The sequence below is a fragment of the Ochotona princeps genome, chromosome 2, assembly GCF_030435755.1.
Source record: "Ochotona princeps isolate mOchPri1 chromosome 2, mOchPri1.hap1, whole genome shotgun sequence".
Lineage (NCBI taxonomy): Eukaryota > Metazoa > Chordata > Mammalia > Lagomorpha > Ochotonidae > Ochotona > Ochotona princeps.
In genome coordinates this window covers 110,432,024-110,500,469 of record NC_080833.1, presented here as the reverse complement: position 1 = coordinate 110,500,469, position 68,446 = coordinate 110,432,024, and the positions used below count along the sequence as shown (strand labels likewise).

Here is a 68,446-nt window from a genome sequence, read left to right as displayed (position 1 = left end):
CCCCCCTTGCCGGGGCACCCAGCCTCCAAGCTTGCGAGCAGCGCGGCGCGCCAGGGCTCGGCGCCTCCGTCTGCTTACCCGCCCCCTGCCGCCCGCCGAGCCCCCCTCCAGGGGTCTGGGGGAGGGAGAGAGGAGCGACCGAGAAAACGCCTTAATAAAGAGCTCATGTCAAGTGAGTGGCTGTGGCCTCTGCCCTCCCCAGCCGTGCGCCCCAGGCTCCTGCTTAACCCTTCCATGCCTGCGCAGCGCATTAATGGGAAACGAATCTCCTGGCGCCTGCTTCCCGCGGTCCCACCCGGGACCCAAGCCCAGACCGAGGGAGGGGGCCCGCGCCGACCCTCCCAGCCTCTTGGAGTCGTTCCAGCAGGGGGCGCCGTTGCCTTGCTTGGTGCCTGCCCCGGGGAGTCCCTGGACTCCCCAACCTCAGTTTGGAGACATCCCTCCTGATCACCCCCAAGCCCGGCCGCCCGAGCCTTTCCCCAGCAGCCGCGCCGGATCTGGAGTCCTCCCGCCCTTGGGGTCGCCGGGTGTCCGGCGCTAAGAGTCCAGTACACCCGGTCTGGTTGGGTGCGGCTGGGGAACAGGCGAGACTGCATCTTGTGGTCCTCCACAGAGAATACGAGTAAGATCAGGACATTTGCACACCCCGCTGGTGCCCCAATTCAAGTGCTTGCCCTCTATCGGTACCCCTCCCCATTCACACAGGGACTCGGGAAAAGCCTATCTTGGCGCCGTGCAAATTTTGGACTCCCCACCTCCCTCCCCTGCCATGGGGCAGAATCCAGAGACCTGGGGAGGGGGCAGTGGGTGGGGGGTTGGTGGCCGGGGCGCAGGGCCCCCCCAGATGGCAGGGGGAGAGGGGAGGAGTGGGAGGCGGGGCCACCTCATTCCTGGGCAGGGGCGGGCTGCACAGGGTATAAAAACCGCCCGCGCGGGAATCCAAGCCAGCTTTGGCGGTGCCCTCAGACTTGTCCCGGTCCCAGAGTTTCTTGGTGGCGCAGAAGGACTCCTTGAACGAAAGGACTCAGAGTCCAGAGTTCCCACCGAGGGATCTAATCTAGGGGACCGCCACCCGCGCAGCCACCATGTCCAACTTCTCTGGCAACTGGAAGATCATCCGCTCAGAAAACTTTGAGGAAATGCTCAAAGCGCTGGGTAAGGAGGTGGTTGCAGGGTCCAGCAAGGCTGGGGGGCGCGGTAGAGTCGGCAGAGATGGGCACAAGAAAGAAAGGGAGACCCGGACCAGGACCCGGGGGTGCGTGTGTGGGGGGTGGGGTGGTGGTGGGGATAGGGAGCCTACATCTCCAAGGAAAGGAGCAGGTCTCGTAAGTCCCTCCTGGGGGAGCATGGCCAGAGTGCCCACAGAGCAATACCAGCCCCAGCTGTGACTCAGAGCCTTCCAATCAAGAGGAAAGAAAGCAGAAACCCGAGATCTAGCCCCAGCCTTGGCCAGCTAGGCGAGGCACCTGGCTCTCTGCAATTCAGAAGCTGCTGGCTGGAAGAGCGGGAGGCAGGCCTCCAGCCTGGGACCCCTTGGAGGCCTTCCAGATTCCTTCCCTGTGCGCCCTGCGCAAGTCCTCACCTCTCTCCCCCACCTGCCAGGTGATTTGCATCTTCCCTTCCCCCTCCTGCGCTTTTCCCCCACCCCCACCTATGAGACAAATATTTTCCTACCCAGAGCGTTTCCAAGAGTCCTGAAATTGCCCAGGATAATTATCACTTTCTTGGGTTTCAACAAATGGCCTGGCGTGAAACCCCAATCCCACATTTCCGAAAATCCAGGTTTCTAACCCCTTCTCTGCCCAGAGACCTGCTGTTCCGGGCCAGGGGGCAGGCTAGTGTTAGAGGTGGGGGCTGCTGAATGGCAGCCAACCCACCCCTCCAACTCTCCTGGCCCACTTCTTGCAGGGTTCTCTCTGGGGGTTCATGCTGAAGGGGTGGGGCCAACCTTTAGTGGCTGAGGAGACCACTCCAGGCAACAGGGGCTTCAGCTATTGGGAGCCCAGCGGTAAGCCTGCCCTCCATTTCTGGATTAAACAGAGACTCTAGATGGCTCAGGGGCTGGGGGAGGGCACCCTGAGTGGGACAAGAGACCCAAGCCTGGACCTCAGAATGGTCTAAAACACTGATGGAAGAGCTGATATGGTCTTCGTGCCAGTCAAGGGTCAGTTCTTCCTGCAGTCTGACCACAAACACCTCTTGCAGTCTAGTCTTCCTTGCTGAAACAAATATGATGGAGATATTTCTAAAACATCACTGCTGCCGCCTCCCCCACCTGCTTGGGATCCTAGCCTCACGCCCCTGCCCCCCCCCCACACACCTCCAGTGGATGAGGTGGTGGCTGGGCACACCCCCCAGGCCCAGCTGGAGACTAGGTTCCAAAGCCCAACCCTGTTTGTCCTCACTGCAGGATCCCTCAGAGCCACGTGCCCTCCTCAGGCCCTGATAGGGGGCAGATTGAAAGCAGACCCATTAGACAAACACGGAGTCTGCCAAGGTCAGCAGAGCGTAACTCCGGGGCTGCTGGAAGACAACCCAGCCTCAGCTCTGCAGGACCCCTGTCCCTCCTCTTACCCCCACACTTGCTGTTTTCGAGGGTCCATCTCCTGGTGAAGGAGGCTCCGGGTGTTTGGAGGTGTCAGCTCCATCAGCTGTGATGGTCACACAGCAGATTTTGTTACAGCGAGAACAATGCGTGTCAGGTATATCTGGGTGGACTTCCCAGCTGGCAACAGAGCACTGCAGCCTCTCTCTCCCTCTGTCTTTTATGGTTTATTTATCTATTTGAAAGACAGGACAAGAGGGAGAGATGTGCAATCTGCTGGTCTATTCCCCAAATGGCCACAATAACCAGATCTGATCCAGGCCAAAATCAGGGCCTGGAAACTCCAACCTGGTCTCCCATGTGGGTAGCAGGAACCCAAGCACTTGGGCCATTTTCTGCAGCGTTCTCAGGTGCATTAGTAGGTTGCTGGATCAGAAGTGGAGATGCCAGGACTCAAACTGGCACTATAATAACAGGATGCTGGTACTGCAAGTAGCGGCTTAACACATTGTGCCAAAACACTGCAGTAGCTTCTTGGTCTAGGGAGATGGGGCAGGGTGTGTCTCCTCTACCAGGATAACTGGGCCTGGGGAGCTCAGTTATTTCTCCAGGACCCAAATTATCGGCAGCCAAAAAGTAGGGTTCCTGGGACTCCCAAGGGGTGAGGTATCTGCTTGGCAAGGGGCTATTTTCCCCAGGCCTGGAAGAGGGCCAGGAAGTTGAGGCCAGCTTGGCCCTGCTACCCCTCCTTGCATCCCTGAAGTGCTGCCCTCCACTTGCACCCCTCCTGCCTGGCCAGGCCAGGTCACAGAGGGTATGGAGCTCAGACCCTAGTCTGTCCAGCAGTGTCTTCTGGCCTGTTTGTGGTCCTATCCCAAAAGAATGCTCTCTTGCCTCCTATGCCCCCTTTCTTTCCTTTCCTTCTTTCTTTCTTTCTCTTCCTTCCTTCCTGCCTTTCTTTTTCTTTTCTTTTTTTAAAATATGGGATTGTGGTGCTTTCAGGGTGAGGGATAGCCAATTGGGCCATTGCGCCAACCCCATCCACCTCTCTCTTACTGTGGGAGCAGAGGGCAGGGGTCCCGTCTGAGAAAGGCTACTAGAACACAGAGGCTGAGTGAGACGGCCTGGCCATGAGATAGCAAAGGGCGATCCTGGAGTAAGGGACTCAGCATGGGAGGAGGGAGGCAGTGTCAGTTTCTGTACTTCCCACTCGGGAGAGGGGCCTGGGAATCTGAACTCCCACTCCGGCTTCATTGGTAGACGTTATGAGACTCAGCACCGTAGCCTAGTGGCTAAATCCTTTCCTTGCAACTGCTGGGATCCCATATGGGCGTTGATTCGTTTCTCTACTACTCTACTTCCCATTCAGTTCCCTGTGGGTGGCCTGGGAAAACAGTCAAGGATGGCTCAAAGCCTTGGGACCCTGCACCTGCGTGGGAGACCTAGAAGACTCCTGGCTCTTGGCTTTGGATCAGCTTAGCTCTGACCATTGCAGTCACTTGGGGAGTGAACTAGTAGACAGATCTTTGTCTATCCTCCGTATATTTGCCTTTCCAATAAAAAGAAAAAAAGAAAGAAAGAAATAATAAGACCTGTGCACATAGTTATGGCTTCCTGCAGACCTACAGCCAGGCCTGGCAGCACGGGGGCCATGTCCGAAGCCAGCATCCTCATTGACAGTGTCCGATGATCAAGGAATTCAAGATTCAGAGAAGTCACACCCTTTGCCCACTGTCAGGCAGGGTGCTGAGCCAGGAGGACACCTTGGGTCTGATGGGGGGATCTTACTTTGGAGTCTGGGGCACTCTGTGGTGGGGGGAAGCACCTCCCCATCTCCTCCCCACTGAAGAATGCTGGTCCCCATGCCTGTCTGAGGAGCACATGCTCAGGACTTCAGTGGGGAACATACCATAGCAGGTCTCCAAAGGAGAAAAAGAACAAAAGGCCACAGGCAAGCAGAGCAGGCCCAGATAAACCCACAGAGGTGGCAGCAGGTGGGAAAATTCTGGGAGCAAAGAACAGAGATTTGGAGAACTTAGTCCAGGCCTGTTGCCTTACAAGCTGAGGCTGGGGCTTGAACAGACCCTCCAAGGACTGGGGCACTGCCTCTCTGGCCTTACTGCCTGAGCCTTGCCATTTTTCAGGGCTGTGCCACCCCATGTCCCCTTCAGGGTACCCTCCCTGGATGCCCCAGACAGGGAACTGACCACCCTTCTTCCCCGCCATCCATCAAGGCAGAGGTCAGTCAGCTCCAACTGTGACTTGGGCAGAGAGGGATGAGGCAGATGCCTGGAGCCCACCTCTGTCTCCACAGGAGTGAACATGATGCTGAGGAAGATTGCAGTAGCCGCAGCATCCAAGCCTACTGTGGAGATCAAACAGGATGGAGATCATTTCTACATCAAGACCTCCACCACCGTGCGCACCACTGAGATTGACTTCAAGATCGGGGAAGAGTTTGAGGAACAGACCGTGGACGGAAAACCTTGCAAGGTGAGTGCCGGGAAAAGGGGTCCCTCGGAGCTGTGTCCTCTGTTGCCTGACCTCTCCATAGGCCACTTTCCAGGCTCTTCTAGATTCTTATCTGCGTTTTCCCAGAGGAGCAAGTTCCCAGGGAAGATGGGGATAGAGTGGGAGTAGCAAGGTTGGGGGGTTCTGGACTGCCCAGTCCTGGCTCACTCAGCCACTTGTTGCTGCAGAGCTTGGTGAGATGGGAGCGTGAGAACAAAATGGTGTGCGAGCAGAGGCTGCTGAAGGGAGAGGGCCCCAAAACTTCCTGGACCAGGGAGCTGACCAACGATGGGGAGCTGATCCTGGTGAGTCCTCCCTCCTCCCCTCATAGTGCTGCCTTTGGAGATGCCCCGGGGAGACCCAGGGGTGGCTGAGGTTCGAGGATGACTGTAGCCCTTCTCTTGTGCCTCGTGGTAGGGCTGACTGCCCAGGACTGAGCTGACAGCACGAGCTAGAAGTGGTGCCTCCGATGGTGTGGGGAACAGGACGTGCGCTGCTGGTGGGTCCCAGCAGCAACAGTAGCAGGGTTCCATTGGCAGGGACGGGAAGACCTGGTCCCCGGGGCTTTTACTTCTGGTTTCCCTGTAGTATTCAAGGCTCAGGTACCATGAGACAGGCTTCTGCCCCTTCCTTAGGCCAGGAAGTGCCCAAGTGTCTCCACTCAACCTTGTCCAGAGCGGTAAGACCTGGGGATGGGAGGGCCTGCTAAGCTGACTCTGACTTCTGTCCTTCCAGGTCATGACTGCGGATGACGTCGTGTGCACCAGGGTCTATGTCCGGGAGTGAGGGGCCATGAGAACGGCCCGATCCCACCTCTACCCATGCTCCCTGCCTTGCTCCACTTCCCGCTGCCTGCCACCCTGCCATTTGTGCCTTGCTAGGCTAGTCCTCCCCTTGCCCCGGTCACCTTCAGGGGCCCCTGGGTATCTCTGGTGGGGTCTGGCTTTCTTGGACCCCTTGTCCCTTTTCATATAGCAACAAAGAGGTGCAGACTGCCAGAACCCAGATGGCTCCTTCCGGAATCACTACCCGCCCTATCCCCCACCCTCCGGCTCTGCCACTTCCCTAAGTCAGCAGCCCCAGCCCCAAGTTGCAAGTGTCCGACTGAGACCAAGGATCTGAATTGGGAAAGGCTGGGTCTCTGGCACCTACTCTTCGTTCCTGTTGACTTGTCAGTTTAGAATATTTATTTCTTTATTTTATTAAAAGGTTTTTAAAAACACATCAAACTCTTGTCCCTGACTCATTGTACAAGGGGTGGGTGAGTTGCCTTGCCTCCAAGACCTTGTGAGAAGGTTAATATGCCCCCCCACACCCTCTCCGCATGCCACTGAACCTCCCCAGCACCCCTCCACGCCTCCGCTCCAGGCGTCATGATCCCCAGTTCTGGCTTACAAGGCCACTACCAAGGCCTGCTGGCTTTTCCTCCCCCATCGACCTCCCTCAAGGAGTCCAGGCTCCGGGGAGCTCACTCCCACCTTCTTCTTCCATGTTTTCCATGATGGTGCTATCACCTCATTGCTCCTCCTCCAACCTCAATCTGTGGGCGACCCCAGGCCTGGCCTTGGCCTCCTCTGATTCCCAATGAACTCATCCACAACCCACAAGCTGGCCTTGCTCTGGCCAAGGTCTCTTGGCCAGAGGTCTCTTCCTGTCCCTTGTCTCAGACAAGCCCTTCCCTGCCCCTGCCCCTCCTCCCTCCTTCCACATTTCCCACGCACCCGCTCTGCCTCTGACTTTCTCATCTCCGCCCTGGAGTTGCGCACTCAGATCTTCCCATATCCCACCGAGACTCTCTCCCACTCTCCCCTCCTCCCCAGGCCTCTGCCCTTGACTAACTCCTCTCCACTTTCTCAGTTTGAGAAAGTGGCAGTTCTAACGAGTTTCCCTGCCCCACTCCCCACTGTCATAGTGTGAAACAGCCAGATGTGTGCACAGGGGCTGGGATGATGGCAACTCCAACCTGGCTCTACAGTAAACCCGTAATATGACTGCATGCAAGTTTCTGAGTTTCCCTGAGCCTTGATTAGTTGTTTTAAAATTATAGTATAGTGGGCCCGGCACAATGGCTCAATTAGCTAAATCCTCACCTTGCAGGTTCCAGGATCCTATGTGGGTGCCAGTTCATGTCCTGGCTGCTCCACTTCCCATCCAGCTCCCTGCTTATGGACTGGGAAAGCAGTGGAGGACGGCCCAAAGCCTTAGGGTCCAGCGCCCTCATGGGAAACCTGGAAAAAGCTCCTGGCTTCAGATCAGCTCAATTCTAGAAACTACAATCATTTGGAGTGAACCAGATGATTTGGAGTGAGTCAGAGCATGGGGAATCTTTCTATTTCTCCTCTCCATAAATATGATCTGACTTTCCAATAAATATATTTTTTAAAGACTTATTTATTTTTATTGGAAAGCCAGATATACAGAGAGAAAGATCTTCCGTCCAATGATTCATTCCCCAGGTGACTGCAACAGCCGGCGCTGTACCAATCCAAAGCCAGGAGCCAGGAACCTCCTCCCACATGGGTGCAGGGTTCCAAGGCTTTGGCCCGTCTTCCACTGCTTTCCCAGGCCACAAGCAGGGAGCTGGATGGGAAGCGGAGCTGCCAGGATAAGAACAGGCACCCATATGTGATCCTGGTGCGTTCAAGGCGAGGACTTCTGCTGCTAGGCCACCGTGCCGGACCCCCAGTAAATATTTTTTTTTTTAAAGATTTATTTTATTTTTATTACAAAGTCAGATATACTGAGAGGAGGAGCGATAGAGAGGAAGTGGAGCTGCCGGGATTAGAACCAGTGGCCATATGGGATCAAGGCAAGGACCTTAGCCACTAAGCCACGCTGCCGAGCCCCCCCCAGTAAATATTTTTAAAGTAAATAAATAAAAGTACACAGCAGAAACTAAAAAAATAAATAAATAAAAAAATTTAGAGGGACCCTGCGCGGTGGCCTGGTGGCTAAAGTCCTTGCCTTAAATGTGCTGGGATTCCATATGTGTGCTGGTTCTGATCCCTGCAGCCACGCTTCCCATCCAGCTCCCTGCTGGTGGATTGGAAAAACAGTGGAGGTTGGCCCAAAGCCTTGGGACCTGTACCCACGTGGGAGACTCAGAGAAGCTCCTGCCTCCTGGCTTTGGATCAGTTTAGCTCTGGCCATTGCGGCTACTTGGGGAGTGACCCAGCAGACTGAAGATCTCCTCTTTGTCTCTCCTCCTCTCTGTATATCTGACTTTACAATAAACATAAATATTTTTTAAAAATCTGAATCTCATTTCTTCTTTTTTTAATGATTTATTTATGTTTATTGCAAAGTCATATATACAGAGAGGAGAAGAGACAGGAAGATCTTTCATCCGATGATTCACTCCGCAAGTGACCACAATGGCTGGACCTGAGCTGATCCAAAGCCAGGAGCTTCCTCTAGAATTTCCCATGCGGGTGCAGGGTACCAAGGTTTTGGGCGTCCTTGACTGCTTTCCCAGGTCATTAAGCAGGGAGCTGGATGGGAAGCAGGGTTGCCGGGATTAGAACCATCATGCGGGCCCGGCGGCGTGGCCTAGTGGCTAAAGTCCTCACCTTGAAAGCCCCGGGATCCCATATGGGCGCCGGTTCTAATCCCGGCTGCTCCACTTCCCATCCAGCTCCCTGCTTGTGGCCTGGGAAAGCAGTCGAGGACGGCCCAATGCATTGGGACACTGCACCCATGTGGGAGACCCGGAAGAGGTTCCAGGTTCCCGGCTTCGGATCAGCGCGCATCAGCCCGTTGCGGCTCACTTGGGGAGTGAATCATCGGACGGAAGATCTTCCTCTCTGTCTCTCCTCCTCTCTGTATATCTGACTTTGTAATAAAAATAAATAAATCTTAAAAAAAAAAAAAAAGAACCATCATGCATATGAGATCCCAGTGCATTCAAGGCAAGAACTTTAGCCACTAGGCCACCATGCCGGGCCCTCTTTTTTTTTTTTTTTTTTTTTTAAGATTTATTTAAAGTGAGAAGGAAAGGCAGAGAAAAAGATCTCCTGTTCACTGGTTAATTCTCAAGTGGCCATAATGGCCAGAGCTGAGCTGATCTGAAGCCAAGAACCAGGAGCTTCTTCCAGGTCTCCCACACAGGGTGCAGGGTCCTAAGGCTTTGGGCCATCCTCTACTGCTTTCCCAGTCCATAAGCATGGAGCTGGAAAGGAAGTGGAGCAGCTGGGGACAGGTATTGTTGCCTATATGGGATTGCGGTGCATGCAAGGCAAGGCGTTCTGGGCTCACTGCAGCAACTTTCAATACCAAAAGGAAACCTCTCCTGGGGTCTGTATCTTCAGCATCCCAAGATCCTCTTTGGTTCTGATTGGGTCACATAGCCACTCCGTGCTCCATTGCTGTAGTTGGTCCTGGACTTCATGCCCCTTCCTCAGTCCAGGAATGGCCAGGATACCGTGATAGTCCTGCAGGATTGCCCGGGGAGGCAGGAGTAGACTTTCAGTACTGGCTTATGAAGTCGCAATGGTAACAACAGAGCCAGGCCTCCTCTCTACTGCAGTCTCTCTTTATGTCCAGAAGAAAGTCACAACTGACAGCAAAGGCTCCTGATGCGTTGGCCCAAGCTTCTCCTTCCCACTTTGCTGCCCCTTCTGCCCACTGGCACCACTTTCCTACTCATTCCTCCCTGCTCAGTCCAAAGAGAACTGTACTTGCACACAGTTGGCAGGCAAGTTGAGCCCCCTCTCTCTGCAGGACCACCATGCTTGAGGCCAAGCCCTCCCACTGCTAGCTCGTGAGGGGCCACATGCCGCAGCCCAGGGCCAGGATGGGCAGACACCAGCCAGGACCTTGGGCAGAGAACTCTGTTCTTTGATTGTGGAGTGGAGGAGATGAGGGGCTCTTTCACTTGTTCATCCAACTGTTTGTTTTTGCCTGTTTGTTTCATTTTTAAAGATTTATTTTTATTTGCAAGGCAGACTTAGAGAGGAGAGACAGAGAGAAAAAGCTTTTATAGGCTGGTTCACTCCCCAAATGGCCACAACAGCCAGAGCTGTACTGATCTGAAGCCAGGAGCCAGGAGTCTTCTTCTGAGTCTCCCACATGGGTGCAGGGTCCCAAGGCTTTGGGCTGTCCTCCACTGCTTTTCCAATCCACCAGCAGGGAGCTCATGAAAAGTGGAGGGGTCCTGAACCAGTGCCCAGATGGGATGCTGGCACCCACCGCAGGTGGAGGCTTAACATCACACACTACAGTGCCAGTTGCTTTGGAGGATTTTTTTAAAAGGGGCCAACATTCTTTTGTGTTTGCAATTCCCTGTGGCTCTCAGGATTAGAGAAAAGGGAGCGTTAAGGCTGAGCAGCAAAAGTGAGATGCTAAAGCTGGGCAGAGGGCAGACTCCTCTAGAACTCACAGACGGGGGTGCAGGTGTGAGAGGAAAGGGCGTGTTGCGAACGTCCTGGGCTTCTGATGTTCTCAGAAACAGAGAAATGACTCAGGCAGGATTGGCTGCCGCAAGGGTCTGTGTGAACACTGCTGTTTGCTGAAATCCAAGGCGATTCAGCTCTTCAGCCTGCAAGGCCTGGCTTCCTCTCTTCCTGCCTGCATCACCTCCTTTCATCTCACCCATCCCTGGCTCCCAGCCATCTGATCCCCATCCGGGTCCCTGACTCCCACCCCGCCCCGATGGCTGGAGTTGGCAGTCCATCCAGTCTCTTTCCGGAAGGAAGCTGTTAAGCAAGGCAGAGAGAGAGAGAGAGAGAGACGCCTCCATTCTTTTTCCTAGGAGACCCTAAAGGGAGCAGAAGGTCCCTGTTCAAGGGTTGTGTTTTTCCCCAGAGACTGAGACTCCCTGGGTGTGGAGCCAATTTTCCTCCCTCCCCACCCCAACCCACCTCCTAGCTCCTGGTGTTCCAGAACTATCCTGCTCATCAGCCCAGGGTGATGGGCAGTCACAGTCCTGGACTGGGAAACAGGATTGGGCAGGGGCCGCTCACCCTGCTCCTCCAGTCTGGGCCAGCCGTGAGAAAGTCCTTCCAGGTGCCCCTCCCAGCCCCAAGGCCCTCCTGCACTCCTCTTCCCGTTACTCAGCAGTGCACCTAGGAAACAAGACACAGTACACAACCCCCACCTGCCACCCACCAGCAGACACACACACACACACACAGAGCACCAAATTCGGGGAGATCACTATGGGTAGAGCCTCAGCTTCTCTGAAGCCAAGGCTACTTCTCTAGGTCCAGCCATGCCACCTCCATCTCAGGAGAGACTGAACAGGACCTGTGAGGCTGCCCCAAGGGTGGCCCGAGTGGGAGGAAGGGAGGGTTGTGTATGAAAAACTTAACTGTCCTTGGCTTGGGGAGGCGGAGAGACATGGCTCTCACACAGGTCACAGGGTATGTCCTGGGGGATGCTGTACCAACAGCTAGAGGAAACTGAGGCAGAGATGCCTACCCCCTCCTCTTCTCACCTTCCTCCGGTGATGCACCGTCTACCCCTACAAGAGACAGAAGCACAGAGCTGAAAGGCCCAGCAATAGCAGCCAGAGATTCAGGGCACAGGTAGGATCAGAGGGGACAAAATCCAGAAAGAGGCCAGGCCCATGGGGCCTCTGAGGCCCCAGCATCACAGGTGTGGCAGGAGAGCCATGTTAGAGCAGCCACGGGGACGGGGCATGGGAGGGGAGGAGAGCCAGGGAGACAGAGAGAAGGAAAAACTGGCAATGATGCACATGCCAAGAGAGAAAGGGGCAAAAAGAGAGTCAGGGGCTACCACTGTGGCACAGCAGCCTAAGCTGCTGTCTCCGACACCAGCATCCCATATAAGCACCAGTTCAAGACCCAGGTACTCTACTCCTGATCCATCTCCCTGTAAATGAACCTGAGAAAGCAGCAGAGGATGGCCCAAGTGACTGGGCCCCTGCACCTACGTAGGAGACCCCTAAGAAGCTCCTGACTTGGGACTGGTCCCGCTCCAGCTATTGCAGCCATCTGGGGAGTGAACTAGTGAGTAAAAGATCAATCTCTCTCTCTCTCTCTTTAGCCTAGTGGCTAAAGTCCTCACCTTGAAAGCCCTGGGATCCCATATGGGGGCCGGTTCTAATCCCGGCAGCTCCACTTCCCATCTAGCTCCCTGCTTGTGGCCTGGGAAAGCAGTTGAGGACGGCCCAATGCATTGGGACACTGCACCTGCGTGGGAGACCTGGAAGAGGTTCCAGGTTCCCAGCTTCGGATCAGCGCGCACCGGCCTGTTGCGGCTCACTTGGGGAGTGAATCATTGGACGGAAGATCTTCCTCTCTGTATATCTGGCTGTAATAAAATGAATAAATCTTAAAAAAAAAAAAAACAGAATGAAAGGAAAAGTAAGACAAACAGAATATGAGAGGCAGAGACATGGAGAAAGTGAGACAGAAGATAAGAAAGAAAGGGAGAGTGGGGAGGAGCAGAGGGGAGGGAGGAGGTCAGGGAGGGGTACAAAGGGAAGGGGGTGGGGAGGCAGAGGAGGGAAGAAGAGTGAGGAAGGGTCTCAGAGGAGCGGGGTGGGGGTGCTCCCCTGACCCCGGGTCTAACAAAGAGCTGCCTAAGAGGCCGAGGCTGCAAGATGGATAAGATGGATGGGGGCCAGCAGGCAGGCCCTTTGTGGCTGGGGGGATGAAAGGGAACAGGCTCTGAGGACAGTCCCCGGGGGTTCCCTACCTCTTGTTGGTGCCCCTGCCTGAAGTGACCTCAGGCATCAATGCAGTGTGGGGAGGAGCAGGGGAGGGGAGCCGAGTCCAACCAGGGCTTTCTCCCGGCTCGGCCAGTCCTACCTGGGGCTGGGGGACCCACCCCCAGGTGTTTCCGGGGGGGGGGCTCCATCCCTGGGGGAGGATAGGGGGGCAAGCAGGGTGCACCCCACAAAAGACCCAGGGAGGCAGGTAGAGCTGGGGCCGGGATGGCTGTTCCAGCCCTGGCTGGGGCAGGGGGAGGTGCTCCCACCCGGTCTTCCCCTTGAGGCCAGGTGCTGCCCTCCTGACCCTTTGGCTTCCTGCTGCCCTGTGCCCCTCAGGCGCTGCCAGTCGAGAAACCAGTTCTGTTCCTGCCCTGGATAAGGATCTCAGGGCTGGGCTCTTCCCAGGCTGAGAAAGCTGGCAGACAGACAGTACCCGCCCTGGTACTGGTTGCCAAGGCCTCCCCACTGCCACGACCGACCACCACCCTGTCCTTAGAGCTCCCCGCTGTACTTCAGCTGGTGGGTGGGTCCTCAGGGATCCCCTTTCCCCCTGCTGTTCTAAGCCACTGTACCCTTACCCCGGACCCACACCCCAGAATTGCCTCCAGCAACCTGACATCCCACGATCTCCCTCCACATATGGACCTTCCACAGTTCTGCCCTTACTTCATTGCTGCCCAGGAAAGTTCTGCTGGCCAGAGGTAGGGACCTTCCTTCCCATGGCTTCTTCCCCAAAACCCTCAGGGTGGCCAAGTAGCTGGGGCCCTGCTGCCCTAACTCCCCACTTTCCAAGAGTGTGTGCCTGAGCCCCCTCTGCCCCTTCCCCAGGCTCCCTGCAGCTGCTCTCATCAATCTCTTCCCACAGCAAGGCCAAGCCCTGGTCCAGTCACTGGAGGGGGTCTGGTGAAGTAGGTTTGACCTCACTTAACCCCCAGCCCCTATCTCTTCTGGAACCATCCTTCATTCCCTGGGGCTTTTGTCCATCCCCTGCAGGGACAGCCCCCCCCCCCACTCCCAGCTGGAAGGGCTTTAAAGATTATTGTCACCCTCTCTTTTCTTCCCCTTCTTTATCAGAAGTCGGTCTGCCCATGCTGCCCCTCCCCCACCGCCTCATACTCAGCCTGGTTCCTGTCTCAGCTCCCCCCACCCACCCAGGGATCTGGCCCCCGGCAGAGGTGAACAGGGAAACCCATCAGCCAAGGGGAGGGCAGCCCTGGAAGCTGCTGGAGAGAAGAGAGGGTGTCTGGGCTGGTCCTTGGTTACCACTCCACCCCCACTCCCCGCCCCTGGAGGTGAACAGGTGTGTGGTGTCAGGGCCAGGCCTGGGGACCCAAGCTAGTGAGTCAAGCTGCAGCAGCTGCACAGTCCCCTACCGGCTGGGAGCCCTCCCTTCCGGCTGCCCCAAGGCAGAATTTTAGATGCTGGGAATTCTAGAGTCAGAATCCTCCAGAGGGAGGGCACCTCAGGGATCACTGACTCCGCTGTGTGCCTGAGTGTATGCATGCGTGCATACATGGGAGATGGGGGGCTATGAAGGGGTATTGGCAGCTCAGAGTGTCACTCAAGCCTCCAAGCACACAAGTAGCCTAGGTTCGTACCAATCAGGTGGACTCCTGGATGGTGTGGAGAGCAGCATCAGTCTCTCCCCGTGGCCGCCTCCCTAACTCCTGGCCTGCAGAGGCAAGTGTTGCCTCTGCCAAGCCTCCCTCTTGAGCTGCCAGGACAGGTGTGGAGATTACTGGCTAGGATTTCAGGAGGAGCAGCCCAAGGGCAGGGGGATCTCAGGCTTACCCTGGAGCTGCCTGGGACCCTCAGAGGCACAACCTGGTTCCCTAACCCCCCCTCAACCTGCTTGGGGGGCACAGAAGTGGATCCCAGAGGAGGAGCCAGGCCACTGCTTGGGGGGCCCTATCTGGCTGGGCGCAGGTGTCACTGCTGTTTTCACATTCCCTAGGGGGTGCCTTCAGAGGCAGGGCCCCTGGTCCATGCCTGGCCTTGGAAAGTACCCACCTGTGCAACCATGTACATTTATTTCCTTGACAAGCATGTATTAAGCATCAATTATGTGCCAAACCCTAGTGTGCAGGGTCAAGGAATAGTTCCTAAACTCCTATCACGTGCCAAGCCCATGGGTTCCTGCCCCTGCCCTGTCCCTCAGGTACCTGCTGGGTGCCCAGGGAGCCCTGTTTTCCAACCACCAGCTTCTTGCCATCCTGCGGCTGCCAGGGGCCCCAGCTCTAGCCCCTTCCTCACAGTACAGATGCAGGCTACATTTCTCAGCCAACACTTTCCTGCCATTGTCCTGTCATTGCCAACCCTTACTCAGAAATCAACTGAGGGCGTGTGGGAAAACAGAGGCACAAAGTGGAGGGCATCGTGCCCAGGGTCCAGCCCATGTCCAGCTGAGTCCCAGGACCTACATGGGGAGGGGAGAGGCTGCTCTGACACTGCCCTCTCTAATTCACTCCTTCCCCAGGCTTGTCCCTATTCATTCCTCCAGGAAAGTCCTTCTTGAAGGCTGACTTCAGTGCCTCTTGCTATAGCTTCAGCCCCCCTCCCTAGGATGCAACCCCCCCTCCCAGCAGAGCCTTCCTGTTGCCAGGGAAGGGGAGGAGTGTGGGCCTCCAGGTGAGAGAAATACTCCACCTCTCTTTTTGCCCTCCAGTCTCTCCCCTTCCCTTCTCCCTCCTTAGTCCTGCACTCAACTCACAGCTCCTCTCGCAAGCCCTGAGCCCTCTACCCCGCCCCATCCCGGCCAGGACCCTGGCACACACAGTAGCAGCCAACCCAGCAGGGAGGCAGGAGCACTTTCTTGCCCCACTATCTGTTTCCTCATCACTCTGCCCTTCTGGTCCCCACAAATGGTTGTTCCACTCTGATGTGGAGCTTGGGTCACCAGGTTTCCCAACCTCTACCTCCCCACTTCCCTTTTTTTCAAGCCACCAACTGAGGAGGTGAGGACAGTTCCCGGGCTCCAGATCCCTCGATGGATCTACACCCCTCCCAAATCCAGCCCATCCCCTGCCATACATACCTGGTATCCTAGCCACCCTAGCCACCCGCTCATCCGCTCCCCTAAATCTGTCCACCTGGTGCCGATTCCCTACTCACCTCATGAACGCCTTTGGGCTCTGGCTCCACCTAGTGGCATCTTGAGACATCACACCTAACCAAGGGGGCTCGAGATTGGCTGGGGATCAGGGACTTCAACCGAGGCAGAAGCCACCTGTAGGCTGGTGGGCCTCCTACTGGACGAGAACAGGGGCTGGTAGTGGACAACTACCGCATCTCTTACTCCACAATGCCCCACAAGAGCACCAAAGGCAAGGACATTCTGGAAATGAACTTCCAGACCTCTTGTATTGGCCAAAGAATCCTTTAGGGACAGCTCAGAGCAGGAACTGGAGCTCCCTCCCAAGAGACAAGTGGACGCTGGGCTCCAGATGGAATGTTCATTCCTAGATTGTTAGGATCCTGGGGATTGAAAAGATCACTGAGGTCCCACGGAACAAATACCAAAAAACTACCGGAGAGTGGCTATGGGATCTCCATATTTGAACACCTCCAACAACAAGACACTTCCTCCCCATAGCGGCACGGGAGAGCTGCTGTGGCCTCCTGCAGCCTGGGCCCATTCGGCCTGATTCTACACTTGGGCCCTCAGAGAAAACCCTGGGACTGGGTGACGAGAGCCTATCAGGTACTTCATATGACTCTGACCCATGGGTTAGTTGTAGATTCTGCATGTTGTGTCCCTGGAAAAGGTTGTCCCACAGCCCTGTGCCTCTCCAGCCACACAGGCCTAAGCAGCAAACACAGGCCACAGTGCTTCCTGCCTCCTGACCACAAACACTGTCCTCTTGCTCCCATTCTTTCTATTTTTCCCCCAGCACTTCTTCCTTAATTTTGAAAGACAGAGTTGAGCCCGGCGGTGTGGCCTAGTGGCTAAAGTCCTCGCCTTGAACATGCTGGGATCCCATATGGGCACTGGTTCGTATCCCGGCGGCCCCACTTCCCATCCAGCTCCCTGCTTGTGGTTTGGGAAAGCAGTCGAGGACGACCCAAAGCCTTGGGACCCTGCACCCGCATGGGAGACCTGGAGGAGGTTCCAGGTTCACGGGTTCGGATCGGCACAGCACCGGCCGTTGCAGTCACTTGGGGAGTGAATCATTGGATGGAAGGTCTTCCTCTCTGTCTCTCCTCATCTGTATGTCTGACTTTGTAATGAAAATAAATAAATCTAAAAAAGAAATAAAGAAAGAAAGAGTGACAGAGATGGGGAGAGGCAGGGAATGTCTACTCATTGGTTAATTCCTAAAGGGCCACAATGACCAGGAAGAAGCCAGGAGCCTAGAACTCCACATACTCATTGCACAAACATACATGATGAAGACTTGGCACTGGGAAGTTTTTCTTCAAGATTTGTATGAAATTCAGAGTCACAAGAAGTAGGAGAAACACCTAGAAAGATCTTCTGTCTGATGTTTCACCCTCCAAATAGTCATAGGAGCTGGGGCTGAGCCTGGCTCAAGCCAGGAACCTGGAGCTTTATCTGAGTCTCCAACTGCTGCTTTCTCAGGTGCACTTGCAGGGAGATGGATCAGAAATGGAGCAGCAGGATCCCAAACTGGTGCCTATTTAGCTTGCTGGTGTCACAGGCAGAAGCTTAACTTGCTATGCCATGACCTCATCCCCAGTGCTGCGAATATGAAAGAGAAAGGCCCAGCTCCCACCCACACTTACAGAGGTGAGCACTTCTTGCTCACATGAGAGCTCTGTTAATGTCACATTTCATACATCAGGAAGCTGAGGCTCAGAATGGTGAAGTGCTTCATCAGGACTCAGATACAGGCTGCCCCCAGAGCCTGCGCTCCTGACTGGTACCCACACCACTGACTGCTGGCTCCACCTCCACTTGAGGGACATGTGGAGCCTGAGCTGTGCCCTCTTCCAATGGGGTATTCTAAGCCACTCAACACTGGAGATTTCATGAGACCAACATGAGATTGGACACACGGTGAAAAAACATCCAGTGGGAACTCAGAGTCACAGGACATCCTGGGCAGCCTGATTGGAGCCAGGAGGATAGGAAACGCCAGACACAGATTCCTCACTCATCCAGTTTTAGGAAAATGTGGACAGAAACGAACAACAGATCCAATGAGAGAGAGGCTGGGATGGGGTTGTGCTATGACTGGGGTGGAATGGGGTGGGGAAGGAATAGGCTGAACTGTGGCTGGGCGGGACTGCCACTAGGATGAGGCTGAACTGGGGCAGACCAGTGCTGGGGATGGACTGGGGAGGGGCTGGGCTGCAGAGGAACTGGGAATGGGCAGAGGAAGGGCTGGACTGGGAAGGGTTTGGGTGGGGCCTGGGCTGGGCTGGGGAGGAGCTGGGCTGGGCTGGGGAGGGGCTGGACTGGGGTTGGGCTGGGGTTTGGGCTGGGGCTTGCCTGGCGCAGGGATGGGTGTGGGTTGGGACAAAGCTGGGAAAGGGCTGAGCTTGGATGGGAAAGGGAATGGGGCTGGGCTGGGGCTTGGGATGGGCTGGGGCAGGGCTGAAGTTGAGATGGACAGGGCAAGGCTGGGGCTTACACTGGCTGGGGCTTACAGTGGGCTGGGGCAGGGCAGGGCGGGGCCTGCGGGTGGGCAGGGCTAGGACTGACAGTGGCTTGGTTTAGGGCTGGGCTGAGACAGGTTGTCTGGGCTGGGTTTGGGCTGGGCCAGGGGCTTGCCAGGCCTAGCCACGGCTGACAAAGGCTGCAGCTGGGATGGGCTTCGCAAGAAGTCATTCGAACACGCCATCCTGACCCTGGCATCACTTCCTGCTTTCTCTTTCCAACAGCTCGCAAAATTCATTCCTTTCTGGTTATCCGCCAATGAGATGGAACCGCATGTCTTACCTGAGAATCCCAGCGGCTCCTCCCCCTAGTCCCCACTCAGCTGTGGCTCAGATCATCTCAGTCACCAATCCCTTGGAGAGCTCCAACCAATTCCCCATGCTCCCCTCCCCTCCCCCCCCTCCCACACACGCAACCTTGCAGGCTCACCTGTTTTGTATAAGTGAGCCTCCACGTGTGCCACCTCCCTTTCTTCCCCTTCTTCTCTTTTTACCTGGCTCTCCCCCATCCTCCGTCTTGCCCCTTTCCTGTCCTGGCAGACCCCATACAACCAGGGATTATGGCTGAGCTGGGTTTGGATAGATTTGTGTTGGGTCTCGCCTTTGCGAGCCTTTTTCTGGACTATGGTTTTGCTGGGCTGCTCTGGGTCTGATGGGCCTTGGGCTGGGCCAAAGCTTGGGCTAATCGGGCTGGACTGTGATAGTTGTGGGATTAGGCCTGGAGGTGTGGGTGTGGTTTGGGTGTGCTGATGCTGTCCGTGGCTCAAGTGTTCTGTGGCTCTTGTCAGGCTGAGCTGGGCCTAGGATGGCTCTGGGATTGCCTGGACTGGTCTGGGTGATTGGCCAGCGCTGGCCATGCCTTGGCTTTTGCTGTGGTTCAAATTAGGCTGGGGATGGACAGACCTGGCTTAGGAAAGGTTGGGCTGGGACTGTGCTGGGGCGGTACTGTGGCAGTGCTTGGGTGGTGCTGGGATGGTGCTTGGCTGGGGCTGGTGGGTGGCACTAGGATGGGGTTTTGTCTAGGGTATTTGCTGGGTTCTTCTTGGTGGGGAAGGGCTTGTGCAAGACTTGGCTACACTGGCTGAGGCTGGTGTAGGAGCAGGGCTGGAAAAGTCTGCCCAGGACTGAGTTAGGGTGTGGATGGGCTCAGCTCCAGCAGGGGCCAGGCTGGGAAAAGGGTTGAAAATGGTATTGAGGGTTGGACGGGGGCTGAACAGGGCTGAGGTAGGCTAGGGTAGGGCAGGACTGGTGGGGCGTGGGGCTGGTGCTGGGGCTTCTCTGGGTGGGGGCGGGTCTGGGCTGTGTTGGGGTGTGGGAGCTGGGCGTAGGTTGGGACTGGAACTGGGCAGTGCTAGAACTGATGGTTTAGGGCTGAGCTGGGGCAGGGATGGGTCTCAGCTGGGCTGTGTTGTGTTGAAACCAGAGCTGGGGCTTAGCTTGGCTTGCCTGGGCTGGGTTTGGACAGGGATGGGCTGGTCTGGGACTGAGCTGGTGAGGGGCTGGTTTGGGTTGGGGCTGTGCGAGGTTTGGCTGGGTCTGGGCTGCAGCAGGGGTAGGTGTAGGCTGGGGTTGGGCTGGGCTGGGGCAGGGCTGGTGTAGGGCTGGGGCTGAGTGGGGTTTCAGACACTTCTGATGACCCTGCCCCAAGTATTAGTGGTGAGATTCTTCACGTTGTGTCCCCATGAAGTGCTGTCCCTCAGCCTCTTTAGCCACACATGGCCCAAGCAGCACACACGGCCCACAGTGCTTCCTGCCTCCTGACCACAAACATTGTCCTCTTGCTCCCATTCTTACTCTTTCCTCCATCTCTTCTTTAATTTTGAAGGATAGCATGACAGAGATAGGGAGAGGCAGAGAACATTTACTTGCTGGTTTATTCCTTAAAAGGCCACAACGACCAGGCTGTAGCCAGCAGCCTAGAACTCCACATATTCATTGCACAAACATACATGATGAAGACTTGGCACTAGGAAGTTTGTTTGTTTCAAGATTTCTATGAGATTCAGAGTTACAGAGAAGGAGGAGAGACATCTACAAAGGTCTTCCATTTGATGTTTCATTCCCCAAGTAGTCATAATAGTGTTGGCTGGGCTGTGCTGGGCTTGGGCTGGACTGGCAGGGCTAGGGCTAGGGCAGGGCTCAGCAGAGCTGGACAGGGCTAGAGCTGAATTGGAGCTGGGGCTGATTTGGGCTGAGCTAGAGCTGGGCTGGGCTGGGTGAGCGAGTGCGGGGCTGATGCTGGGGCTGGACTGGGTGTGGCTGGAGTTGGGGCTAAGGCTGGGATAGGCTGGGGCTCAGCTATTGCTGAGCTGCAGCCTTGGTTGGGGTTGTGCTGGGGCAGGGCTAGATTGGGACAGAGCTGGGCTAACAGGGAAGAAGTTGAAGGCTAAGTTGGCCCTGCATGAGATGATAGGAGAAATCTATGGAATGGTAGAGTAGTCTCTCCCTGGTCTACCTCTTGGGCTGGAGCTTTTCTCTACCCACCTTAGCTCCCACCATGAGAACTGATTCGGTATCTCATAGCTCAGGGGATGATGCAGGCCAAGTAGGACTCTGACTTTAAGTTCTTGATGTGTACATTTTGGCTCCTGACTCCTGGCTTTGGGTCAACTCAGCTCTGGCCGTTGTGGCCATTTGGGGAGTGAAACAGTGGATGGGAGATCTTTCTCTCTGTCTCTCCTTCTGTCTGTAAATCTGTCTTTCCAATAAAAATAAATACATCTTTAAAAAAAAAAAAGAAAATTTAAAACAGAAAAAGATGGATTCATTTATTTACTTGAAGGGCAATTACAGAGAGAGAGACAGAGAAGAGGGATTGTCCATCTGCTGATTCTTTCCCCAAATGGCTATAATGGTTAAGCTGGGCCAGCTGGAAGCCAGGAGTTTCTTCTGAGTCTTCCACATGGGTGCAAGGTCCCAAGTAGTTGCACCATCCGCCATTGCTGTCCCAGGCCATAAGCAGGGAGCTGGATGAGAAGTAAAGCAGCTGGGATATGAACTGGTGCCTGTTCCTATGGAGTTTACTAAAACACACATATTCCCGCTGCAGTGCTGTCTCTAGTACCACTCTGCGTGTATTTTATCTTCCTTGTGTTCTGTCCGCTGACAAAGCCTTTCCTATCTCCTGTGCCTGGAGAGTGGACTCACATTCCTCCCTTAACACACCTGTGGCTTCCCATCCCCACAGACAGCACTCTGCCTGGCACAGCTGCCTGCCTACATGCCCCAAGAGTCCCAGGGGCAAGGACCCACACAGACCACCTCTGGTTCCTATGTGGCATGTATTGGCTGCCTGACATCCACCCTGTGTTCAACAGTTGCTTCCCCAGCATCGTTCAAATCAATCAGTGAGGAAACAAAGGCCAGAAGTGTAAACTGATTCATTCAGCATCTCATAGCCAGGCAAGGTTCCTTGTTCAACGCTTTTGTGCCACCCAAGTATGTCATTACTCCCCGATGGAGAGGAGGGAGGGGAAGCTTTACAGCTCCAGGACCAGTGCCAAGCTGCTCACCCACTTCAGGTAGCTGGGGGAAAGCAGTGGATAAAGGCAGTGCTTGCAGTGCTCAGAGCTCTCAGGGCAAGGCCACAATGTCCAGCAGGGGTCTCTCCCCTCTGTCTTGCCCACACCATCTAGGACACAGAGCTCCTGGGAGATGCTGCCTCATTCTTGCTTGATCTCCTTCCTGCTGCTCTGTGGATGCTTCTCTTGGCCCCACAGCATCTCTGTTTCCCAGCTATGCCTTTCCCCTTGCAGGGTACATTTCCTTTGGTTGGCGAGCAAGCCCCCTGCCACACCATTCCCAGGAATGGGTGCCTTGAGTCCCTCAGGCAGTCCCCCTCAACCTTCCCTCAGGCTACTACACCCACTTTGTGCCTGGCTACTTTTCTCAATGAGTAACCACAGCCTCCCATCTGGGACTGGCCATTGCTCACCCCAGCACAGCTGCTCCCACAGCCCCTGCCTAGGCCACCTGACTCTCTACTGCAGACCAGGACATATGGGTCCTTCCGGGTGGGAGTGGCGCTCAGAAGCCACCGTTTTGAGTTTTGGAGTTTGTCTCCATCCTGAGATACAAGCAGATGCAGAGTCCTTGTCAGACATGATTCTAAGTTCCCTTACCATTTGGCCCTCTCCCTGTGGATGAACTCCAATCCACCCAAGTCCTTCCTAAAACATGCAGTGTCCAGGTCAATGTGGCAGGTGTGAAAGGCTGTGGGAATGCTCCCACCTCTTACCTGGCCACCTTGCATCTGCTCATCACCTCCAGCTTCTTCTTTTTTTTTTTTCAATAATCTGGGCAGCCACTTTACAGCAAGGGTCTCCAGCAAGCTGTGAGCTACCATGACCCCCATTTTTCTTCATTGGATGTGCTCCACTCTTTGGCTGATCTCGACTCTCCCTTATGCTGTTGTTGCGTGAGGCAATGCCAGTCAGTGGCCCTGCCATCTGGACCATCTATGCTCCTCATGATCTCCCAGCTGCTGGGGAGCAACTTTCATGCAAAGTTGAGTACCAAGGCTTCCCTGTTCACCTGCGCTCTGATCAGACTCATGGACCAAGCAGCTCCTTACTCACTTCACCAACTGGGCAGACCAAAGCTCCCTTCCCTAAGTTGTGTGACTTGCCCAAGGTCAAAGGCAAGCCCACTGCTCTGCCTGAGACTCCCATGCCATGTCTCTCCTCTCCTTGCCAAGAGCCCAGGAGAGAAACTTTCCACTTCAGTGCCACCCCACCACTCAGTGGACACCCTCCAAGGATCCCAGGGGGTCTTGGATACTAAGCATCTCCCTCCCAAAGACCCCTCCCCTTCACCATCCCTGAGAAGTCCCCTTCCCACACTCTACTTAGCCTTCCTTTCACTTACCCCACCTAGATCCCGCTGGACCTTCGTGGGCTCCCTAAAGCCCCAACTGCAGGATCCTGGGGGTGGGGGAGCTGTTTGGAAGGTTAAGTCAGCTCCTGTAAGTAAGACATGAGAGCAACAGCTCACCCATCACAGCATCACACGGGCTCCACCAATGACACTTCTTGCTCTGATCGTGTGCCACCAGGGGGTGCTATCTGCTCAATAATCATAAGTAATAAGAATAATAATAATAATAAGTAACCCCCTCACACACACAAAACGGACACTGGGACAGGCTGGGGCAGCCTTCCCCGAGAACTGGGGACAACTTCCCAGAGTGGGTATGGGAAGGGGCCGTAGGAAGCACGAGGGTGATAAGTGCGGAGAACACCCCCAAGTCCACTCCATGCGTTCCCTGTATCTGGCTTCTCCGGTTCCTGATGGCGACCAGGCAGTAGCATACGTGTGTGTGTGTGTGTGTGTGTGTGTGTGTGTCCCCGTGTTAGAGTTGTGTTCTTCTAGTCTGCCTCCCGGGGAAGCATTTGCTGTTTATACAAGGCCACATCCTTCCAGCATCCCATGAGACTGTCCCCCCCTCCCGGTTTACGGATGAAGAAACTGAGACTTAAGAGTATTCAGCAAATGACCACTCTCCGGCGTGGGCAGTAGCTGAGACGCGAGCTCCGCCCCCAGCAGCCCCACCATAGGCTCCGCTTCTCTTGGCGGCAGCGATTCTTTTTGACAGTCCCTTCCCCGGAGAAAGCCACCACCAGCGCCTAGGGTCCCCCCCGCTGCAAGGTGTCCCTACGCAGTTCCACTCTGCACCGCCCCCAGGCACGAGAGAGAGCGCCCCTCGCTGAGGATGAGCTCTAAGGGGTTAAGGCCTGGGACCCGCCCCCTTTTCCGCCCGGCTGGCGGCGGGAGTATGAATAGCGCCCGCTCCCACTGCCGACTCCCAGTCGCTGGGCTGCTCCCCGCCCCGCCCCGTCATTGTCCCCTTCTTTCTTCTTTTCTTTTCCGGTCTGAGGGCCGCTCCCTTCTCCCGTACCACACGTCTGTCCACCCTTCGGTGGGTCCGATGAGCAGGATGGAGGGCTGCATGGGAGAGGAATCCTTTCAGTTGTGGGAGCTCAATCGACGCCTGGAGGCCTACCTGGCAAGGGTCAAGGCGCTCGAGGAGCAGAATGAGTTGCTCAGCGCGGAGCTCGGGGGTCTCCGGGCACAGGCCAGTGAGTCCTGGCGAGCCCGCGCCGACGACGAGCTGGCGGCCCTGCGTGCCCTAGTCGACCAGCGCTGGCGAGAGAAGTACGCGGCCGAAGTGGCGCGCGACAATCTGGCCGAAGAGCTGGAGGGCGTGGCGGGCCGGTGCCAGCAGCTGCGGCTGGCCCGGGAACGCACGGCCGAGGAGGTAGCTCGCAGCCGGCAAACCGTCGAGGCGGAGAAGTGCGCGCGGGGCTGGCTGAGCTCGCAGGTGGCCGAGCTGGAGCGCGAGCTGGAGGCTCTGCGAGCCGCGCACGAGGAGGAGCGCGCCAACTTGAACGCGCGGGCCACCTGCGTCCCCCGGGGCCCCGCGCCGCCCCGTGTGCCCCCAGCACCGGCGCCCGAGGTGGAGGAGCTGGCCCAGCGGCTGGGCGAGGCGTGGCGCGGAGCTGTGCGCGGCTACCAAGAGCGCGTGGCGCACATGGAGACGTCGCTGGGCCAGGCCCGCGAGAGGTTAGGCCGTGCAGTGCAGGGCGTCCGCGACAGCCGCCTGGAGCTGCAGCAGCTGCAGGCCGAGCGCGGTGGCCTCCAGGAGCGCAGGGCGGCATTGGAACAGAGGTTGGAGGGCCGCTGGCAGGAGCGCCTGCGCGCCACTGAAAACTTCCAGGTGAGCAGGCCACGGGGCCCTGCATGGAGGCCAGCCTCTAGGGCCTCCCAAGCAGGAGGCTTAGGCACCTTCTGGGAAAGGAGTAGCTGACTGCTGGAGTGGATTCTTAGCAAACCCACAGCCAGATTCGGCCCGTTTCAATGGGAAGGTGTGCCTGTCTGATTCCCTGTGCACACATTTTCAGATGGGCAGGCAGGCCCACGACCCTTTGCAGCATCCTTCCCATCCCGGGGTTGTGTGAGATCATTCGGAAGACACCGGGCACACCCCCTCAGCCCACCACCCTGGATTCGACTTCCCATCTCCAAGGTCCTGCATCCCCTCCCTCTCCACTGGAGCGCCCAGGGGCCTGGCTCTGTGCCCAGCGGCCCCTCTCCCTTGTCTGGGTTGCTGGGCTCTTGGGAGCAAATTCCAGAGGCCTGGGACAGCTGCTCCCCCTCACCCTGCATAGATGTAACCAACAGCTGAGAAAACAGCTTCTTGCGTGGGCCAGACAGAAGTCTCCCCGCTGCTGCCATGACGGCCCCCCTCCCTCTGCTCAGAAGAGAAAGATTCCAGAACATGTGGGAAGTGGTCGGGTGGGGGCCTGGTGATGGGGGCCAGGGCTGTTTGGCTTCCCGTCCTATTGCAGCCTCCAGGCTTCTTGATGAATCGTTTTTCCTTCTGTCTCCATGTTTTTTTTTTTTTTTTCCCTTTCCCCTCTGCTCTGTAAACCATCTCCTGCCCTCCCTTTCTTCCCTCTTCCTGTGGGAGAGTTGAGTTCTAAGCAACATGTGCAACCAGTTCATCAGCTTCCTCCAAGGGAGGGGGAGCCAGGCTAGGGAAAAGAGGGGCCCTGTGCTGAGCTCAGCCAGCCCAGCTGGGGCTCCCCCAGAGGTTGAAACGGGGGAGACAAGGAAGGGGCAGGTGAGAAGCTGAATGGTGGGGGTGGGACCCTTCATGGACTGCCTCTGGTTTGCCCTGCAGCTTGCCGTGGAGGCCTTGGAGCAGGAGAAGCAGGGCCTGCAAAGCCAGATCGCCCAGATCCTGGAAGGTCGGCAGCAGCTGGCCCATCTCAAGATGTCCCTCAGCCTGGAGGTGGCCACCTACAGGTAGGAGTGGCCCTGACCCACACAGGCACACATGTGCATATACATATCGAGGCAGAGACCCCTTTAGTGAATTGACCCAGAGGGGCTGGTGGGCAGCTGTGCCCTTGCTGGGTTCTGTGACTCGAGACCTGTCACGTCTATACCAATACATGCCCTGACCCATGTGCACTTGCGCCTTGATGGGTTCAGGAGCCAAGAAGTGTCTGGCACCCAGCCAGATGCCACAAGCAGAGGTGATGCGGCTGAGTGGGGTGGCCTCCAGTGAGGCGGCACCTGCATCTCCCCCTTCCACTAGGGGTGCCCTGCATGCCTTGGAAGGAGCTCTCTCCCAGGAGCAGCCATGACACTGACTGGCTTTCTCCCTGGCCTCACCCTTGCCTGGTGACTAGCACCCAAATTGGGTGACCTCTGAGACCTTCTCCCAGCCTGAACTTCTTGAAGCCTGGATCTTTTTAAGCCCTCCTGTCCTTGGCTCTGCCCAGCGCCTTCCCTGAGCACATTTCCTGTTGCTCCAGGAAAGACCAATACGTGTTGTCATTGGGCTCAGAGCCCAATCCAGAGGCCAGGCAGGGGCTGTGTGCCTTGCAAAGTATGGGGGCCTGGCAGTGTGCACTCCCTCACCTCCACCCCTAGAGTGGCAGGCAAGCACCAACCAGACCCAGCTGGTGGGAGGAATCGGGCAGGCCCTCCCTCCACTTAGCCCAGAGATTCATTGGTCCCCTCCCCCAGGACAAGAACAAAAAGGCATCCATGTCCCCAGGGGCTAGGGATCCCCCTAACCCAGCAAAATCACGGAGGGGAGGCCCCTTGGAATTTCGACCGCTGGCTTATGGGGCATGAAAAGGATTTGGAGAGCACGGAGCTGAATTCATTTCCTTTTGTCTGTGGCCAGCTCTAGGGGGAAAAGCCCCAGAGGAGGGGGGAAGGGGCCCATCCCATGGGAACGGCCAAGAATTCCCACTTCCCCCAGGAAGCCCCCTTCCTAGCCCCTCCAGATGGCTGTGTGAACACAAAGGCGTTTGTTAGCATGAGAATGAGCACCCCCCCACCCACCGTCCCTAAGGATGAGGTCATTGGTCCCTGGGTGGGAATGGGGAGGGGGAGGCATCAGAGCCTGTGGGCGTAGCACTGTGTCTGGCTGCATGGGAATCTGCTTGTGTGAGGTCCTCTGTGTGTCCCAAGTGTGTGTTATACTCTGCCCAAGTGTGTGATGCCCGTGCTATGTGACCCTGTGTGCAGTGTTTGTGTGACAGTAGCCAAAACACAGAGGAGGGGGGGTGAACCAGCTCAACTGTGAGCTGTAGCCCTCTGGCTCCCTGCCTGCAAGGTCTCCAAGGCAGAGGACCAACCAGGACTCTCCTCCCTTATCCCAGGACCCTCCTAGAGGCTGAGAACTCCCGGCTACAGACATCTGGCTGCAATTCCAAGGTTCCCCTCAGCTTCCATGGTAAGAGGGGGTGGCCAGGTTCACCTGCAACTCTACCCTTCTTTGTTCTTCTCACCCCAGATCAAAGGCACCTATTTGTGCCTTAACTCCTTGCTTCCCACCCCCTGCATTAGTGAACATATCCCCAGTCCAACTAAAGGGAGCCAGGGAGGGCTCATGGACACTATTGTCAGAAGTGGGGGCCCCCAATGCTGTAGCTCTTCCCACTGCTAGGACAGACTGACACTGCTTCTTCCCTCTCTACCTTTCCAGACCCCAAGCTGGAGCTGCATTTCCTTGGGACACCAGACAGCCGACGTGTGGGACCTGTGCTTCCTGTTCTGAGCCCAGCACCCCTCCCCTCCCCTCTGCCTGATTCCCTTGAAACCCCTGTACCTGCCTTTCTGAAGAGCCAGGAATTTCTTCAGCCCCGAGCACCCACCTTGGCTAGCACTCCCATCCCACCTGTTCTGCAGCCCCCTTGTGCTGCATCCAAGACAGAGCTTAGAGCCCCAGAGGGCCCTGTCTCTACGCTCCCACCACAGGATGGGAGGCAACAGGCTGCCCAGCCCCTGTGGGCTGAAGCCAAGACGTCCAGCCCTGGAAACATCCTGCCAGGGCCAGAGGAACCTGGAGGTGAACAGCCAGAACCCAGTTCCAGCCAGGTTCCTGAGAATCAAACCCTACCACTCAGCCCTGAGCAGCCAAGTTCAGATGCTAAAGACAGAGAGCCCAGTGGGTCTAGGGTGGACAGCATATTCCAGGAGGAAGAAGAGGGGCACCTTGCTGGACTGGTTGAGGAGGAAACTGCCATGGAGGTCAAGGTGGCAAGCAAATTACAGCAGGAAACAGAACAAGATGGTGCCCTGGCCATGGAGGAAATTGAGGACTCCCAGAGTCCCCTGGATAAAGCCAGCCCAAAAGCTCTGGGAGAGGAGATTCTGAAGCCATGGGTACCTCTAGCAAGCCAGAGCCAGCAGGTACTGGAGCAGGAGAATCAGGAACCTCTGAGATCTCTGGAAGAAGGCAGCTTAGACACCTTAGACAGTCCCAAAGCAGAGAGCTCAGAGCCCCTGGAACACAGAGGAGAAAAGGACCCAGAGGCAGAGGGTCTGATGGGAGAGGAGCGTCCTGCACTGCTTCAGGCTGCATGGAAGGAGGACCCGCAGACCCTGCCATCCCCGGCAATGGAGGACCAAGGATTGATAGTGTCTCTAGACAGTAACCTGGAGACCCTTAAATTTCCAGGAAAGGAAAATGGGGAATTGGTGCCATCTCCCAAAGAGGAGGAAGTGGAGGTGCCGAGAACCGCAAAAGATGGGACTTGGGAGCCACTAAGACCTGAAGAAGCACAAGACCAGCAGGCACGGATGGCTCCAAGGGAGGAGACTGGGGAATCCCTGGGGTCTTCTGAAGATGAAAACCCAGAGGTGCTTAGACCCCTGGGAAGAGAACCCCATGAACCCCTGAGGTTGGGGGAGGAAGAGGAGCAGGGGGCCCTGGGAGCTCTAGAGAAACAGAACTCAGATGCAGAAGAAGAGGGCCAAAAGATTGTAACAGCACTAGAAAGAGAGCTCCAGGAGCCCCTGAGGCTGGGAGAGGAAGAGGACCAGGCAGTCCTGGAGGCTCCAGGAGAGAATAAAGAGGTACTGAGGCTGGGAGACGAGGAGAAGCAGGTGGCCCTGGGAGGTCTAGAAAATGAAACTTTGCAGTCATGGAGGGCTCTAGCGGAGACCCTGACGCCTGTGGAAAAGGTGGGTCCAGAACCTCTGCCGTGCCCTAGTGCAGATCAGGAGGAGGTTAGACCTGAAGAAGAGATTACAGAGTTCTCAGAGTCACAGGAAGATGAGTTTGCCAAGGCCAGGGAGTCTTCAGAACCAGAGGACCTGGAGCCACCGAAGTTGGCTGAAGAGGGCCTGCAAGTACAGAAATCTCCAGAGGTGCCACTGTGGTCCCTGGAAGCCATACCGCTTGCACTAGAACCCTTGGGGCCAGTGGAAGGGCACCCAGAGGCGCTGCAAACCCTGAAAGACAGGGACCAAGAAACACTGAGATCTCCGGGGGAGGGCTGCCCGGAGGAGGAAGAGGAGGATGAGGAAAGTCAGAGAGATGTGGCAGGGGTGGAAGAAGAGGAGAAAGCTGAGAAGCAGGTGGAGACTCCGCTGAGGCAGCTGGCAGAGGAATGGCAAAAGCCATCACCGTCGGCAGATGAGCAGAAGTGGGGTAATGTCTTAGAGGAGGGCCAAGACCCTAGTCATGAGTGCCCTGGGGAACCTGCAGGGGTAAGTGGGGAGGAGGAGGCTGAGCTGGATCCCAGACAGCCTGAGGGCTCTGCTGGGCAGGAGGAGGCTGTGATGTCAGCAGAGCTGCAGCTACATGCTGCAGAGCTGGTTGCAGAGCAGCCTGGGAGCCCTGAGCCCAGGGAGCAAAGTGTCCTAGCTAGGACAGCTTGTGGGATGGGAGGCACTGAGGGTCTGCAGGATCCTGAGGGGCAAGTAGAGCATCTGGGAGCCCCAGGCCTTAGAGCACCCCAGGCAATTGCAGAAGCCACAGAATCCCTGTGGGAAGATGACCAGCTCTCCCCAGAGGTCACCTTGGAGTCAGAGATAGCCACTGGGGAATCTGCTGAGGGAACTGAGCAGGCGGACATAGGCCTGGACAGCCTGGACCATCTGGCCAGAGAGGAGGTAATGCAGCCATCCTCAGGGGAGGAAAGTTTGGAGGCCAGGAGGGTTCCAGGCTTGGAAGCCCCAGCTCAGCACCTGCAGGAAGCTGATGCTCTGCAAGCCAAGCCCTCTCCACTGGGGGCCAGCAGAGAACCTCCGAAATCCCCTGAGGAGGGCCTGAAGGCCTCAGAGCCCCCAATGCTCTGGACAGCAGAGGAGGTCCCTGCTAACACCTTGGACCAGAATGCTCCTGAATCCAGGCCCCTGGAGTCGGAGGCAGCTGAGGAGAACACCCCTAGCCCTGGGCCCATAGAGTCTTATGTGCCCTCCTCCATCCCTGAAGGTGCCTATGAGACCCCGCCCCAGGCTGAGGGGAACCAGATGGTCAGCTGGGGACTGGGGGACAAGGTGCAGGGTGAGCAGGAGGATCTAGATTCTGGGGGGATCTCTGAGAGCCTGCAGGAGGAAGGTGAAGAGAGTAGAGAAGGAAGTGAGGCTGATGAGCTTGGGGAGACCTTGCCTGACTCCACCCCACTAGGCCTCTACCTGGGGTCACCTAGCTCCCCCAGGTGGGGCCTAGCTGGAGAGCAGAGGCCTTCCCCTCAAGGTGAGGCACGGGAGGAAGGCTGGGATACTGCTGCTCCAGCTTCGGAGGGCCTTGAGGCCCAGCCCTCTGGGAAAGAGGAGGAAGAGGAGGAAGAGGATGGGGAGGAGGAGCATGACCGAGGCTCTGACTTGTCAGAGGAATTCGAAGATCTGGGGACCCAGGTGTCTCTTCTTCCTGGGCTTCCCAGGGAAGCAGCAGCACCTCCTGGCCAGGTGCCCCAGCTGCTGGAGGCTGCCATCTGGAACCCTGATGGGGAGTCTGATGGGTTTGCAGATGAGGAAGAGAGTGGGGAGGAGGGAGAGGAAGAAGAGAAGGAGGAGGGGAGGAAGCCAGGGGCTGGGCAGTGGGAGCCAGGGTCCCCTCCGGGCAGCCTTCAGGCCCTGCATAGCCCTCCAAGAGGGGACTTCCTGGAGTCTGAGTCTGAGACAGTGGGTGTGAGCATCCCCCAAGATGATGATGGTTTGAGGGGCGCCAAGGCCAAGGCTCCCAAGTCTCAGGACAGTGCTGAGCCTTCTGGCTCTGAGGAGGAGTCTGACTCTGCTCCGTGGGCTGGGGAGGACCAAGTCCCCATGGAGACATCCCGGAGGGATGGCGACACAAGTCCAGGCACTGGGGACACCCTTGCTATCAATGGCCAGGGTCCCAACATGATGTCAGAGCAGGTGAATGGAGGCGTGGTCAATGGGTTGCAGCGGCCTGCAGGAGTGGGTCAGGCCCCTGCTGGGGACCGGGGCAGCCCCGTAGCAGAGGAGGAGGAAGAGGGGGCCACCCTGAAGACACCCTGGGCAGGGGTCCCTTTCCAGGTGGGCCCAAGCCCTTTCCTGAAGTTTACACAGAGGGAAGGGGAGGAGGACTCCTGGTCCTCAGGGGAGGACTAGAGAAGGTGCCTTAGTTCCAGCCCTAAGATGTCTCGCACTCCGTCTCAGGGGCAGCCCCCTTAACTTATGATCTCCTGACCCATGGTTCTTGTCTCCAAGGCCTGGCTGGTGAAACTGATGGGCTTGGCAAAGGAGCCTGTTCTGAGAATGGAGGTTCCAGGATCCTGCCTGGGGCCACACTGCCCACTCTGCCCCTTAGGCTTGCAGAACCCCTTGTAGCACCAGAACCCTCTCTCCTCTCTGCACACCATCCTCCAGGCTGGAAAAGGCCTGGGTTCCTCTGGCGGTCCCCTTCTCACTCCTCCCTGCAGCAGCAACACCCTCCCTGGTTGTGTGGTTTGCTCCCAATGGAGAGGAAGGTCTCTCTTCTGTCCTTGGCCCCATCCCACCCTGCAGTTTATCCCAGCTTGAATAAAGAATGCGTCTCCCCGCAGTGTCTGGCCTTGTGTCCTTCCCCAGTCCAAGGGGTCATCAGGAAGGGACAGGGCAGAGGGAGCGTGGGGAGGAGGTAGAAGAGACTACCTGGGGTAGAGGGAGGAGGCCACAGTGGAGGACGGGTGGGTATTAGATGCAGACAGGCTCTAGTGGTGGTGGTGTTGTGAGGGCTGGGGACTGCTGTTTGTCCTGAAGTGGAGGTGGGGGGACACCAGTGCAGGTGACCTAAGTCAGGACTGGAGAAGCCAGACCACTCATCATCATCTCTGCCCCTCCCCCCCCACAGCACTGATTACAGGGATTGGGCTTTACAGCCACCCCTGCCCTTTCCATGGCCTCCCCCGGCCCCTCCATGCCGCCAGCATAATAAGCCCCCTTGTTCCCAAATCTAAACAGTTGTCCGCCTGTGATGTCTGCTGAGCCTGGCTGGGTCAGAGCCAGGGGAAGGGGAGGGAGGCCTGTTTTCCCCTGGTCTAGCTGTGTGGCTTCAGCTCAGCGTGGAATCTCTCTGAATCTCAGACTCAGCTGCACAGTGAAGTAGAGGGGAGTGGTGGCTGGACTTGGGGGTTCCCTGCAGGAGGGAGGCTGGGGAGCTGCAGGAGGCAGCTTCCAGCTTCAGCAGGACTTTGTCAGAAGTCCAAGAAGGACGCAGGAAAGAAGGGAAAGTGGTGGGGGAGGGGAAAGGAGTGGTAGAGAGGGAGGGGAGTGTTGGACAGAAGCTGTCAGGGGAGAGAGCCCAGGATGTGCTGTCAGCAGGCTGGACTGGGGACTGCCCCCAACCCTACCACCCTTCCTTCCCGGGAATGTCTGGTCCCTCTATGGGGCAGGGAGGAGACCTGCAGCCTTGAAGTCAGGAGACCCAAAAAGAAATCATTCCTGAGCTGAGCTCCACAGAGCAGGAAGACCTGGCGACATCTTGAAATATCCCGGGTCGAGGATACTGGGCTTGCCAAACAAATGTCCCCCATTTGGAGACGGTCCCATGTCCCACAGCAGGCTGTTCCTCCCACAGTGCCCGACTGAGGCCAAGGGCTGGGGATGGGTGACAGGAGGAAGTCCCAGTTTTTCGGGCCCTTCTAGCTCGCTGCTGACCTCCGGCCGACTCCCCATAGCCTTACTGTCTGCTTCTTCCCCTGCTTCTCTCCTTCTCATCTGAGTTTCAGGGACATCCCATCCCCACCCAGGGCCCAGGATCCTGCCTCGCCCACCCCACCCTCCTGGCAGTACAAGCTCTGTTGTTCCTTCCTATGCCCAAGGCAGTGTTGGATCCTGCTGGACTGCCCAGCCTGGGCCGGCACACTAGCATTCAGGGAAGTCCAGCCCAATCCCCACCCCTCTCCGGAGACAGGAGTGCCCTGTGCGTGATCCCCCCATGCCCTGGGGTATACTTCTTGGGCATGGGCTCACAACAAGAGCTGAGCCAAACAGTCCTGTGCCCAGCTGCCTGGCCTCCTCCTCTCCGGCCCTGGGCTCTTACACAATTGCCCAAACTGGTCACCTGCTGCCATTTTCCCCCCGACAGTATGGAGTGATGGAAGTTAAGACAGGGGTGGAGGTGCGCTGAAATAGGAGACATGTTCTATTTGGGGGTGCTAGGCTATCCACACAGCAGGAGAAATGGAGGGTGGGTGGTACCAGGGGTGACAGCAAGAGGTGGTGATGAGAGGGGTGGCTGCCATTTGCCTACAGCATTTCCTGAGCACTTAGGCACTGGATGTGTGCAGGCACAGGGAGTCCACAGGAGCCAACACAGGCTTCTTGCCCAGCAAGCTCTGCCTCTTAACTGGACTAGGACTGTTGTGTGGAAACCCCATCTGGCAGCAGAAATGCATCCTAGATTAGGGGAGCAGACAGCAGAGGACCTCACCGGGCCTGGGCTGGTGGGATGGGAGGAGCAGTCAAAGAAGGCTGCCTGAGCACCTTCAGGATTGCCAGCCAGTGGGACAGGTGGAGAACAAGCATTCGTGCTAACGGGACAGCTGTCTGCCCAGCCTAAGGCAGGAGGAGAGTGTTTGGGCACTGGGGGAATGGGAAAAGGGACTGTGGGACCAAAACAGGTGGGCAAAAGAGAAGTTTCTCCAGAGATTGGAGGAAACAGCCAGGGTGCAGCAGAATGGGGCCTCACCAGGTAGCCAGCAAACAGGAAGCCATTCCTAGGGGGTTGGAAGTAGCAGTGACTTTTCAGGTTCAAGTTGACATCAAAGCCTCCACTACTGTGCGTGAGCAGGCTGCAGCAGGCAAGGCCTCCTGAGCTGCGGGCCAGCGCTGACGGCTGGAAGGTCTGGGGAAGTGGAGTCCGTGGACTTTGGGAGACAGTTGGGGAGACACAGGGCAGTGGAAGTTTCCAGGCTTTTAGCTTGGCAGTTGGGAGATGATGCCAACTTCTCTCAGAGATGGAACCCTGGGACACGCAGGGTGACTGACTGGGCCTGGAGCTAAGGAGACAAGATTTGGAGGCTACTGGCCTAGAGATGGCCTGGAAGAAAGCAGGTAGGATGCTGAGAGAGCTCGGTCAGGACCCTGACTGAGCTCCCAGCAGAGAGGAATGGCTAGGCAAGCGGCTACTGGAGGCCAAAGCTAAAGGCAAAACACAGTCAGAGGACCCCATGCCCACAGAAAGCCTGAGGGGAGAGTGAAAACTTGGTCTGGTCCTTGGTTTGGAGTCTATCACAGCACCTGGGGACCAATGGGTGCTCAACAAACACCTACTGGCTACAAGGGAAATGCCTGCAGGTCAGGACAGGGCTGGGGCATACTGTCCATCCAAGGGTAGAGCTCCCAGGGGAGGGAAAGAGCAGGGAGCAGGAAGGGCAGTCATTCCCCACCCTCTGCCAGGGTGCACATAGGCACAGGACTAAAGGGGGGTTATTCTGGGGCCTCCTCTGGGTAAATATAGCCTCAGAACAGGGTGGAGCCAGGCAGAGTGGGGGGGGCTCCCTGGTGCTGTGTGCACCGGAGGTGGCTTCCCAGCTTTGTTTGGGGCCTTTCCTTGTAGGGCTGTGCTGGCCCAGGCGCCTGGGAGGGAGAGGTCAGGGGGCCGAGCACTCCAAGCGGCCCAGCCTCAGGCTGGCCCTGCTGCCGCTGCTGCTGCTGCCAATGTTTCAGAGGAAATCAAAGGCTCCGGCATTGGGCTGTGGCCAAGAGAGAAGGGAACGAGGCGTCTCCCAAGGCTCCTGGCCTGGCCTCAGCATGTGGGGAGAGGGGGTGGCTGCCAGGATGCAGTCGGGAGGTGATGCTGGATATTTTGCTCCCCAGAGACAGCCTGCTGGCTGGCTGGCACCCCTGCAGGGGTCTAGCCTCTGTCCTTCCCACAGGTCTGTCTTCCCCATCTCCCCAACCAGAATCAGAGTCCATTCACTGCTGACCAAGAGCGGCCCCCACAGCCCCTAGTTCTTGGCCTCTCTCCCTTGGGGTTGAGGGACTGGGGTGAGGAGACCAGCTGCTGCCACTTGACCTGTAGTGTCACAGCTGTTGTCAGCAGTGCCATCCTGTCTGAAACCAGGGAGGAATGTGACTTCATTTCAGCTGGAATGCACCCTCTGTGGAAGGCGGGGGGGGGGGGGGGGGGAGAGAAACTGAGCACACAAGCTCCGGAAACCCAAGAGGACTCTGGGCTCAGGAACGGGGCCCCTTGGGTGACTGCTGGACACCCAGTGTCACCCCACGGGGCAAAGTCAGGCCCAAGGCAGTCCTGCAGCAAGACAGATGGAAGTGGGCCTGGAATGTCTGCCAGAGGTGAAAAGAGAAGGCAGGCCAAGAACGGGCCTGGACCCCATGTTTCTGCGTGGCAAAACCTTGGTGACAGTGTCCAGTGGACAGACTCCAGGATAGGGGCTTGGAGGACAGCAGACCCTCCAGTCAGGACGAATGAATGGCAGAGGCACACAAAGTTCGCTCTGGAATCCCCTCACCAGCCATGCTCCCCTTACCCGCCACAGGGGCCAAGTCCATCTCTTGGCCAACACATCAAGGAATGCTGGGCCTGCCTCCTGCTCCCCTCCCTAGCCCCTGCCTCAAGCCCTGCTGATCCGGGGACTCTGATGTGGAAGTCCCTCCTGTGCTCATGTTCTGGTCCCACAAGGGTGGACCCCAGATCCAGGAGCCCCCTCCCCTCCCCTTCAGCCTTCTCCTTGTCCAGGTATAATCCACCACCACCTCACCCTGTGCAGCCCCATTTAGTCTCCCTACCCCCAGGACTCAGCTGTGGCTCTCGAAATAAACCAGGGCAGGTGCCAGGAGGCCTCTGTCAAGGAAGCCCCCTTCTAACAGCTGTGGGCTCAGCTGCTTAACAAGCCAGAGCCCCTATCTTCTGTCCCAGGGGGCCCCCAAAGAGGGTAGCCGGGAGATGGCAGGGTCAGGGAGATGCCTAGTTAGCCCTGGCCCCCCTAGGTCCCCATATTCCCCACTAAGAAGAGACTCCCTTGTGCCCAGCCCCACTGGCCCCTCAGGCACGCAGCTCTCCTTCCTGCCACACACCCTCCTACACTGCTTTGTCTCCTCCCTACTTTCCTACAGCCCAGTCCCTCCTCTGCTCCTGCTTCTTTTGGCGGGGAAACTGAGGCACGATCTTTGGAGTTTACAAGAATACAGGCTGGAGAGGGGCACTGAAGGCTGCTCCCCTTACAGATTGCAACCAGAGCGGTCAGTAGCCATCCTTCTGTGACCCTGTGATCTAAACACCAGGGAAGAAGCAGGAGCAGCGGGAGTAAACACAGAGGCCACAGGGCCACCCACTCCAGCATGAGTCTGGTCTGGGGTGGTGGGAAGCATCCTTCCTTCTCCCTTCCCCCATCCTCCAAGGCTTGCTTCTCTCTACTCCCTGTCCCCCATCCCTGATCAGCTCTGTGTTGGCTCACTTGCACTTTCTTCCTCCCTCCCAGGAAGAACAGGCTCCGGAAGGACTTAGGTCTTCAAGGAGGCCTGTGCCTGGTATAAGACAGGGCCCCAGGGGCCTAGCAGCTGTCAAGGCTGTGGCTGTATCTGGGGGGGGGGGGGGTGGCGGGCAAGCCCTCCCAGCCCTCCCAGCCCTAGCAGCTTGGGGTCTGGTGGGTTGAGCAGTTCTGGAAGTGTGTGTGAGCTGCTGCTGCGTCAGGCCAGCAGCAGGCGGCTGGGACAATGGGGCTCTTTCTCTGCTGGGCCCATAGACAAAGGCCACAGGGAGGTCAGGATGGTGCTGGGGACCCCCCTGCACTGGGGGAGGGGGTGTGGGCATGGGGAGGAATGAGGAGGTAGGGGTGAGTCAGAGCCACCAGGGAGAAGCTGGGTACTCCCACAAACAGGGAGAGACTTTGGAAAGTCCCCTCACCAAGGCTCCCCACTTGTCACCCAGGCCTGTCTGGTCCCCAGCACAGGGGATCCCACCTGAGACATGTGGGAATAAAGTTGTGGACTTTGGCATCTTCCTGGGACTGGCGGGAGGGAGGGAGACTGGATTACATACCTAGTCCATTCCCCCTGCAGAATGGTTTCCCCTCCCCAGGGCAGGTGAGCCCCCTCCCACCATCTCCCCAATATACACACTCACGCATGCGCGCGCGCGCGCGCACACACACACACACACACACACACACACTCACACACACAAACTTGCACACTGGGCTGGGGCTTGGGTTCCGAGCTGGACGCTGCTGAGTCATCCCTGGACCAGCGTCCCTTTCCCCAGGAAGCTTGACAAAGCCAGGAGAAGGCTTCCGTTTCCGGCCCCTGCCAGACGGGCCCAGCAGGTGTGGGGAGGGGAGGAAAGGGTCTGGTTGCAGCCCTCCCCACGTAGAGTGAACAAGCCTGGAGGAGGGGCCTGTGGAGAAGTGGTGAAACCCCACAAGGTCTAAAGCCTCTTCCAGGAGCCCAGCCAAAGACACTGCCCACCCCTCCCAGCCTTTCCTCCTGGCTTCAAAGACACACCTCACTCCACTCTCTTGCCCTGAAGGCCTTGGACATGCATTCCATGAACAAACCACAGAGTGATTCAAGATAAAGAGGGGTCCACTCTGACCCCAGAATCATCCTGTTCCCCAGAACTCCAGAGGAGATAGCACCCCACAGCTGGGACCGGGTGGTGTGGAGAGGATGGAGGGGAGGGTGAGGAAGGAATGTGGTGGCAGTGGGACTGGGGGTCAGGGTTGGTGCCTCCGGGACCAGCTGCTGTCAGGTTTAGATACAGGGTGGGGAAAGCTTGCAGCCTCATCCCACCCCCAACATGCACCTGTCTGAAGCCAGCCTCTGTCTGTCTTGCTTCAATCCTCTCTGGATCTTCCCAAATCTCTCTCAGTCATTGTGCTCCTCTGATTTGTTTTCCTGTCCCTTGGCTTGACCAACTCAAAAAAAGAAAAAAATATTTCCCCGTGTGGGTGAATCTGATGTAACCAAGTGGGCAGAAGTAGGATAGTGTGCCCATGTGTGACTGTGGTGGCTAGTGGGGAGGAGTCAGCCCAGAAGGTTCCGCTAATGCACCTGGGGAGGCGGCAGAGGATGGTCCCCATGTTGGGTCCCTGCACCTATGTGGGACCCCTGGATGAAGCTCCTGGTTCCTGGCTTCTGCCTGGCCCAGCTCTGGCCATGGCAGTTATCTGGGGAGTGAACCAGTAGATGGAAATTTTCTCTCTCCCTTCTGCTGCTCCTTCCCTTTTTCAAGTAATTAAATCTTAAAAGCTTGAGACCACACCCTGATACACACTTTCCCTAAAGCACTGTCACACACACACACACACTCACACACACACACCCATGGTCATTCTCTCGCCATTTCTCAAAGTGACCTCATCGTGTCAACCTCCGCTGACTCACTCTCAGCCAGCAGAACCAACTCAGCCTGACCGGAAGTCTAGTCCTCCCTCCCTCCCCACCGCTCCAGCCTCCCCCCTCCTCCCCCGCCCCCCCACGCTCCTCAGAAAGACCGCGGCGCCCCCTAGTGGCTCCGGCCGCTCTTTGCGCCGACTCCCGTCGCGCACGCGCACAGGACCGTCTCTCCGAGCCACAGGCCTGCATCCGTAGCGCCCCCTGCCGGCTCCAACCGGACAGACACGAGCCCGCAGTTCACAGAGCCCAGCTCAGCGTGACTCACCCATGAGTCCTTGCTTCTTCCCACTCTCAAAGACCTGCATGGCCAGCAGGGCCTTCCAGTCACCCTCACGCTTACTCCCTGAGAGAACCCGACTCAGAGGCTCAGAACCGGGTCACGCAGACAGCCCTGCTCTCCACTCTCCTCTGAGGCCTTGGTTTCTCTGGCGCAGCCTGAGGTCACCCAGGTCAGCTGGATGGATCTTGGACGCTCTGGATGTTCCACCTCTTTCCAAACAGCGTCACGCCACCTCAGCCTGCTGTGCCCCAGCCCCTGAGGACTCACCTTCTGCGCCCTCTAACGCCATCTTGTGAACTCCTTTGCCTTTCAAGATGCTAACATGCTCAGGAGCTCTTATTTCTTCCGTGAGGCCTTGCTCAGCCTCTTGCTCCCTCAGACACACACACAGATGCCTCCTGCTGTCCGGGCTCAAATGCAGCTTTATTTCCTGCTGGTTTACTCGCCCTCCACTCTGGAGACCCCTTCTCTCAGCAACTTGAGAAGGACATGGACACAGCGCCACTGGGCCCGGCGGCTGCTGGGCAAGAGGGCAGCTGAGGCACTTGGAACTTTGACCAGTTGTCCTGAGTGGGGGAGGGGGACCCGATGGCCAGGCGAGAGGGGCGAGAGGGGCGAGAGGGGCAAGAGGGCCTGCACTGGGCTAGAGCCTGCAGGAGTGTCCCAGAAGCCGCTTACAGGCACTGACATGTAGCTCCACCCCTCTCATGCTGTCACCTGCTGTGGTGAGGATCAGTTGAGGTGAGACCAGTGCCACCGCATGGACGGTCAAGATCTGGCTGCTAGGGACCCGGAGCAGGCCTTGGTGGGGAGGTCAACCGCGCCTTCCAGCGTCCCAACAGCTTCCCTTGGTGTCCTTTTGGGGCCTTCTTGGGTTGCAGATCCCGGCCCTGGGGAAAACAGACACATACAATCACTCTTCATTCTGGGTCCCTCCTTCTCAGAACCTGCCTCCTGGGGTCCTTGCTCCTTGACTCCTGACCTCATCAAAACACTGGACTCTGGCTCAGCTTTAAGAGCCTGGAAGGGGTCTGGCGTGATGACCTAATGGCTAGGGTCCTCGCCTTGCATCTGCAGGGATCCCATACGGATGCTGGTTTGTATTCCGGCTGTTCTACTTCCCATCTAGCTCTCTGTGGCCTCAGAGGGCAGTGGAGGACGACTCAGAGCCTTGGGACCCTACACCATGTGAGAGAAAAAGAAAGCTCCTGGCTCCCAGCTTTGGATCAGCTCAGCTCTGGCCTGACTTCCCAAAATAAATAAATCTTTAAAAAAAAAAAAAAAAAAAAAGCTCCTGGAGTAGGGGGGCTGGTGCAATCACTTAACTGGCTAACCTTCTTCCTTCAAGCACTGGCATCCCATATAGGTACCAGCTTGTGTCCCAGCTGTTCACCTTCCATCCAGCTCCCTGTTTGTGGCCTGGGAAATTACTGGAGAATGGCCCAAAACCTTGGGACTCTGCACCCACATGGGAGACTTGAAAGAAGCTCCTGGCTTCGGATTTGCTCAGCTCTGGCCATCTGGGAAGTGAACCAGTGGGTGGAAGATCTTTCTCTTTCTCTCTTGCCTTCTCTCTGTAAATCTGCCTTTTTAAAAAAAAGATTTATTTTATTTTTATTGCAAAGTCAAATACACATAGAGGAGGAGAGACAGAGAGGAAGATCTTCCATCCGATGATTCACTCCCCAAGTGACCACAATGGCCAGTACTGTGTCGATCCAAAGCCAGGAACTTCCTCCAGGTCTCCCACGCGGGTGCAGGAACCCAAGGCCTTGGGCTGTCCTCACCTGCTTTCCCAGGCCACAAGCAGGGAGCTGGATGGGAAGTGGAGCTGCCGGGTTAGAACCAGCGCCTATATGGTATCCCAGCGCGTTCAAGGCAAGGACTTTAGCTGCTAGGCCACTGTGTTGGGTCCTAAATCTCCCTTTCTAATAAAAATAAATAATAAATCTTTAATAATAAAAAGCCTGGAGTGGGACAATGGGCCCCCAGGCATCAGCACTGCCACAGCAGGCAGGCCACCTCCTTCTCTCTGTCCTAGAGTGAGAGCGCATGACCAACCCAAGGTCACACGGCCACACACAGAGCTGGGACGGGGCCAGGGCTCCTATTGTTGGCTGGGATCCCCTCCTTCACCTCACCATGTCCCTCCCCCTCCCACTCACAGGCCTACGAGGCACACAGGAGATCTGGGGGGGTTCCCAACGGCCGTTCTCCTGGCAACGGATCAGGGGCAAGTTGCGCTGCGCCAGCCCCTCCTGGCACCGGTAACGAAGCACTGTGTCCACTTCATAGCGCAGCCGCGGGCGGCCAAAGAGTTGAGCCAGGGGCAACTCTGGTGGGGGTCCACAGGACACTACAGGGTGGAAGTGCAGTTAGAAACCCTCAGGAAGCCTGTCTGAGGGGCGGGGAGGTATGGGAAGTCAGGTCCCAGAATCCTGATGGTTGACAACAGGATCCAGGACTCCAAGTGGACCCAAGGGACTAAGGTCCTTCCCCTGGCTGGGCACAGCCCCCATAAGAGTGTTATCACCTCCCTCTCCACGGCAGCTTGCCCTCACCCAGCCCCATCCTGCAGGTGTAGGGCAGGTGGTAGTTGCAGGGCACATCGCTCCACTGTCCCTGGTCGTGCCACACCATGACCACGCAGTTCTCACCAGACAGGAAGTAGCTGTCGGGCTGCCCAGGGTTCCAGTTCTCATAGAGCTGCGGGTGGGTAGGTAGTGAGGAATTCCTAGGGAGGCGAACTGGGGAGGGAGTGGTGGACGGACAGGAGAGGCCACAGGAGAGAGAGCAGGCTAGGGGTCTGGGGATTGGGGAGGGACTTGTGGTCGAGAGAGTGGGAGCCACGCAGGACCAGAACAAGGTTCCAGGGGCAGGAGCAGAGGAGCTCCGGTTGGGGGAGAAGTCCAATAGAAGCGGAGGGAGTTGGGGACCCTCGCGGTGGAGGGCAGAAGTGCCTCGAGGCAGCCAACCAAGGCAGGGGGGAGTCTCTCACCAGGGGGACGCCATCTGACCACAGAAAATCGCCTTCGAGGGTCCTGTCGTTGAGGCCGATCCACTGGTACTCCCGGTATCTATCTGTTAACCGCGGGGAGAGGCGGACAGTGAGCCCCGCCGTCCAGCAGGTGGCGGTCACTCCCCGTCCCCGGGAAGTCCTTGCCCAAAAGCAAAATATGGGCTGCTCTGATTTTCTGCTCCCCACACCTCATCCCCAGACTTTCTACGTGGGTCAGATGGTGGCAGGGGGTGGGGGGGACGAGAATCATCCGCCCCCGGAAGGAAGAGGGAGAGTCTGGACAAAGTAAAAACTTGCAAAAGGTTTGAGTCGGGGAAGGCAGGAGGAAGAGGAAGGAGAGGAGAGGGGAGGAAGGGAGGGAGAGGGGAAGGGTAGAAGGAGGAGGCGGGGGTAGGGGCAGGAGAAGGAGGGCCTGGGAGGTCGGGAAAGATGGGAGGCCGCTCCACCCGGGCAGGTACACTTTCCTGCGCGAGCCCCAGGTGTCGAGTGGGAAGGAAGGGAAGAGAATAATAGAAAAGCAGAAGAATGGATGTGGGAAACCGAGTCATGAGTGTGCGACTGAGTGAGTGAAGGACGGAGGGAGTCGATGAGTTAATGAACGAGCGCGTGAGAGGGCGGACGGCGCGGCCCCAGCCCACTGTTGATGAAGTCCTGCTCCTCGGGGGTGCTGATGCTGGTCAGGTGCGCGCCATACATCCGGCACTGCGTCTCCGCCTCCTCCCAGCTCCGCCGCGTGGAAAAGTGCCTGTAGCAGGCGCCCTGGAAGGCGTCCCAGCCCGGGCTGCACAAGCGGAGGCCTGGGGCACAACAAGGGGCGGGCAGCTCAGGCCGGAGGACCCGAGAACCCCGTCCGGCCAGGTCTCTGGCCAAGGACTCTGTGTCCCTCCTCACCCACCCCTCCGCCGACCTGGAAGGGCGGGGCTCCGGGCAGCAGGGCGGAGCCGAGGAGAGGGCAGGGAAACGGGGGTCGGGCAGGGGTGCAGGAGCCTGGAAAGGGACCAGGTGCCCTCTCTGAGTCCCAGAGCCCCATGCGTGCTGGCGCTCCTTTCTGGTCCTTACTGAGGAACCGCGCCCTTCTCCCTAAAGACTGGAAAGCAGGTGCTGGCGCCCCCACAGCTGGACACCCGGCTGCGCTCCCACCGGGACCCCGCAGAGACATCTCCACGTGGCTTAGCAAGGAGGAAGTTGAGGGGAGGACCCAGAGGAAGCATGAAAGTTGCCTAAAACAAGGATTCACCCACCAGTGTCCTCCCTCCCCTCCCAGAACTAGCACTTGGAGGCGGGGCCTAGCTGTCAGGTCCCTCCCTCCCCCAACACACTCACCAACATCGCACAGGTTCCCCCCATAGCCAGGCAAACACAGGCAGCGGGCCCCCTCCTCCTCCTCCAAGCAAGTCCCACCATTGTGGCAGGGGCTGGGGACACAGTCACCTGAGAGGGGGAAAGAAGTGAGGTCGGGGGAGCAGGGAGACACCACCCCACAATGGGATGTGAGGAGCCCCAGGGTGCCCAGCCTTGACCTTCTTGAACATGAGCCGTCACTGGAGTCTGCCTTTGGTCACAACCTAGCCCTGAGTTCTGGGGTGCTCTTATCATCCCTGCCTCCTCACCTGTACCCCACTTCCACATGGCGTCAGCCTTGTGCAGGCCATCTGTCAGGCTCTCCAGCGTGGTACCTATGCAACCAGGCCTGCCTGAGGGGAATTGTCAGGGAGACCCTCAGGACCACTACCACTAGCTGTCACTCAGAAACCCTGGACCCTGAGTGGGATCTTCGCTCTTTCGGGTGACCTGGAGCAGGTCCCCGTCTCCTAGTCTTTGTCTTTATGGCAGATACCAGCACAGTTCTATGCAGTAGGGTCAGGGGATGGGGCTGGGCCTGCAGGAGGGGACAATGACCCTAGCAACAGCGTGCTGTGGCCTCCTTTTTCTGCTCCTGGGGTCTGATAGTGGTGCCACCTGCTGTCCCCGGGCCAGGGCAGCCAGCTGTGTTTGTGGTTATAGGAGACGCAGCCCACTTTGCCCATTCTGAGCCCAACCCTCCTCCCACAGTAGCTTCAGCAGCACCCCACCTTTTTGCCTCCCCTTTTCAACTCACTCAGACTCTTACCCCCACTATCAGGCTGTGGTTCACCTCCCTCTTGGATCTGCCCTAGCCAAATCTATTTGACTCCCTGGCTCCCTTTCCTGCAGGCAGTCCTCCTAGACTACCACGCCACCCTGAAGGCCTGCAATCTGTCATGTGGATGCAGTTCCATGTGGCTGGGCCACCTGCCACTGTGGAGCCTGCAGGGGGAGGTGGCTTCCCTTAGGTCACACCCATGTGTGGGAGGAGCTGTCAGTTGCCACTCCTTTCTGATCCAGAAAACCTGAGGCAGGGAGGGTGACCCACAAAAACAGGGGCAGCTGTCAGCAGCCAAGACCATGGTGCTTCACGCTGGCCTGGGAGGGAACAGAGCAGGGGTGGGGGAAGGGGATGTTGGAACTGATCCAAGAAATTCTGCTGGCATGACCTGGCTGGTTTGGGTAAAATGAGTCAACTTTTTAGCTGGCTCCCCTGCCAATGGTTGCTTCCCAACTGGTAGGACTGCCCCCCCAATGCACCCCCAGAGGAGGAGGTATTTTGTTTAACTCATTAAGTACCAGACCCAACAGAAGATGGGAGACCTGACCACTCCTCCCTATCCCATTCTTCCCGCTGTCCTGTTCGCCTGTTGTTCTCTCTGTGCCTTCCTGTCCAACCTTCGGCTTTAGTCCCTGGTCCATCCCCAGACCACTGATCCCTCTGCGTGGCTGTGGGCTGCAGAGCCTGAACCCACGATAGGCAGCGCTCATGAAGGAACTTCTCACAACTTTCTTGTCTCTGCTCCTCCTCCCTTCTACTCTACACAATCAGAAACCCTGTGGGAAGCACAGGCCAGAGAGCTCACACTCACCCTCCAGCCAGGTAGCTAAGACACTGCCGCTCTCTGCATGGGTCCTTTCTCCCACTAGTCCCCTTCCCACCCCCACACAGATCCAAATTCCAGCACTGATGATGGTGAGCCGAAGGCCATCTGAGAGGGTGGTCCTGGGGCTAGGAGAAGTCCAACTTCCTCCAGAGGTCTCCATGGCGAGACTTAACCTTGCACAAACAGGGTAGGAGGGCATTCTTCAGACCAGACTCCCCATCCCCCCGCCCACACCTCTGATTTGAGTCTTCACCAGAATCAGAGTCTACACATCTGGGGTGGGTGGAACCATTCTTCCTGGAGATAAGGGTTGATTCTGAGTGCCAGGGTTAGAGAGGCACATTAGATACCACTTCCTACTGTGACAGGTGAGTTGGGTGAGTAGTCAGGGTACTTGGGGGTCAGGAAGGTCAGAAAACAGCCTCTGGGCTGGGCACTGCTCTCCATGATCCACTCAGAGGGCCCTAGGCTGCGTGGGCTTCTCGCAGTTGGGGGGTGGGGAACTACAACTCCTATAACCCCTGTGGACACTGGCTTCTCTGGGGGGTGGGTATGTATGCAGTCAGTCTTGGAGTCTCATTGGCCAGGAAGGACAGTGCGGAGAAGGAGAGGGGAACAGCAATGGGCTGTTAGCAAGCACAGGAGAGGGTGCAGGCTGAAGATAGGAAGGAAGAGAGACACACGCAAGGAGAGCAGGATAGACCAGGTGTCAAAGAGCAGCACCGAGGAGTCACTCAGGACACGGATCAGTGGCAAGAGAGAGGCAGACAGCTGGAGAGGGCGATAGAGTTTGGTTACAAAGAGGTTTCATAGCGGTTTATTTCCAAGGCTTGTTTTCCATGAAACAGTCAAAAAAATACTTCACAGAAGTAGTCTCTTAAGGCTCTGTGGGGGTACAGGCTCTCCTGGACCTCAGAGGTGGAGGAGCGGTGGGATGGGTGGATGGGTGGGTGGTGTCCCAGAGTTTCCCCAAGACCAGTGGGAGGCTACTACAGGGAATGGCATACAGAAAGGGGAAGGGAGTAGTGGAAGATGGGTCTGGCCCCAAAGAGTGCAAAGGTAACAGGAGTACTCCAGGAGGCTCTGTGGGGTTGGGGTGTTAGGAGCCACAGGCAGGGGGCCTGCGGGCAGTCAAGGATCACAGTGGTTAGTGGTGAGGTTCATAGGGGTCCCAGGATGAGCAGAGAACTGGGGTGGAGCTCCCACGTGACTGGTGACCATGGGTGGGGGAAGTGTGTAAGACAATGAAGGTGAAAGACAGGAGAGTTTAGGGTGATAGAGGCTGAAGGACCACAGGTCAGGGGACCCAGAGCCTCAGGGCAGGCAGCAAAAGGATAAAGAGCCAGGTTGAGTCTTGTGCAGATTTACCTGATGAGGGGGCCACGGCCACTCCACCTCGGCTGGCGCTGTCAGTGGGCAGCACTGGCTGGGCCTGCACTGAGGTCCCTGCTGGGTCAGTTCTTCCAGAATTTTCTTCAGAGGGAACCTCCAGCTCCCTGGTACCCTCGGGGGGCCTTGTGGCTGGCAGCAAGGAGGGGGCCTCCTCGGAGCTCCCTGGCTCTTCACTCTCTCCACGAGGGACCCCAAATAACTCAGGACCTCCGGTCTCCTCCCCAACCTCTCTGGCCCCAATGGGAGTGGCAGGTGCTGAGGATGCTAGTCTCCCCTCCCTGGAAGTGGGGAGGGTCTCTGTAGGTGGTCCTCGGATCCTTGGAGGCCTGGGAGTTTCTGCATCTCCTTCAGAAAGAGGCTGTGGGGTTGTTCTTGCTGGCAGCATGGCCTGGGAGGGGGACTCCTCCAGGGTTGGCTCAGTAGGAAGAGAGGCCTCAGGGCCTGGGCCACTGAGCTCACTGGGCCATGCCCACAGGTCCTCATCCTCCACCACCTCCTCCTCCTCTTCTTCCTCCTCTTTCCCATCCTTGTATTTCTCTTCTTTCTCCAACGCCTTGCCCTCCTCTTCTGAGGATTCCATGGGCGGTACAACGGATTGGGTTTCGAATTCTGGGCAAAACACAGAAAGTTCAGCACCAGGGACAGCACCCAAGAGATGCTAGGCGAACGGGAGACGGGGGCACTGGAGAGGGTGGGATCCAGGGCACAAGGAGGAGATGGTCTTTGTTTCACACTGGAAGAACTTCAACTTGAGCTGCACTGTTGAGGCAACACTTGAGAAGGTTCTGTGAGCAGCATGAAGTAAGTAATTCATGGCTGTCCCATCCCCCTCTCCTAGTCTTCATGCTCCAGTCTGTTATAGAAAAGTGAGGCAGAGGGGGTAATCAAACAAGGTAGGCCTCACTTTCTCAGAGGCAGCTCCTTGGTCCAAGCATCTCCAGTCCCAGAGAGTTGGGGGTGGAATTTACTGGAAAGGCAAAGGTTGGAAAGGGACAGGAGCTATGCCTTGCACCATGTAGCCACTGAGTAAAGGACATGACAGAAATTTGCTAGTCATGACATGAGCATTAACTTGGAATTGCCCTTTCTGCCTCCAACTTCTCCCAGTAGAGAGAAGTCCCCGGGATAAGGGATTTGAGTTACCTAGAAGGGTCCTAGGGGCCTCTGCTGGGTCTTCTGGAGTCGAGCTTCCACCTGCTCCATCCTCCAGGATTGGAATGGAGTAAATGGCTCCACGGGACTCGCTCTCCACAGCCTCCCGAGGCAGCTGCAGTTCCTCCAGGGTCTCCGTCACCGTGACAATGGCTTCCAGTCCATCAGAGGCTGGGTTGGAGGCCCCAGGTGTGGCAGAGGGCGGGGCAGAGTCTGTGGCAGGAGGAGAGTGCACATGGAAGGCAAGGGCTGCTGTGAGTGAGATGATCAGAGACCCAGAGATTCACTCAGTTCTCTCCCATATGCCCTACGGAGCAGCCTCTGGAGCCCAGGGATCGCTGCAGAACTTCATCACTCATTCCTCATGCCTTCTTGGGCACTGAGGACATAGTATGTCACCAGGGGAGCTTCTATTCCAGATACAGATACCAGGCAAACCCTACCCCTAACCCTAACTGTAATCTAATCTATAAAGACAGGATGAAAATGTAGAGTTAGATGGATGTGAAGCATTAGCTTAGTCAGGAAGGACTCCAGTAAGAGATGTACTCTGGGGTGGGCAATGGAGGTAGAATGGCGGGTGGAAGTGCCTTAGCACCCTTGAACTTGGGGGTCAGCTGTAAGGGATCTTGATTGTCCCAGGATTCTCGGAAGGGAAGGAGGACACACACCATCCCACAGGACTGCGGGAGTGGCAAGTGCAGGAAGGACTCAGTAGTCATCACCTGAGGACACCATGTTGGGACAGGAGACAAAGGAAAGGAAGTCTCCATCTGCAATCTGTGCCCTTCAACTAGCCACAGTTTAGAAGTGCTCCTTGGATCCTCCAGGGACAAGGGAGAAAGAACAGAACACCAACAAAGCATCACCAGAATCGGACCAGGAAAAAACCCTGAGGTCTGACGTGTGCTCAGTCAGGCAGGACTGGACAGTGCGTCCTGCCCTCCGCTCTCACTCCATGAGTCTTGTTCCACACCAAGCAAGCAGCCCTAGGCCCTGGCAGCCTCTAGCTGCTCTCAGCTATGGCCAGTCTCTCTCTCTCCTCCACTCCCACCTTCCCCATTCGCCTTTCCTGATCTCCCTTCTTCCCAGGAGCCACAGAATCATGCCCAACAACTAGAAGTTGGACTGTTGTTCTTGTTATTATTGTTGTCATGTGGGAGTATCTTTCCAGATGACCCATCTCTATTTCCCTATGGACCTCAACATCTCCTGGCCCAGGCCAAGGACGCTCCCAGATCGACCCTGCTGGGAGGAGGGCTCCTCTGCTCTCTGTTTCTCCCCATCTTGGCAGTGTGGGCTTTCGTCTTCCCTGCCAGACCACATCTTGCCTCTTCAGGCTTTGGGGTTCCCTGAGAGTCAAACCTGTGTCTTTTTTCATTCTTCTTGTGCTGGACAAGGATGCAGACCTGCTCCCCAGCTTTGGGAGTGTCTCCCTAACTGTCAGCTACCCTTGGCTTGGGCATGATGTCTTTGGGGCATCAGACAGTACTTTCCCCATAGCTCCCATTAAAGATGTGAGCAGGAAGGCAATTCTATACCCAGTTGTCCTTGAGATCCTGCTGTGTGTGTGTAGGCGGAGCAGGGTAAGGGGAGTTGTACCTTCCCATCTGTACTTGGTGCTTATAACAGTCTGGCACTTTCTTTAAGCCACAGGTTCTGAAAACCTTCCGTGTGCTCATGAGAATGGAGCTGGTTAACTGGATGAACTTGACTGAGTAATTCATTGGCCTCAGCAGGCATTCACCGCATCTGCTCTGTGACAGGTCAGATGGGGCTTGAAATGGTGGTGGTTGGGTGTGTATTTCAGCCTTGCAACTGGGAAGAAGAGATGGACGATTGGGGAGGAAGCAGGTACAGAGACACAGAGGTGATCAATCCTTGAGGCCACCCAGCTGAGTGAGCCCAGGGGCCAGGGACATGGCCAGAATCATAGTGAGCTGGACACCAGCCAAGGTTCCTTCAGGCCAACTGCCTCAGAACAGCTGGGACTTTGTGTGTGTGTGTGTGGCTTGCCTCTTTGCAGTATGTCTCACCTCGGAAACAGTAGACATTGAAGCGGCTGTGCCTGTTGGGGAAGCCAGTCTGATTGGGGAAGAGGAAGAGTGTCTTGACGCCAGGCAGGCCCCCACCACAGCGCTGACTGGGGGTGACAATGGGGTAGCGCACGCTGCCATCAGCCAGCCAGCCCGGGCTGCAGCGGTCCAGGCCGCCATCCCAGGCTGCATACAGCTGGCCCGTGGTGGCAATCTCGGCACCCCGCTCCTGGCAGTACGCCCGTGCCTCCTCCCATGTCAGCTTGCCTGGAGGGGCACCTAGGAACAGTTCTCCTGGAGGGGGGAAAGGAGGCTGGGTTATCAAGTGGTTTGTAGTCCCTTTCCACTCTGGGCACCCTTGGGACTCAATCCTTCTCCTTGTCTGTGACAAAGGATCCAATACCCCATTTTGTGGGGTCTGAGTCTGGATAGAACCCTAAGAAGGACAGCAGAGCTCAAGGTGATTAGCACCAGCACCTCATTCTGCAGAGCAGGTTCAGAGGGTAGGACCCCAGCTTGGTTCCTGTCACCTGTTTGGGGCTTTGAACACAGGCTGGCCCATCATGGTGCTCGGACAGAAGGATAGCAGCCAACTCTTCACCCTGCCTGTACCCTCCATGCATAAGGGACCATAAAGCCGACCTGGGGCTCCTGGAGGACTTACAGAGAAGGGGCTCATCCTCTGGTTCTCCCTCAGCCCCCTCACCATTGAGGTCCTCAGCGTAACAGTAGACATCATAGAGATCATCCGGGTCCACCACTCCATAGTTCCGGACCCCAGGGAAGCCATCCATGTCTCCATAACAGGCTTCTCGTGGGGTCTGGATGGGGTACCTGCAGAGAGAGCACAGGGTCTCGGCACAGGACCCCTAGGGGACCCTAGTAAATCATAGTGCAGCAGTGTGGCCATCCTGGCTGTCCCTCAGCTCTGCTGGGACACACAACGCCCTCCTCCCAGGGCAGAGACTCCCCCTAGCCTCCTCTAGACCAAGCTCATCCTGCAGAGGAAGCAGCCCTGTGTGGCCAGCCTGACGGGCAGGACTGGCAGCCACAATGCTCTCACCCACCATTGCCCAGAAGTCCCAGCCCACCTCACGGTCTGGTCTGCCAGCCAGCCAGCGTCGCACTGCTCATAGCCTCCAAGGTAGGCAGCATAGAGCTGCTCTGGGGTGGCGATTCGGGCTCCGATGCGGGCACAGGCCTCCTGCGCCCCAGCAAAGGAGAAAGCATAGCGGGCAGAGCCCTCCCGGTAGAGAAAGACGACCCCTGAGGGGCAGAGAGAATTCCTGAGCCTAGACATCACTGGTACCCTGGCCCCTCCAGCCCAATCCTTGTCACTCTCCTGTACACAAAAGGTAAATTCCCGATTGTGCTTGTTTTATAGCATGAGGGGATTTAAGTTAGACTGTAGGTAGAACTTCCTCCACCTGAAAGGAGAGGAGGTAACCAGTATCTATGTCTCCTCACTTCTTTTCCATGGTCCAGCCCCCTCCCCCACAACTGAGAAGTTTTCCCCGCCCCGTTCTGTGTCCTCACCCTCTCACCTTTGACCTTGACCTCCACAGCATCACTGCTGTCATCAATGCCATGCTGGACCTCGCAGCGGTAGATGCCCGAGTCGTTGGGCCGCAGCTCGCTCAGCACCAGGGAGACATCGGTGAGGGAGGCGGGGTAGGCGGGCAGCGCCACACGGAACCTGTAGGCTTCGCTCACCTTGACGCGTAGACCACGAGCCACTAGCACCTCGGCCTCCCGGCCCCCAGATAGGAAGGTCCACTTGACCCTCGGAGAGCCCGGCGGAGCCCGGCGGCCAGGTGGTCGCAGGTAATGAACGTGGCATGGGATGGTGAGGGCACCGCCCAGCACACCCTGCAGCGGTGAGGCGCCAGCGATGCGCACACGAAAGGCGCGGTCCTCTGCAGGTGGGTAGATAGGCGGGGCTTTTGGTACCGGGGCTCTGAGGGGCCACCGGGTCGCCCCTCCGCACCACTCTAGGCTGCTTCTCCACATCCTGCAGCTCAATTCTGCGGGTTCCCCAGCCTCACTCTGCACCTTCCAGGTCTCCATTAGGATCCTGTGACCTTATCTGTGACACCTCCAGCCCCATCCTGGAAGTCCCCAGACCTGTACCCCAGACCTGTCAGTTCCATCCCTGGAATCCCCTTATTCTACTCCCCAGGTCTCCCAGGTGTCCCCAGGATTCCCTGCCCAACCCTAAGCTCCCCCAACTTCAACCCCTGGATCCTCCCCCCCAGGCCACCTCCTCCCAGTTTCCTTCCAATCCTCCTCCTCCCAACCACCTGCCCTCTCCCAGCTGGTGCCCCTCCCCTGGCCCTGTCCACAGCAGTCCCACCCTCCCACACTCTTGGCTCATCCAGGATTGCTCCCCGCCAGGTCCCCAATGCTGGAAGGAAGCCCTTGATATGGGCTGAACAAAAGGCAGGCGGGTAGCCTCCCACTAGGGACAAGCAGGAGCTGGGCGTAGTAACCCTGAGTGAGACTGCTTACCTGAGCTGTCCCTTTCCAGGACATCAGCTAAAGCTGCAGGGACCTGAGTCAGGGCCAATGCTGCCAGCAGGGGCAGAAGCAGTGGGGCCATGCCACAGGCTGATGAAGGGGTCTGAGGAGCAGAGATGAGGTTAGACTGCAAGAGGGACTTCCTCTGGTTTCCCACCATCCTGAGTGGGCTCACACACAAGCTGGCCGCACAAACCCACTGCCCCTCAGTCACGATGAACTCTCCATTCCTGATTCTTACTTCCTTGCCAAGGGGTTCTTCCTGGGAGCCAAGATTCGGGTCCTGGTCAACTTGCCATGTGGCCCAGGAAGGACTTCACCCTTGTTGGGCAATAACACATTGTTTTCTTAGAACTCAAGAAGTGCCACTGCTGCCACCTCCCAGGCAGAAATAAGGCTATGTGCTTTGATAGCAACCGATGACAGACAGACAGATAGATTTAAAAATAATAATAACTGAAAATGCACAGCACCAGACACATAGTAGGCACCTAATAAATGCTTTCAGCATAAATGGAGGGTGCTATCGTGTTGAGAATTTCATTTGGCCATTCCAAGAGTCAGACTTTACCCTCAAACTATGGAGGTTGTGGGGGAGGCCTCCCTCCCTCGTTATTCCATGGTACCTCCTCCAATCCCCTCTTCCTGGGCACAATATCCACCATACCTCCTCCAGGAAGGCCTCCTGGGTTGAAGCAGGGCAATGCACACACAACTTCTTGCAAGCCCATTCCCCCCACACCCTCCCTTTCTCTTGGCTCCTTCCCATCAATACTTAGAAGGAAGCCTAGCTTTTTCCTTCCCAGCGTCCTGCGGCCGGCCCCCTCTGCCTGGCTGCCTCCTCCTTTCTCCCTCCCAGCCTTGCCTTTCCGCCTGGCACGGGCTTTCCCACCGGATCTCCTGGCTCTGACACTAGCTGGGACAAAGCCCCTGTTTCTGCCAGTCTGGCCTCCCTCCAGCCTCCCACCCCCACTACCACCCTACCTTTTGTGAGAGCCCAGGGCAGGAAAGGGGTGGCTCACAGGGGGTGGGAGCGTCACACCACTCTCCCTCCCTTAGCCCCCAGCTATCAGCAGCTCTAGAAGCCAGAGGACTCTCCCAAAAGTTGTACGCCCGACAGAAGGAAGAGGTGTGACATTGAGAAATAGACACTGAGGCTCAGAGAGGGTCAGGGTTGATCCTGCAGCCCCTTCAAAGCCCAGTCTTTGGGGAGGGGGAAAGCAACAAGCGTGGGTATTCTTCAGGAGGGCAGGTAGAGGATGAAGGGTTCAAGAGCTCCCTGAAGGGTTGGGCCAGTGTTAGGAGGATGTGGAGGACTGGGTTAGCCACAGAACAGGCCAGCAAGGGAGCAGCAGGAATGAGGGTACAGATAGGTCTTCCTGCTCCCATGCCAGCCTTGCTGGGCACACTCTGCCCACTCAAGCTGGCCCCTGAGCCTCCCAGCCACGCTGTCCCGCCACCCCACCATGACAACAGACCTCCTGCCCTCCCCGCCTTCACTGTGCCCAGGAGTTGGTTCTCAGGATGGGGAGGACTGGTGGGAGCCAGACACTGAAGGCCCCTCTCTGACCCTTGAGGAAGAGGAGGAAAGGCCTGGATGGGGCCAGAGCCAGCTCACGCAGGAGTGCCTGGGGGAGTGGCTTCTGAGGCTGGAGTGTGGACCCTCTGGTGTGAGCAGCTGGTGCCCGGTGGGTGCTGCTTGCCTTGCATCAGGACTGTACCAGGTTCCCTTCCCAGCACCCTCCCTTCTCCCTTCTCCTCTCTCTCTCCCTGGGAGCTGCTCACACACCCAGCTCCCAGCTCTACCAGGCGGCCCAGAAACCCATATAGTTGGAGGCACTCTGGGGCCAACACCCTGAACCACTGCTTGTACCTCGTGTCTCAGGTGGGACAGTGAGAGTGTGGCAAGGGAAGTGGGGCAGGCTGGCATGGGTGTCACTGACCACAAAGGCTGGCCCATGCAGTGCACAGAGTGCTGTCTGCTCACCTTGCCTGGAACTCAACCCTCAGTCCTTCCTCATGGAGCTGGCAGCCCCAGGAAGCTCAAGTACCCACTTCCTGCTCCAGGCCCTGCCTCTCACTAGGGTCCTCAGCCTACCTGTTTTTTCTAGGGCCACGCATACCACTCCTTCTCTCCAGGAGGGGGCGCTGCAGCTGCAATCCTACCTCCTGCTACCAGACCATCCCTTTCTCTCCCCAACTCTTCTTCCTGCTCCAGCTTTTGGCCATCTGCCCTTGACTTGAGTTTCTCAAACTGTTTAGGAAGCTTTGCTGTTGCTATCTTGTTCCTGTTCTTCTCTGACCACAGATGCCCAGCTCCCTACAAGCCCAGAAACCAGGGCTGTGTGTGCCTATGTGCAGATACCAAGCACATCTCGCCTTCATGTCCAGTGTCCACCAACTGGGCACCCAAGGTCTTTCCATAGCAACCAGACTGCAGCCCCAGGCAGGGTCAGCAGAGAGGCCCAGGAGGCCAGGCCTTGGGTCACAGCAGGAGAGACGCCCTCAGGTCTCCCCTTGGCAGCTGCAGTGTGAAAGCCACATGAACCTACACAGTCTCAGCAAGGACTCCAGGCCTGTGGGAGCCTCTGCAACTGCCTAGGAACAGGCCCTATTGATTGGCACACAGCTAATAACAGTGTGATCAGCATCACCAGCTGAGCTATTGCAGAGCCTCCTAGCAGAAAATCTGGAAGGTGGATGATGCAGTTGGCAGTGGCCAAGCTGGCCTTAACACAGACAGGGGGTAACCCTGTGTATGGTGCCATGTGGTGGTGCTGACAATAGTGGAGGCTGATGCTGATGTGTGAGTCCTATAAGAACCATGTGGTCAGAGTTGTTTTGTGGGGGTGTGAAAAGGGACGTGGGAATCCCTGTACAGGAATTCCCAGCCCCGTGGCAGTGCCAGGAGGGACAGCAAGAGTGGGATTGAGTTCAGTTCACAGTTTCTGACTACCCAGCTGAGCTCGCCAAGAATAACCCCCACCTGCATCTCCTCCTTATACCAGGGGCAGGAAGCTAAGCTTCCCAAGGTCACACAGTGAGTGAGTAATGAAGTTGGGATTCTAGCTTCAGAGTGGGCTCCAGGGAGGCACCCCTAAGGGGCTGCAGGCAGAGGGCATGGAGTCCCAGACTGGCATGGATGCCACAACCTAGTCCAGGACAAGGTCGGAAACCCCAAGGATGTTCCCCTTAACCCTCTCTCCCTCTGGAAGGGCTGCTTTTGGCACTACAAGCCGCTGTTGGGGTGCCCAGGGCGCAGCTGGAGGCATTGTAGAAGGGAGACCGCAGGAGCTGGGGGTGGGGGCGGGGACACTCGTGACTGCCTGCCACGGACCCCACCAAGATGTCCCGGAGCGAGCCGGCTGGGTATTTGGGAGCACAAAACTGCCAGGTCGAGGGCACCGGCCACAGGAGTGACGCCCCGGGAGGAGGTGGGAGGACGCTCCCTTCTCCCGCTTCCCTCCCGGGACCGGTGTCCGGGCCGCGATGACACTCACCTGCTGAGAGAGTCGGGGCTGCCGGGGGCGGCACTGCCAAGTTGACCACCCCCTCCGCGCTGGGGTCCTCTGGGTCCACGGCTCGGCCCTGCAGCTGCAGCCGAGACTGCGGCGGGGGACTCCGCGAGGGCGCAAGGAGAGGCCCGCCCCGCAGCGCGCTCGCTCGGGAGAGGGCGCCGGCCCGCCGAGCGCAGCACAAAACCCCCTTTCTTACCCCCGCCCCCGCCCCGCCTTTCCCCGGAGCCGCCCCCCTGCTCCCCCTCCTCCCCTGGAAAGCGGGGGTCTCGGGACGGTCACGGGACAGACCGCCTTTTCTGCGTTGGTTCTAGACCGCAGCGGCAAGACCAAGGACAAGCGAAGTAGGACATCGTTGCTGGGGATAAGGAGCTGAGAACCTCGAGTGGAGAGGGAGGGCAGAAGGGGTGGGGAGAGAGCGCTTACCGAGCTGAAGATGTTACAGCTGGAGGGATGAGGGTTAGACAGCCAGTGGGACTTCCCATTGGCTAAAGGGGAAAGGAAAGGGACTCAAGGCTTGGGGTGGGAGAGGTGGGGAGATGATGCAGGGCTCCTGGAAAGAGAGGCATACCCCTCCCCCATAAAAGTGGGCAGCTTCTCTCAGGAGGCAGGGATGAGGTGCGGATGACTGAAGCGGAGTTCCTGGAGGGAGCGCTGATTGGATTTTGTCGCCCTGTGCTGCTGGCACTCCCTGCACAGAGGGAGGAGCTGACTTTGCAGCGGGAGGGGGTGGAGGTTAGGCAGCAGAGTCAGGACAAGTCAAGACCGTTTCCAGGCCTCCGGGGGGAGGGGGGCCTGAAGTGTGGAGGGAGTGGGTGGCACAGTGAGGGGACATTACTGGTCACACAAACCAGCGTGCAAAGCCAGGCATTGCTGGGATCCCAGAGGGCCTACGGGCCAGGGGCCAGGGACCGGGGCTGCTGAATGTGTAGCCTGGTGCCAGGGGGTGGGCCTTGCGCTCTGCCTGGCAGCGGGGACACCTTGGTGCCCGGAATACCAATGAGTGCCACCCGTCCGACTCCCAGGGCTGGGCTTTCCTCTGGGTTCCCAGGCTCTCTTGCCTCTCCCCTCCTCCCTCCAGGGGCTCCTCGCAACGCCCCACCCCCATCTCCAGTCCTTAGAACCTCCACTCAGGGCGGGACAGCCTGGTGCCTGACCTCTCATCACCAGCCAACAGTGCTGGCACTTCGGATGACTTGTGGGTGGCTTTGATCCCCATCAGTCCTGGAGCACCCTGAATCTCCCACATTGAGTGAGGTGCTTGCCCTGGGCCAGCCCCTCAGCCTTCTTTTCCAGCTCTGCCTGTTGGAAGCTGCAGCTCCTCACTCCCAACTCCTCACTCCCCATTGTCTGGGCCCCCATTCCCAGGGCTGTGGATGTGTGCCTGGAAGAATTTGAGGATATCACTCCCAAAATTCTCCCCCAAACCCTGAAGAATAAAAAGGGAGGATCCACCTGATGCAGGGTGCAGGACCTGGGGAGATGGGTGGAAAATTCTCAACATGAAAATGTGTCCTCTTGGGCCCAGCACGGTGGCCTAGCAGCTAAAGTCCTCACCTTGAACGCACTGGGATCCCATATGGGCACCGGTTCTAATCCCAGCAGCTCCGCTTCCCATCCAGCTCCCTGCCTGTGGCCTGGGAAAGCAGTCGAGGATGGCCCAATGATTTGGGACCCTGCACCTGTGTGGGAAACCTGGAAGAGGTTCCAGGTTCCTGGCTTCGGATCAGCACAGCACCGGCCGTTGCACTCACTTGGGAAGTGAATCATCGGACGGAAGATCTTTCTCTCTGTCTCTCCTCTCTGTGTATCTGACTTTGTAATAAAAATAAATAAATCTTAAAAAAAAAAAAAAAGAAAAAAGAAAATGTCCTCCAGAAGGCGATACAACCAAAAGGGAAAGAGCAAGGTGGGGTGGGGGCGGGGAGAGACATCAGTTGACTAATTTCTTCTTTTTTAAAAGATTTATTTATTTATTTTATTTTTACTTTTATTCTTTTTAAAGATTTATTTTTATTAAAAAGTCAGATAGGAGGAGAGACAGAGAGGAAGATCCTCCGTCCGATGATTTACCCCCCAAGTGAGCCGCAATGGCCAGTGCGCGCCAATCCGATGCCGGGAACCTGGAACCTCTTCCGGGTTTCCCACGTGGGTGCAGTGTCCCAAAGCTTTGGGCCGTCCTCGACTGCTTTCCCAGGCCACAGGCAGGGAGCTGGATGGGAAGTGGAGCTGCCAGGATTAGAATTGGCGCCCACATGGGATCTCAGGGCGTTCAAGGCGAGGACTTAAGCCGCTAGGCCATGCCGCCGGGCCCAAGATTTATTTATTTTTATTGAAACATTTTTAAACAGATTTACAGCAAGAAGGAGAGACAGAGAGAAAGATCTTCCATCTTCTGGACCATGACCATGGATGCATCTCAGTGCTTCTCAAATGGCTGCAATGGCCAGAAATGAGTGGATCTGAAGCCAGTGGCCAGGAACTTCTTCCAGATTTCCCACACAGGTACAGGGTCCCAAGGCTTTGGGTCACCCCAGCCCACAGGCAGGGAACTGTATGGGAAGTGGAGCAGCCGGAACACAAACCAGTGTCCATATAGGATCCTGGCATTTACAAGGGGAGTATTAGCCAGTTGAGCTTTTGTACCGGGCCCAGTTTACTCATTTCATCAAGCCAGTAGGAGTCAAATACCAACAGGGGCAAGACACTGTTTCACGGCCTAAGTATACAGTTGCCAGTCCTCTGGTGAGCAGGAAGGGTCTGAGAGGGTTCCGTGGGAGCAGTGTCTACACAGCCTCAGTCTTTGCAAGGTCAGACCTGAAGAGAAAGCCCTTCGCTATAGAGTGCAGCCTGACATTGTGACATTCTCTGTCACCCTCCCCCCTACACACACACACACACACACACACACACACACACACGTACTGTGGAGCTTGCCTCTTCCATGTGGGCACTGCAGGGCTGTAGGCCAGCTGGGCCGAGCCAGGAGACCCAGCCACTGAGATCCAATCCCAGGAGCAGCTCAGATGTAACCTCAGTTCTGGTGCGGAAGAGACCTGGCTGGGACACAGAAGGCAGAAAGAAAGTGACCTTTCTGGCCATCAAGCCTCATGTCCAGAAAATGTGGGCACACGTGTTTGGTGTCCTGAGGGTGTCCAACCTTCATCAAGGCCAGCAGCATCTGGGGCCTGGACAAGAGCTGGCGTCAGACTGTTCCAAGAGGCAGACTCCTGGTGGGAAGACAGACTCGGTGTGAGGTTAGGCAGCTGCTCCTGTGAACACGAGGGCTCTTCGCACAGGTGCTGAGGTCCCGCTCCCGTGTGCCCAGTGGCAGTGACTGTCCTCAGAGAGGTCACCTGACCATGGACGCATCTCAGTGCAGTGGCTGAGTGATCTCTGCCACTCTGGGTAACTCCTACTCCCTACAGAGGGCTTGGTTTGAACAACATCTGCAGCTAGGACCTCTGCCTTGTGCAGGTCTGGCCAGGAGCTCCTTGGATCACTCCCTTGTGAATGGGATGGGGGCTTTCCTGTAGAATTCTTGGTGGGAGTGAAGTGAAGGGTGCTGGGGGGGGGGGGGACAATGAGCAACTCCCTGAGACTTTTCTAGAATTTCTAGCTAGGAAAATTTTTGCCTAAACTTAACCTGTCCTTTGACCCCAGCTGTTGCTGATCTGAAACTTCACAATTGCAGAACTTTTCGTCTGGACTTGTAGCCGTGGTCACCTCCCTCTCCCCCTCCTCATTTTCTATTGGTTTTCTGAGAGGCACAAGACCTCCTTCTGTCTAGTCCCTTCCTCACAAAGGGATCTTTGGCTGGGTGGGGTGGGGGAGGGGACTGTTTGCAAACACCAGGAACCCGTGGGAGTAGGGAGAATGAAAAATTTGGGCCCAGCGCAGTGGCTTAGCAGCTAAAGTCCTCACCTTGCATGCACCAGGATCCCATGTGGGCATTGGTTCATTTCTCAGCAGCCCCACTTCCCTTCTAGTGCCCTGCTTGTGTCCTGAGAGAACAGTCGAGGACAGCCCAAAGCCTTGGGACTCTGCACATGCGTGGGAGACACAGAGGAAGCTCCAGGCTCCTGGCTTCAGATTGGCTCAGCTCTGGCCATCGCAGTCACTTGGGTCACTCTGTATATCTGACTTTCCAATTAAAAAAAAAAAAGAGTTCAAGCAGACCCTCCTCCTCCATTAGTAGCTGGAGAAGTTCCTGTAGCTTCTCGTATTTTCCAGATGACAAAATAGAGGCCCAGAGAGGTAAAACGACTGACTAGGGTCACACAGTTTGGAACTGCACCATGAGAGTCCAAATCAAGTCTCCTGTCTCCCAGGCAAGAGTTCTCACTAGGGTCCCTTCAGTCATCTCAGGGCAAAGAGAGAAGGGGGTGGAGAGGACTGGGAGAGAGCTCTCCTCTCTGTCCCGCGTGCAGCCAGACTGGCTGCCTCCCAGCCTGCCAGGCCCTGGGGAAGTTTCCAGCCTCTGTGGATGAGAACAATCCATCTCTTGCCTCCCCCCGCCAGCATCCCATCCAGGCCAAAGCTGAGGCCATGACCCAAGCTGGGGAAGCAGAACCTCCCTCCCGGCCTGCGTCTGGAGCGCCCCCTGCCTGCAGAGCCGGCCCTGGACTGTCTCGCTGGCTCGCTGGATGCCCTGCAGCCTGTCCTTCCAGCCCCGCGAACATCTGCCCCTCCACTCCCCGGCTTGTGGGAAGGGGACCCGGGCAGCTGAGCTCTTTTCTGAGATCCTGCTGACACGTCACACGGGCACCTGGGGCCTATGCGTGGGGACGTGGGAGAGGGACTGAATGGGGAGGGGGCCGTGTGTCCGAGATGGAGCTCTGGCACAGCTGTGTGCAGAGAATGCTGGCTTTGATAGCTTCTGAAAGGGGCTAGGAAGCACGAGACCCCAGCCTAGGCGAGAGAGGGGCCAGGAACGGCTGCGTGTAGCTCGGAGGGCTTCCACGGCAAGGCAGTGGAGGTGGGGTTGGGGATGAAGGCAGACCGTGTTGGGACCTATAGGCTGTCCCACCCCATCGGCTGTCCCACCCCACACCCCAAGCTGCTCAGACCTTGGAGGTAAGTGGTGCAAAGCCAGGTGCTGGCGGTGATAATCCACTTCCAGGATAAACAGCTGGAGCGCCAGGGCAGGGCTTGACACCCAGCGCATCTGCTCTAGAGAAAGAGCCCGCCCTCGCCCTCCCTGGGGATCCCTGTTATCCCATCCCTGCCTCTCCTTCTTGGATGAAGGAATCATGTTCCCTGACACACGGAGAAGGGACAGTGTGGCCACAGAGTGGGGCGAGGCATTTAGCAACCACCTGAAACTGGGAGGGGCCTGGAGAGTTCTACCCAGACTCGGAGGACAGAAAGGCAGCTGCTGACGTCAGGACCTCCTACTGGGGAACCAGAACCAGTGTCTGTCGTTCTAAGCCACCAAGTGTGGAGGGATTTCTTACAGCAGCCACAGGACACTGGCACTACAGGAAGCTTTGTAAGCAATGGGCAGATTGACACTGCCTGGGTCTTCCGGTCAATTAAGCATCATTGAAAACAGAACACCAGGTGCCACCTGATGCTGTGGAAAAGGAAGCACACAGGACGACCCCAGGAAAAACATGAAGGTGAGCTTAAACTAGCTTGTACGTGTAATTACAGGGGACAAAAGAGCATGTTAAATGATGACATGAAGGACCTGGCACAGTAATCTAATGGCTAAAGTCCTCGCGTCACATGCTCAGGATCCTGCCGGTTCTAATCCCGGCAGCTCCACTTCCCATCCAGCTTCCTATCTGTGGTCTGGGAAAGCAGGCCCAAAGCCTTGGGACCCTCACCTGCGTGGGAGACCCGGAAGAAGCTTCCTGGCTCCCAGCTTCCGGCTCAGGTCCGGCCATTGTGACCACTTGGGGAGTGAACCAGCAGATGGAAGATCTTCTTCTCTGTTTCTTCTTCACTCTGTGAATCTGACTTTCCAATAAAAATAAGTAAATCTTTTAAAAACAAACAAGCAAGCAAATGATGTCATGAGGATGCACTTAGTCAAATACAGAATCTGGGAAGCTTGACAAAGGAACCACTAACATGGCATCGATGAAATGAAGGTGGTAGAAGCACTACAGCCAGGGTCAGTGCTGTGGAGCACCAGTAAAAGCCTCTGCCTGTGATGCCGACATCCCATAGGTGAGCCCCGGTTCAAGCACAGGCTGTTCCATTTCCAAGTCGGTCTCAACGTGCCTGAGAAAGCAGCAGATGATGCCTCGAGTACTTGGATCGCTGCCACTCAACCTGAGAGATCTAGGTAGAGTCCCAGGGTCCTGGTCGCAGCTCAGTCCCAGCTGTTGTGGATATGTGGACTGTGAGCTAGTGGAGCACTGTGTGTGCATGTGTGTGTGTGTTCCTCTGTTTTTCACTCTGCCTTTCAAATAAAATGAATGTTAAGAAAATAAGAATGATAGGGGCCAGCGCTGTGGCAGTTTGATTCCTGGCTGCTCCACTTCCCTTTCAGCTCCTTGTTGGTGCACATGGGAAAGCAGCGGAGAAGGGCCCAAACGCTGGGCATCTGCACCCATATGGGAGACCTGGAAGAGGCTCCTGGATCCTGGCTTCGGTCTGGCTCAGTCCCAACTATTGTGGCTATTTAGGGGGTCAATCAGCAGATGGAAGACAGCTCTCTCTACATAACTCTATATAACCTTTCAAAAAACAACACATGTTTTAAAAAACTAATTTATTCTATTGGAAAGGCAGATTTACAGAGAACGAGAAACAGAGAAAGATCTTTCATGTGAAGGTTCACTCCCTAAGTGGCTTTAATGGCCAGGACTGAGCTGATCCAAAGCCAGGAGCCAGGAGCTTCTCCTGGGTCTCCCATGTGGGTGCAGGGTCCCAAGGCTTTGGGCCGTCCTCGACTGCTTTCCTGGGCCACAGGCAGGGAGCTGGATGGGAAGTAGAGCAGCTACGATATGAACCAGCACCCCTATGGAATCCTAGTACATGCAAGGTGAGGACTTTAACCACTACGTTACTACTGCAACTGGCCCTTAAAAGATACTTTAAAAGCATTAATCAGCCACCACCACTTGACAAAGGAAAAGTAACTACATGCAACTTTGTGGATTTCCTGCTTGCTGCAAGATCCCAGGCCATGGACTACGAAGGTCAAATGGTGAGGGCTCTTCTTGCTCCTTGTGTCTGTTCATGGTTTACAAGGTTTGTTTGTAACCTGGATGGAACACTGGTTCCAGGTCAGTTAGACAAATGCCTTTCATGAATGAACTGCAACCCCAGGCTTACGAACTACACCTTGGGCCTGGCTGTCCTGTAAGCAGAGTGTTGCCTAGGTTACTCCCAGCTCATTTCTACACTCTCTTCTGTGGCATCTGAAAATATGACTGGTTGCCTTTGGGTATTGTTATTGAGAGTTCTGTTTCATAGGAACCAGTGTTTCTAAATATCACAGAGCATGTCCCAATATCATGCACAATTATGATTTAGCTTTGCATCATAAGAGGTAGAAACTAATCGTAGTCAGCCTGGAAGGCATCTCTAGGGCTGGTAGAAAACAGAAGCCAACATATCAAGAAGACAGTTTAGAGACTCATCCAGGGCCACCACTTGTGAACAGTTTTTCCCTTTGGGAGTTCTAATTGTTTTTCCTTCACCTTAACTGCAGAAATTAAGCAATCAACTCTGATGGTTAAGGCAATCTTACTAACAAGAGTACTCTCTCTGGGGATTACACTACTATTTAGGAGTTGGACTAATGCTTCTGAATTGTGTTCCTTTTCAATAATATTCTTCTTGGGCCTGACACTGTAGCCTAGAGAATAAAGTCCTCACATTGCACGTGCTAGGATCCCATGTGGGTGCAGGTTCATATTCCGGATGCTCTACTTCCCATCCAGCTCCCTGCCTGTGGCCTGGGAAAGCAGTCAAGGACAGCCCAAAGGCTCGGGACCCTGCACCTGTGTGGGAGACCTGCAAGAAGCTCTTGGCTCCTGGCTTTTTTTTTTTTTTAATTTTTTATTATTTAACTTCAGTAATTACATTGTATTATGTGACACAGTTACATAGATACTTGGGTTCTCCCCACCCCTCCCCAAACCCCCCCACCATGGTGGATTCCTCCACCTAGTTGCATAACCACAGCTCAAGTTCAGTTGAGATTCCCCCATTGCAAGCGTATACCAAACATAGAGTCCAGCATCTTATTGTCCAGTCAAGTTCAACGGCTTCTTAGGTATACCCTCTCTGGTCTGAAGACAGAGCCAGCAGAGTATCATCCCAGTCAATTGAAAGCTCCAACATACCATCAGCAAAAATTTACATCATTATGGAATTAATTGACATAGCAATGAGTAACCAATATGTTAAAAGTAAATGCAAGGGCTCCTGGCTTTGGACCAGATCAGCCCCAGCAACTGTGGCCACTTGGGGAGTGAACCAGTGGACAGGAGATCTTTGTCACTGTATGTCCTGCTATCTGTATATCTGCCTCTCCAATAAAAATAAATAAATCTTTAAAAATACTATTCTTCTTAAAGTGAATTTGTGCTGCTATATACCACCATGAACTCTTTGGGTGGAGGACAAAGGACCTTTTTGAGACTTTCAAACCTGTAATAAAGGCCATATATATATATATATATATATATATATATATATATATATATATGAAAGTCAGATTTACACAGAAAAGAAGAGACAGAGAAGAAGATCTTCCATCTGCTGGTTCACTCCCCAAGTGGTCACAATGGCCGGACCTGAGCCGGAAGCTGGGAGCCAAGAAGCTTCTTCCGGGTCTCTCTCACGGGTGAGGGTCCCAAGGCTTTGGGCCATCCTCCACTGCTTTCCCAGACCGCAGGCAGGGAGCTGGATGTGAAGTGGAGCAGTTGACACATGAACTGGCACCCATATGGGATGCCCATGGATTCAAGGCAAGGATTTAGCCATTAGTCTATTGCACTGGGCCCATAAAGGCAGTTTTTTAAAGTAAAGTTTTGACTATCTGAAAAATAAAGCAACATTATGGTCCTTAGTTGGATTCTATTTTGAGTAAATCAACTATAAAATGTTATTTTTGGGTATGCAATGGACACTGATCGTGACCTAAATATTAGATGACATTATCTTTTTTTTTTTTTTATCCATTTTATTGTATTGTTGTTGACAATCTTTACATAGTTAACTATAGTTGAAGGAAAAACAAGAAAAAGAAAACAAAAAGGTTCAGGGGGATAGGGAGGTGGGCAGTGCTATTATGTCCATATTGTTATTGGGGGATGGAACAGTGGATAGAAGATCTTTCTGTCTCTCCCTCTCTTTGTAAATCCGCCTTTCCAATAAATATAAATAAATCTTTTTTTTTTTAATGATAATAGCAATACTCAGAGTAGTTGTAAGATTTAGTGGCATTGTGGTTTTGTGGTGAAGAAATGAAGCTTCCCAAGAAATGTGAAGCTCTTTCAAAACCATTTCTTTTCTTATTTTTTTTTTTTAAGATTTATTTATTTTTATTGGAAAGGCAGATATATATAGAGGAGGAGAGACAAAGAGGAAGATCTTCCATCTGCTAATTCACTCCCCAAGTAACCGCAATGGCTGGAGCTGAGCCAATCCAAAGCCAGGAATCCGGAGCTTCCTCCAGGCCTCCCACCGGGTGCAGGATCCCAAGGCTTTGGGCTGTCCTTGACTGCTTTCCCAGGCCACAAGCAGGGAGCTGGATGGGAAGTGGAGCTGCCGGGATTAGAACCAGTGCCCATATGGTATCCTGGTGCGTTCAAGGTGAGGACTCTTACCACCATGCTATCGCGCTGGGCTCAAGACCATTTCCTTTATATATATTTTATTTATTTGACAGGGAGAAGGGGGGGAGAGACAGAGAGATCTTCCATGCACTGGTACTGGTTCACTCCTCAGTAGGTCACAACAGCCTGGTCCAGGCCAGGCCAGGCCAAAGGCAGGAGCCTGGAAATCCTTCTCAGTCTTCCACATGGGTGGGAGGGATCCAAGTGCAGGTGGTTTAGCAGGGAACTGTAGCGGAAGCAGAGCAGCTGGGACTTGAACCTTGGCTCAAATGGGATGCCAGCTTCCCAGGCTTGCCACAATGCTGCCCCCTACTGGTCATGTTAAAAAATGCTTTCTTGGCCTAGGCTGAAAGCACTGCACTGAAGAAAAGCCACTAATGCTGAGCCACTGGGGCCCAGGTTCTGATTTTCTGGAACTCCCACTTCATCAAAGGCCAGAAGTCAGACAACCGAGAAGAGGGGTGAGTGGGTGGGTCCCCACCAGCCTGCTGCAGCAGTGGACTGTTCTGGGTCCTGTACAGTTCCAGGTCCCCTATGGCTAGGCCAAGGTAGGATTGCTCTCCTCTGTGCCCTTGTGGTTGGAGGGCCAGGTACCTAACTGGTAAATGAATGGTAGAGGGATCCCGCAGGTGTCACTCTTGGGCAGGCGCTCTGAGGCATCTGCAAAATCCTGGCGTCCCCCCACCCCCCGCTCCAGCCCTCTATCTTCTCTCTCTCTGAGGGTGACAGACAGCATTTGAGACGGCGCTGCTCTATCGGCCTAGGCCCTGAATGTTTTCTTGTGACAATGCATAGGTGATGGTTGTTTTTTTTTTTTTTTAAGATTTTATTATTATTGGAAAGCCGGATACACAGAGAGGAGGAGAGACAGAGAGAAAGATCTTCCGTCCGATGATTCACTCCTCAAGTGAGCCACAATGGGCCGGTGCGCACCAATCCAAAGCCGGGAACCAGGAAACTCTTCCGGGTCTCCCACACGGGTGCAGGGTCCCAAAGCCTTGGGCCGTCCTCAACTGCTTTCCCAGGCCACAAGCAGGGAGCTGGATGAGAAGTGGAGCTGCTGGGATTAGAACCGGTGCCCATATGGGATCCCGGGGCATTCAAGGCGAGGACTTTAGCCGCTAGGCCACGCTGCCGGGCCCAGGTGATGGTTGTCTTAAGCCCTGCAATTTATACAGTTGTTCACCCCAAATAATCCAGTTGATCCTGAAAAATACCACGCTATACAACAGCCAACCCTACAAACTACCTGTGAAAAATCAGAATAATCATTATTGTTGACTTTGTATTTCCTTTTTTGTTAAGATTTATTTATTTTGGGGCCTGGTGCGGTAAGTCCTCGCCTTGCATGCACTGGGATCCAATATGAGCACTAGTTCAAGACCCAGCTGCTCTACTTCCCTTCCAGCTCCTTGCTTGTGTCCTGGGAAAGCAGTTAAGGACAGGAAAGCAGTTAAGGAGCCTTGGGACCCTGCACTTGTATGGGGGACCCAGAAGGCGCTCCTGGCTTCAGATTGGCTCAGGTCCAGCTGTTGCAACCACTTGGGGAGTGAAACAGCAGATGGAAGAATTTTCTCCCTATCGGTCCACTTCTGTAAAATCTGACTTTCCAATAAAAAATAAAATAAATCTTAAAAAATTATTTTTAAGGGCCCAGAACAATGGCTCAATGGCTAAATCCTCACTTTGCAAGTGCCAGCATCCTGTATGGGTGCTGCTCATATCCCGGCTGTCCCACTTCCCATTCAGCTCCCCCCCCGCTTGTGGCCTGGAAAACAGCAGAGGATGGCCCAAGTACTTGAGCCCTTACACTCGTATAGGAGACACAGAAGAAGCTCCTGGCTTCGGATCGGCTCAGCCCTGATGAATGAAGCTATCTAAGGAGTGAATCAGGAGAGGGAAGAGCGTGTGTGTGTCCCTCCCTCTTGTTCTGTAACTCTTGCAAATAAATAAGTCCCTTAAAATATCATAGCCCAGGGCCCAGCACGGTGGCCTAGCGGCTAAAGTCCTCACCTTGAACGTACTGGGATCCCATATGGGTGCCGGTTCTAATCCCGGCAGCTCCACTTCCCATCCAGCTCCCTGCTTGTGGCCTGGGAAAGCAGTCGAGGACGGCCCAAAGCCTTGGGATCCTGCACCCGCGTGGGAGACCTGGAGGAAATGCACAGGAATCTGGCTCAGCACAGCACTGGTCGTTGCGGTTGCTTGGGGAGTGAATCATTGGATGGAAGATCTTCCTCTTTGTCTCTCCTCCTCTCTGTATATCTGACTTTGCAACTAAATATATATAATATATACATATATACATACTATATACATATAAACATAATCCATATTTAATATATGTGTGTATATATAATAGTCCAATAAACGCTTCTGGAGGCCGGAAGTGCACAAACACATTTGAAATCTGTGCAGGCTTAGCCTACTTACCTTGCAGTCTAGAGGGTAGTGCGTGCGTCTGCGTGTGTGTGTGTGTGTGTGTGTGTGTGCCACACGCACTGGAACCGGAGTGAATTTAGGTGAGTGTGCGGCGCCCCCGCGTGGCGCCTGGCGCAACCGCAGCTCTGGTCTCATACTCTACTGGCTTAATGGGTGGTCTGGGCGAGGGGACCCTCTCTTGCGCAGACCCACTGCATGGGAACACCTCTGCTTTCTCAGATACATGGTCCAGGATCAAGCCCCTCATATCCCCAACGTTCCCAGCGCTTCGCAGTGCGTGCAGCACCGTCCAACACAAGAAGGTCTACAAGTTAACTTTATTGATGTACGGGGGGGGGGTCAACTCAGGCCTAAGTGCGCCCGTCTCGCCTGAGAG

The 68,446-nt window shown here is 56.1% G+C and overlaps 3 protein-coding genes across 3 annotated transcripts; 2 read left to right on the top strand and 1 right to left on the bottom strand.

Moving 5' to 3' along the window:
• The first annotated feature begins 950 nt into the window (after positions 1–950).
• Positions 951–6,232, top strand: CRABP2 (cellular retinoic acid binding protein 2). The gene is made up of 4 exons (XM_004589042.2): positions 951–1,155; positions 4,860–5,038; positions 5,245–5,361; positions 5,792–6,232. The coding sequence occupies exons 1-4, from the start codon at positions 1,086–1,088 to the stop codon at positions 5,840–5,842; spliced, it is 417 nt and encodes a 138-aa protein (XP_004589099.1). The 5' UTR covers positions 951–1,085; the 3' UTR covers positions 5,843–6,232.
• A 17,934-nt stretch (positions 6,233–24,166) lies between these two features.
• On the top strand, positions 24,167–31,768 carry NES (nestin). Its single transcript, XM_004589231.2, has 4 exons — positions 24,167–25,065; positions 26,032–26,156; positions 27,530–27,603; positions 27,856–31,768. The coding sequence occupies exons 1-4, from the start codon at positions 24,277–24,279 to the stop codon at positions 31,731–31,733; spliced, it is 4,866 nt and encodes a 1,621-aa protein (XP_004589288.2). The 5' UTR covers positions 24,167–24,276; the 3' UTR covers positions 31,734–31,768.
• Positions 31,769–39,862: 8,094 nt separating this feature from the next.
• On the bottom strand, positions 39,863–52,415 carry BCAN (brevican). Its single transcript, XM_004589230.4, has 13 exons — positions 52,302–52,415; positions 51,338–51,709; positions 50,885–51,059; positions 50,500–50,627; positions 49,794–50,087; positions 47,749–47,970; positions 46,582–47,214; positions 43,586–43,693; positions 42,901–43,059; positions 42,242–42,324; positions 41,805–41,949; positions 41,409–41,599; positions 39,863–40,133 (listed from the first exon to the last, which is right to left on the bottom strand). The coding sequence occupies exons 1-13, from the start codon at positions 52,390–52,392 to the stop codon at positions 40,026–40,028; spliced, it is 2,709 nt and encodes a 902-aa protein (XP_004589287.2). The 5' UTR covers positions 52,393–52,415; the 3' UTR covers positions 39,863–40,025.
• Positions 52,416–68,446: the final 16,031 nt, after the last annotated feature.

Bases quoted from the DNA above. Each gene is read 5' to 3' on its own strand.
- CRABP2 (XM_004589042.2), top strand. From the start codon at position 1,086: ATGTCCAACTTCTCTGGCAACTGGAAGATCATCCGCTCAGAAAACTTT. The intron at 1,156-4,859 runs GTAAGGAGGTGG...CTGTCTCCACAG, and splicing joins GGAAATGCTCAAAGCGCTGG to GAGTGAACATGATGCTGAGG. The intron at 5,362-5,791 runs GTGAGTCCTCCC...CTGTCCTTCCAG, and splicing joins ACGATGGGGAGCTGATCCTG to GTCATGACTGCGGATGACGT.
- BCAN (XM_004589230.4), bottom strand. From the start codon at position 52,392: ATGGCCCCACTGCTTCTGCCCCTGCTGGCAGCATTGGCCCTGACTCAG. The intron at 51,710-52,301 runs GTAAGCAGTCTC...ACCCACCTGCAG, and splicing joins CCTGGAAAGGGACAGCTCAG to AGGACCGCGCCTTTCGTGTG. The intron at 47,971-49,793 runs GTGAGACATACT...CTCCTGCCACAG, and splicing joins CAATGTCTACTGTTTCCGAG to ACTCTGCCCCGCCCTCTGCC.
- NES (XM_004589231.2), top strand. From the start codon at position 24,277: ATGAGCAGGATGGAGGGCTGCATGGGAGAGGAATCCTTTCAGTTGTGG. The intron at 25,066-26,031 runs GTGAGCAGGCCA...TTTGCCCTGCAG, and splicing joins GCGCCACTGAAAACTTCCAG to CTTGCCGTGGAGGCCTTGGA. The intron at 27,604-27,855 runs GTAAGAGGGGGT...CTACCTTTCCAG, and splicing joins GGTTCCCCTCAGCTTCCATG to ACCCCAAGCTGGAGCTGCAT.